This window comes from Myodes glareolus, chromosome 27 (genome assembly GCF_982192425.1).
Source record: "Myodes glareolus chromosome 27, mMyoGla1.1, whole genome shotgun sequence".
NCBI classification, from domain to species: domain Eukaryota; kingdom Metazoa; phylum Chordata; class Mammalia; order Rodentia; family Cricetidae; genus Myodes; species Myodes glareolus.
In genome coordinates, this window is record NC_142052.1 from 43,124,964 (window position 1) to 43,184,176 (window position 59,213).

Consider the following 59,213-nt stretch of genomic DNA (forward strand, 5'->3'; position numbering starts at 1 on the left):
AAATGCAATCCATCCTGCCCAAATCCATGATGACTTCCAGCCCTATTAGGAGCCTCCAAACACCTCTCCCGGTGGCTCCAGGGCCCTCAGAACCTGGCACAACTGTTCCTTGGCCCAGCTCCCACCCGACATCTATTACATCCCAGGAAAAGTTAAAGCTGCGGACTCCACGGCAACCCAACTCTTTGGGCAAGCCACTTAAAATCTCTGTGTCTCATTGTTCTCATTTATAAAGTAGGGATGGTGGTGATGGTGGTCGTGATGGTGGTGATGTTGGTGATGGTGGTGGTTGTGGTGGTGGTGGTGGTGATGATGGTGGTGGTGGTGATGATGATGGTGGTGGTTGTGGTGGTGGTGGTTGTGGTGGTGGTGGTGATGTTGGTGATGGTGGTGGTGGTGGTGGTTGTGGTGATGGTGGTGGTGATGATGATGGTGATGGTGGTGGTGATGGTGGTGATGATGGTGGTGATGGTGATGATGGTGGTGTTGGTGGTGATGGTGATGGTGGTGATGGTGATGATGGTGGTGGTAATGGTGATGATGATGGTGATGATGATGGTGATGATGGTGATGGTGGTGATGGTTGTGGTGATGGTGATGATGATGGTAGTGGTGATGGTGGTGGTTGTGGTGGTGGTGGTGATGGTGGTGACAATAATGCTCTCCTGAGATTATACAAAATTCCCAACCTGTGAGAACAGCCTCGAGCCCACAGCAACCCTGAGTACATGTTAGTGATTTCAAATACATTTGTATCTAGGGTTTTACTGAGCACAAGAACCTTGAAATAATGTGTTATCTTAAATTCTCAGATTTTTGGGAGTAGGAACAAGTAAGTACAGAAAAAAATCAAGAGCAGAGAAGGTACTTGCAGGTTGTTATAATAAAGCTTTGAAGACACAGTGGAGGGGCTCGAGAGTTGGCTCAGTGGTTAACAACACTGGCTGCTCTTCCAGAGGACTAGGGTTCAAATCCCAGCACCGACATATTACCTCACAATCATCTGTAACTCCAGTTCCAGGGAATCCAATGCCTCTTCAGGCTTCCATGATCACTAGACATACCTGTGGTCCACAGACACGCGGGTAGACAAAATACGCATATACATAAAATGAATTAATAAAAAATTAAAGATGTATTTGAGGTCTTTCATCACACCCATGAGACAATCCTCCTTTACGGTTAAACCCAAGAGGAACCAGAGAAGGCATCAGTCTCCCTCATGTGAGCAGCTTGGTATTAGTTAATAGGCTTGTTAATTTTTTAAACGCAATTGTAATCGTCTATTTAAAAGTCACTTCTCATAGATTAGCCCCTGATTCTAAACCCAACGTGGAAAAACCAGTCTCAGACTTCAAACAGCCATAGGAATGCTTGGCTTTCTCGTGCCAGAGAGAGAACCAGATGCTGCCAAGATTTGCCAAGCCTCTGTGGGCCAGGCAGGCAGGACTGGCAGCATGACTATAAAGCTCACCAGTGTTGGGTTGTGCCACCGGTCTTGACTTCCCCGGGACTGCTCTGGTGTACCAGGATAGATACATTTGCCAGTGGGGCATTGACTTCACCTTTGCGTTCTTGGTTTTTCCATCGACACGATGCCTTCCGTTTCTAACTCTGACGAGCTGATATTTTTTGTGAATGGAAGAAAGGTAAGTGTCTGGCATGCGTACATTTCCTTCACGGAGGGCGAAGTCGGGCTGCTTCTCCTCTGTGGTGCCTCTCCTCAGAGACTTGGTAGGGGCACAACTGTAAACACGGGTCGCTATCTCCACTTTCCCATCCGATGGTGAAACCGTGGAGGGTCCGCTTGCTCTTCATCCTCACTGGGAATAGAAAGGAATGTTTTACTTTGTATGACGGCAAGTGTGAATTCTGACAGGACTGCTTCAGGCTGCAGGGGTGAGCAGCCGATATCCCTTCTGTGTTGGTTAGATAGGAGCTCCACCTGAGTTCACTAATGACCTTTGCCCAGGAAAGAGGCAAGACCCTGGGGGCAACAACAGCAAACAACTCTCAAATGATATCAAATGATAGGAATTCCCTCAGCCAAGTCCATCACCCCGGAGCCAGAGGCTCCCTGGCAGGCAGTGCAGTAGCTAGGCAGTCTCTGCAAATGACAGAGCCAAGAGATGTCCTCGACCATGTTCTGGAGAGGAAAAACAAGCACATCGGAAGTGCAGAGTACTTTATAGTCAGAATTTATATTTACTTGTGTGTGGCAGTTAACAAGAAAAAAACAAGTAAAATTAAATGCTATTTTGGTAATTTGTTAAGTCTTGTTTCCTACACCTCAGGGTTGCTATGTTGCCGAGTTTTCTAATGGAAGAAACGAAGCTTCAATAAAGGCAAAAATTCTTAGCAATTTTTCCAGTCAAATAGTGGAGAAAAGGTCATTTCTGAGAGCCTTGTAAACTTGTAAACACAGAATGAGAGAGAGACAGAGAGAGAGGCAGACAGAGAGAGAGAGAGAGAGAGAGACAGACAGACAGACAGACAGACAGACAGACAGAGAGACAGATGGAAAGGAAAAAAGTAGAACAGAAAGAAACCCTGGTGTAACAATATGGGATGACCCGAAAGAGCCTAGGACATCTAGAGATTGCAAGGCTGAGGTCTGTGCTGGGGGGAAGGGGGAAGGAGTTTTGCTGATGTGCCCTTTAATGTTGTTTGATGTTTTGTTGCTAAAATACTCCTTGCACGCTTCCCAAAAGTGAGTTTCCAGTCTCTTCCATGTGTAACTGACGTGCAGGTGCTTTTAGCTCATTTTTATCTTACACATTTCTAGGACAAATTGTAGACGTCATAAAAATGGGGGCCAATCTACACAGTTCTGAAGCTAGTGTTCTGGCCACAACCGGTTCTTTTGTTTAGACGCAGGGCTCAAGTTGGACGAAGCACGGTGTCCATCAAAGCCCATCACCCCACAGTCTCCCCAAGGTGTCTCACTTGCGGGGGCTTTTTTCTTTCTCTGCGCCTCCCCCATACGCTTTTCTGGCCATGTCAAACTGTCTCTTTCCCAGCTGCCTTTCACGTGCCCACGCAGAAATGCAGAGAGAGGCTGTGTTTGTGGGGCACGAATGCCTGGCTTCTGAATTTGCGAAACTTCTTTTGGTTTCTTTTGTTTGGGGACTCAGCACCGATCTTGGATTTGAGTTTCTCTTTGAAAACGCGCCTCACCAGGGTGCGGCTCTCGAGGGCGGGCTTATCTTTCATGGGTTTGTCCTACTGTTGAAGACACAGGCTACCTTTCCATACAGTCCCGTCCCTCCCCCCCCCCCCCGTCCCCCGTCCCGTCCCCCCTGTCCTGTGCCCCCTCCCACAAACCCTCCCTCCAAAAACGCTGCATGAACCATCCTCACTCAGCAGAACTGCTGACGGAGTGTGAAATGGCAGCAAGGCTCGTCCTGGTGTCTTTCCAAATTCCAGTACAGACTGCCTTCCCCACAGCTGGTGGACTGCCCCGTGCTCTCAGTGAAAACATCTGTCTTGTTGATAGCTGGCATACAGGCGCTTGCTCCGGGCTGACTTCCAGCATTCTGCTACTCTCCTGTTGCCGTCTCTGGGTTGTTTGCAGCACACACTGGCGGTTATTAAGGCCCTCGCTCCCCCTTTCCCATGCTTGCATAGAAGAGGTTTGTTCCTTCACACAGTTCCCGAGATCTTTTTCCAGCGGCTGGGAATGTTGGCTGCTTGGCTTCTGGTTTGCAGCTGACAGGCTTTTAATCACTCCAAATCAAACCTTGCTCTTCTTCTGGAGCCCTGCCATACATACTCTATGCTCCTTGGACCTGAGACACGCATGCGTGGCTGAAGGGGACAGCAGTCCGCCTGTGTGGCAGTCACTGCTGACACATGGACTGAAAGGGCAGCTTTTACCAGACATGCTATAGCTGGAAATGCAAGCCTGAGGTGTCATCAGGTCTTGATCTGGGGACAGGGGAAACGGGAAGAAGGAACGGCAGTTCTTCCGGCTATCAGCCGCTGTTGCTGTCTTTTGCCTCACTTTGACAATCTTCTCGACGTTCGTCACAGTTAGAGTGCGAAAGAACATGCGATTCGGGACGCTGCACCTCTGTTCTTAGGCCCCTGCGCGCGCGCGCACACACACACACACACAGAGAGAGAGAGAGAGAGAGAGAAAGAGAGAGAGAGAGCCTGCAGTGTGGGTATTGAGCTGATCTCTGCGTTGGTAAATCTTCTGGGGACCTTAGAAGGTGACCTGCAAACGGGAGGTGTGGAGTAAAGAGACCAGTGGTTCATTTGCCATGCGCAAAGGCGATGCGACCACGTGGCTCTTCCTCACACCCTGGTAGAGCTGGGAGGCGAGGGCCCTGGTGCTAAGGAACATCTCTGCTAACGTATTTGCACAACTTTCTGCAAAACTTTGATAACTTTATGTGAGTTATCAGAGTCATTTTTGTGCGTCTGTTTCCCATTCAATTCTTTCTGAGTTAAGTCAGGAGTAAACGCTTGCCATAGATGATAGAGAATTCAGACAAGCATTTCTTCCTGACTCTCCCGAATGAAACACTGTCTCTCCAAAGTTTTGGTTCCAAGAATCACCAAGAGATTTCTGTAAAGCCACCCACATTGTAAACGCGCTCTCGCTACAGAGGTTTGGATTGCTGTAACCCATGACAACATCTGCCTCAGCCCCTCCCCTTGTTTCACATTGTAGGTCATAGAGAAGAGCCCTGACCCTGAAGTGAATCTGCTCTTCTACCTGAGGAAAGTTCATATCCTTTGACGGTAAATGGGTAGAAAACGGCTCAGCTTTTTCAGAAGGGCTGGCAGGGCAGTGGCTCAGTGGTGAGAGCCCCTACTGGTCCTCCCAGTCCCAACACCCACATCACACTGCTCACCACCCCCTGGCAACGCACACGCCCAGCACCAGAGGGAGCCTGCGTCCTCTCTTATTCTCAGCAGGTGTGCTCACGCGCACACGAAAACACGGCACACATTCACATAGACACCTACACGTAAATAAAAATAATAAGAATAAATCTTTAAAAACATAATGATAAGAAGAGTCATCTGCAGCCATTCTAGGTAAACGATTTGTGCTCCGTTTGTGGCGTCTAGTTGGAGCTCCAAGAATGGGCTGTATGGATTCATAATGGACTTATGGATTCATGCTTGTTTATTGCATTTTCACCCTCCTGGGGACCATGAGTGCCTACTCTGCAAACAACCTCGTGACTTCTGAGGCCCACATTCACCCCAGGGATTAAACATCTCTAGGCAAACTTGTGTCCTGCCAAACGTTCAGGGCGTGTGTCCCCATGACGGCGTCCCCACAAGACTTTATAGCTGCCTCCTCCTCCTCCGCCCTTGCGTAATTCTTGGCAGAGAAAACAAACTTTTTATAAATATGTTTCCAAATTCTGACATTCTTTCAGATCTTCACCTCTGTCCTTTCATTCCTTTTTCCGTCGGGGCTGGATTTCCCTCTCCTGTGAGGTTTCCGTCAGACATTGGTAAACAGTTCTCTGAGAAGAGTTTCTGCGTTTGAGCGCAACCGTGAGGGAGCGGCACCGGCTAGTGACTGGCGCTGTGGTTACACAATCTCTACACGAGCTGGCATAGAACTGCACACATAGGTGTGTGAATGCATGTGTAACAAAGCAGGTGGACACTCACGGGTACATAAACATATATGTAACAGGTGGGCATGCACACCGGCATGTAAACACATATGTAACAGGTGGACACACAGGTATGTAGACACATATGTAACAGGTGGACACACAGGCATGTAAACACATATGTAAAAGGTGGACACACAGGCATGTAGACACATATGTAACAGGTGGATACACAGGCATGTAAACACATATGTAAAGGTGGACGCACAGGCATGTAGACACATATGTAACATGTGGACACACAGGCATGTAAACACATATGTAAAAGGTGGACACACAGGCATGTAGACACATATGTAACAGGTGGACACACACAGACATGTAAACATATAAATAGCAAGCAAACTCTGCATAAGTTCTGTCCTCCCATTCTGCTGTCAGGTTCCTGAATTTTGTCTCTTTTTGCATTTGAATAGAGAGCCACAGAACACGCGTGTAGGACAGGGGACAACCCTAAGGATGCCAGTTCTCTCTTCTACCACACGAGTTCAGGCATCAATATCAGATTCAGGCTCAGCAGCAGGCTCCTTACCCAGTGAGCCATCTCTCCAGCCTACGCTCTGGCCTTAGTGTCATGGCACAGCCTGCTATTCCCATGTGGATTTCGTCAGCTGAGGAGAGCTGGGCCGTGAAAACACGTGGTTGTCTCCTATCCTTCCCTGGAGACCGCAATAATGTTTTAAGTTAAACACATGTACTCACTGGGGCGAGGGAGACAGCTCAGTCAGTAACGTATCTGTCTTACAAGGACAAGGAAATGAGTTCAACGTTTATAAAAGCATTTAAGCCAGGCGGTGGTGGCGCATGCCTTCAATCCCAGCATGCAGGAGGCAGAGGCAGGCGGATCTCTGTGAGTTCGAGGCCAGCCTGGTCTACAAGAGCTAGTTCTAGGACAGGCTCCAAAGCTACAGAGAAACCCTGTCTCCAAAAACCAACCAACCAAACAAAAAAGCGTTTCAAACACAGGCATGGGTACACAGGAGAGGGAGACAAGTAGATCGCCGGAACTCACTGGTTAGGCGGCTTAGTGTACTTGTCCAAATCCAGACCAGTGAGAGACTGTTCCTTTCACACACACACACACACACACACACACACACACACACAATTTCTGACTGGGCCTATGGAAAGACACTGAGGTTAGCTTCTGGCTCTCCTTAGATCCTGGTTCTATGTTTATGGTCATAATTGATTAATCTTTTCTTACATCGCACCTTTCATATTACAGAAATGTCAGGCCCCAGAAAACCCCAATTTACTGCTGTCTTAGGCCCAGTCTGTGACACACAATGGACATAGTTCTCTCCCTGCTACTGTTCCACCTCCTCTATGCACAACGTCAGGAGTTGCGATGGCCTTTGTCCCCCACTGAGTCAGCATACCCATCCCCCGCTGGCCTGCCCAGATCTGCTGGGTCAGAGGGTGATAACCCTCAGAGGGAGAGGGAGTTTATCTCTGTGAGTTCTTAGCTCTGGCGTAAAACCGTGGACATGAATGTCTCCGAAGAATTCTGTTCCTTCTCATCCCCGACATCCAGCTCTGCAAGTTTCAAAATAATTCCTCTTCATCCAAGAGGCTGGGGAAAATCTTTGTTGGTAGAGTACGTGCCTAGCGTTCATGAAGCTCTTGACACCACATGAACCAAGTGTGATGGTGGACACCGTATTCCCAACCCTGGAAAGATAGAGTCAGGAGGATCAGAATTCAGGGTCATCCCAAACAACAGTGAATTTGAGGCCAGCCTGGACCACAGGACCTATCTTAAAAACAAACAAATTTAAAAAAAAAAAGCAGTTAGTGTTATTCAAAGGACAAATTTTATGGAGCACTAAGTATTCAGAACCTAGGCAGGCACTGCCATTGGCCCATCATAGCAAAGGAGACGGCCGTACCAGGCACAAGGGGAAAGGGATCAGAGCCATGTTGTGAAGCACCGGAAAGGATGCCCAGCCAGGCATGGAGAGGATGAGATGAGATGAGATTAGGGTTGAGTACACAACTTTTCAGCCAAAGCTGAAGTGCTGGAGCCAAGGGTGTTCTGATCAGAGGCACGTGCCCAGAAGCAAAAGAACGTCTTGTTTTTAGAGAAATAAACACAGTTTTTGTTGGGAGAGAGATGAACGTGAGGACGGATACACATGACAGACAAGGAAGAGATGAGCAAGGAGAACTTTGAAGAAAAGGACAGGGTCTCACTCTGGTGGCGTGTTCCCCGTACGTGTTGTCTGTCCGTTTAGTCTCAGACAGCTTCTAAGGATGATATAGTGCTGTCCATCTTGGAGGCAGGGAGAAATCTCTTCCCCGCGAAGGACCAAAACACAAATTTGCAACGCCTGGCTCCTGCTCGCTCCGAGTCATGTTTCTGTATCTGGCACTTACGAAAACAAAGCACAGCTACTTCAAGCTGAGACTGCGTAGGACACACCCAACCTACACCGTTATCGGCTGCTTATTTGAAGCTCAGATTTAACGGAGAGTCCTGTATTTATCTGGCCACGTTGTCTAACGAGGAGCCCCAAGATGAGCCAATAGAATGTAGAAGGAACCAGGCAGGGCTTTCTGTGCGGGCAGAAAGAGAGTTTTGGAACCAGCTGGTGGATGTCCAGACAGCAGAGGAGTTAGAGGATGTCACATGTTGTCACGTGCTGTGAGTCACGTGATGTCACGGGCTGTTACGTGATGTCACATGCTGACCAAGTGAAGGCTCAATTCCCCCTTTGAGTCAGAGAGCACTTGGATTTCTTGACTTGAAATTTCCAGACTCCCAAAGCAATAACAAAGGACCCCCTGCCTTCTGTGCCCTAGTCACAGGAGTGCTATAAGGTCTGACCCACACTGCCTACAGCCCTCTCTCTCAGTCCTGAGCTGCCTTAACCCGCTCGGAATTAAAGAGCAGAGTCAGGTATGCAAAGAACTCCTCGGCTAGGGGGTAGGTATTCCAAACACCAGAAGTATCCTGACAGCAGCTCTTCACCAAGGGCAGCAATCAAGGAAAGAAAATGACTCAACCTTGTCATCTTGTGGCTCCACCCACAAGATCCTTTTAAACTGCACCCAGTAAAGGTCCCAAGCCAATTCCGGTAGGTTCCTGGATGCACCTTAAAAAGAAAAAAAAAGAAAGAAACAGCATTTGCATACATCGTTTGTTCTCTCTTTGAGAAAACATACAAGCATCTGACATAGTGATCAGGACTGGCTCAAGAGTCACGGTGATTACTGTTATTCACCAACAATAAATGCATTGAACCCAGGGTCGCACACACGCACACAAGCCAAACACGGTCTGCTGCTGTTCTATATCCTCCGCCCTTAAATTAATGTTTTCTAATTCCACTACAAAGCAAAAGTAAATTCTGCTGTACCAGAGAAAATTGAGCCTCCCAGGAGGATGTCTCTGAATTCATTCACACAAACCACCTTCTATGGCACCCAAAGACAGGGTGCTATTTGGATTCATCTCCCGTGGCCCACAGTTCCGAGTTCTGCAGAAGCCATGAGCTCTTCCACTTTGCATTTGGGTGCAAACACTAAGCTGCTGGCCTCAGGCTCATGTTGTTTGTGTGTCTTACACAACCAGAATGCACACGTGGTTCACTGCAGACATATATGCGCACTGACCGCAAGGCACTGCCCTACACCCACTGGAAATGGCATAGCATCTCCTTTCTTGGTTTTGCTCCTAAGAAACAGAGTCTCTCTGTGTATTCCAGGCTACCCTAGATTTCCCTGTTACCCAAGCTGTCATCAAACTCGCAGCAATCCCCCTGCCTCAGCCCTCCCAAGCCCTAGTAATAGTAAGTATAAATTGCAATATCCAGCATCTGTTAGTTCTTTTTTTGTTGTTGTTTTGGGTGCTGAGGATAGAACCTAAAGCTTCAGGAGGCAAGCAGTCTACCAACGAGCTAGACTCCAGCTATTTACTTATCACCTTTCCAACTGAGTTGGGAATTCTTATATTCAGAAATGCCATGGGACCCAGTTTTCAAAAAGCTGGTCTGGCTCTTGGTTAGCCCCTCCTCAGCTTTCATCAGTGAGCTGGGAGGTAGGCAGCAACTTGAGCCAACGCTTTCAGTGAGAAGCCGCAACCAGCGCTGTACACGATTCCTGAACACGCCGCTTGTTATCGGCATCCAAGGGAGAGAAACAGAACAACCGAAGTTACTCAGGTCCCTTTTCCTTGACTCTCCTCCTTCCAGTCCGTCTCACAGGCACTAAATACGGCTGCGGGGGAGGAGGCTGTGGCGCCTGCACGGTGATGGTGTCACGGTATGATCCCAAGAGCAAGAAGATTCAGTATCCTTTTCTCTGGCCTGGCTACGCTCTGGGCACATCTGGGAGGGACAAGGAGACTTCCCGTGAAGACTTCACTTTTCCTGTAACTCTGCACCCCTCCCTCCTGTCTCCAAGTCTCACCCTGCCTCCATCTCTCTTCCACAAATGTTCTGCCCAGCAGGACTCACTTGTCCTGTGTTCTGAGCTCCCGGGGTTCTGTTCTCCGTTGCTGTAAAATAGTTCCTTTGCCCTTGAACAGGAGTTCCGAGAAGTGTCTGCAAGAACGGCTAGGGTGGAGTTAGTGGGAGTTAGTGAGATTTGGGCCCCAGCACACACTGACAAGAGTCATTTTCCCAAGAGGAGAGGGTGATTACTCAAACCAAGCTGCAGTATCTTGACCTGAAAATACAAATCTGCTCTCTGGTGGTGGAGGTGACGGAGGAGTTGCCTGTGTAACTGGCAAGATTTCGCCTTGGGTGACGGGTGGGCGGTGTCATTCATGAACCATAGAACTTGGAAGAGGAGAAGCTGAGGAGGCAGGAAGTGGCACATTAGTTGGGGACACATCTAGGGTCCTTATGAGCTGTCTCTAGGGTATTGACCAACAGGTGTTTATATGTAGAGCTTTACTGTTCAGAGAAGCTATAACTCCGGAGTTATAACTTATGGGGTGTACTAACGGTAATAGCAAGATGATGGTAAAATAATTGAGTGCCTACTGAATGTCATACACTGTTCAAAATGCTTACACATTAGCCGGGCAGTGGTGGTGCGTGCATTTAATCCCAGCACTTGGGAGACAGAGGCAGGCAGATTTCTGTGAGTCCGAGGCCAGCCTGGTCTTCAAGAGCTAGTTCCAGGACAGGCTCCAAAGCAACAGAGAAACCCTGTCTCGAAAAACAAAACAACAGCAACAAAAAAACTTTAAAAAAAATGCTTACATATTAACTATGTCATCAAATTTAGTTATTCAAACAATGTCAAGGGAGTGTGACTGTCACCCATGTTTAAAACTGAGAAAGAGCAGCAAAAAAATTAAGCTTTATGAATGTCTTTGTGGTAGATGCAGGTTCTCAGCCAGACCATCTGAAAGGTAACACGGACTTCAGGAGAGCAGAGAGGGGTGGGACACTGTCAGAAAACAGAAAGGGAGATGGGCAAAGAAAGATGTGTGCGCACATGTGCACACACACACACACACACACAAACATGCCCTCATACACACTCACACAGGTGCACACACACATCCACTCACTCACACACATACCTCTGCACACACAAACTAATATGTACACATGCACACACATACACACACTATGCTTTCTCACACATGCACACCCACACACACACTCACAAACATGCCCTCATACACACTTGCACACATGCACACACACATCCACTCACTCACACACATATCTCTGCACACACAAACAACACACATCCTGACATACATATACACGCATACTGACACGCACATATATGCTTTCTCACACACACACACACACACACATACATTCATACATACACACACACTAAAGAAAAGGAAGAAAAGAGAGAAGGAAGGAAGATAATTGTGCTGAAACACCAGCATCATGTAAAGGACCTAACAGTGGCTGGTTGATCTCAGCCCAGGAATTCTAACCTAGTTGGACCCCAATACAAGAATGTTCCTGTTCTTGGAAGCATTCCATGGTTGAGAACCATCTACTGAACCACTCAGTGGTCAAATCCATCTTACCCTGGCCTCTCGTAGTGGCTACTTTTCCTCACTGTGACCAAGATATGGATCAGAGCAACTTACAGCTAGAGACATTTGCTGAGACCCAGAATTCCAGGAGACTTCAGTCCCTGAGTGAGGGAGGTAGAGCCCAGCTCCTCCATCTGTGGCAGAGGCTGTGAGAGGCAAAGTTCACTTCATGGTGGATCCGGATGCAGAGGCCACACATGAAACTAGGTGCCAGACTGTCACCTTCAGATTAAAACATAATTAATAATTACATGATTACAGCATTTCCCCTTCCCTTTCCTCCCCTTGAACCCTCTTATATGCCCCTCTGTGCTTTCTTTCAAATTTATGACCTCTTTTCTCATTAATTGCTGTTATGTGCATGTATGTACACACACACACACACACACACACACTCACATGCTAAAACAAAAAGAAAGAGATGCAAGAAGGAATTATATACACATATGAATACCCAAATATAACCTTCTCAGCCCTCAGTGTTTCTTGCATACACACATTTTCACGGCTGACCATCTGGCGTCAGATAGCCAGAGGAGTGCTCTTCCCTGGGGAAGACTATTTCTCCCCCTGTCGGCATCCCTAATTACCTGGAGCTCATTGCATAGGGCTGAGACCTTCAGCGACATTTATGATCCAAAGAAGAAAGTTTCCTTACTTGCCTTAAAAGGAGAAAAAATAAAATAAAATAAGAAAAGGTGAAGGAAGGTCACCTAGGAGTCCAACATAAAAGCACCCTCTCTTTTACTTCCTCCACTTGGGATATGTAAGTTCTTTCTCAGGCATGGCCACAAGTCTATGGTTGTCTAGGGCATCTTCTCTACAGATGGGAAAATACAGCCTTGCCGTTCTCCTGGACTGAAATTACTGTATTGTCACCCATGTCCCACGATTTCAGTGTATGCTCTTTACATCAGCCCATCCCAGCCACTACCCAGCCACAGCATGCTTGGTGCCCATCTGTTCTCTCCATGGGGCAGCCATTACCACAGTGGAAGGTGTGGGAAGCATCAGAAAGAGGATTCACCCCGTGCAGGTAAGATCACAGTGTGATGGGGCCAGACGCTGGTACAAGTATGGCCCATAGTCTGATGTATTCTCCCGAGCTCTCCAAAATGGTACAGGCATGACCCATAGTCTGGTATGCTCTCCTGAGCTCTCCAAGATGGTACAGGCATGGCCCATAGTCTGGTGTGCTCTCCTGAGCTCCTCAAGCGCAAAACCCTTTATGTTTTTACTATCTAAGAGACCTTCTCAACTTTGTACTTAGCAGTAACTAAAAGACCAGGCCAGTCCTACTCAAGAAGAAAATGAGGCAGAAAACCAAAGTTTGTAGAAAACAGACTTCTTCATTCCTCGCTGTTCCAATGTGTGAGATGCTGATGAGAAGTCAGCTGTGTGTGAGATTTCTCCAGGAACATCACCCAAGTACCTGCTACAGTTAAAATCAGCAGGGTGGTTTCTCAAGTTGGGAAGGCTGTCCAAAGACGGGGCAACATTGTTTCCTTGTGACTGAGCAGGAACTCCTGCTGGCTGAGTTTTAAAGGCAGAATGTAGAAAGAGAAGGCTCCTTCTTTGAAAGGTTGTAGCAGGAACCGCCCGCCACCCTTGGCAGAGAGACCTGTCCCTTCCAGCCCTGAGCTCAAGCGGCTGGGTTCTGTAGATCTTACCCCGCAATCGCTTCTCCTCACTTTTCTTCTAAAAGTGCTTCCTTTGGTGTTTAGTCGATTTAACTCTCCCAGGTCTTGATGGGATACGAGTCACATCTGGTCAGTGGTGCCCCGGAGCAGGCTTGCCCTGGCTTGCAAAAGTCGATTGTTAAATTTGCAGGGTTTCCGCTGGCTGTCTTTAGATATATCCTCGAGTCGAATTAAACTAGACACCCTTGGTTTGTATAATTGTGCTTGCCGTGGGAGTGGAGGTATTTGTACATTAAAAATTTGGAAAGAAGAGGCACGTGAAGGGCTCTGTCTTGCTGGGAGAGCCACGTGTTAAACACACCAGCAGATTCTACAGCCTAGATTATCTATCACAGCAGACACAACTGCCGTGTAGCGACAAATCCAACACAGCCATGTTGTCCCCTCACACTAAAATAATGTCTGTCCTTTCCGTCAAGTCACAGACAGAATATCCACTTTCATTATAGGGGCCATGATGTTTGGAAGGCAGAATGTTCATTTGAGAGCACTCGAATCATACTCAAGTCTGCTACATGAGCGTCTAGCGACAGACAGGCTGAACTGAGTGACAGACCTGGCTCCACTGGCAGCTTCCTGGCTTAGGGAGTTTGCACAGAGCAAATACATTGGCTTTTTCCCCAGTGTTTTCTCTGCATGAAATTGAATGTGCATGATTTAAATGTGTGACTAGCCCAACAATATAAAGGAGATATCCATTTTTTTTAATGTATAGATTATAACATTTAGTACACCAAAAAGTCTCTAAATAAGAAAAAGCGTGAAGACGCCTGTCCAGACCCTGCTGAATGTTTCACACACAGTCGTTTGTTCTGTAAATTGCAGGGCCAATGGTAAAGATGAAGGAAAATTGAATAAATCACCCAAAGGATAGAGTAAGTGAGCTACTGGGGGAAAAAAGAAGGAAAGCACACATGAGAATCACTCTGTTAGTAGACTTTTCTTTTGACAAAATACATGTATCTGACTTCAAGAAATACATGTATCTGACTTTAAGAAATACATGTATCTGACTTCAAGAAATTGATCTTCTTCCTCCTGAAGTTTAGACTCTGTGCTGCTGGCTAGCATGCAAGGCCAAGGGTCTAATGCGCTAATGGCGTACCTCTGTCTCTCAGGAACGGCTTGCCAAGTGTCACGGCACGCAGTGTGGATTCTGCAGCCCTGGCATGGTGATGTCCATCTACACGCTGCTCAGGAACCACCCAGAGCCGACGCCTGATCAGATCACCGAGGCACTTGGAGGTGAGGATTTGTTTGGCAAGCAATCCTTAGGGAACTAAAGAGAGACAACCCAGCTCCTTGGAAAGACGCTGAGGCAGACGGACACCGTCTTGGTTCTGCAGCCCTGAGGCTGGTAGCCGGGGCAATACTGGCTTCATTATAAGACCTTTTCTTTTATTGATGATTTAATGGTATTTTTTCAAGGGGGAGGGGAGGTTCAAGGCAAGGTTTCTCTGTAGCTTTGGAGCCTGTCCTGGAACTAACACTTGTAGACCAGGCTGACCTCGAACTCACAGAGATCCTCCTGCCTCTGCCTCCCGAGTGCTGGGATTAAAGGCGTGCGCCACCACTACCCAGCTTTGTTGCTTGCATTTTAACTAGTCAAAATAACTTGCTAACATTACTTACTAAAATTAGTGCTACAAAGAAAAGAGGAAAGAGATTTTCAGGTACTGTACATCTTTATGCACTGGCTGGTTGGGAGGCAGCTCAGAAATAATGGATTTTCTTTCAAAAGCAAACAGTGAACAATTCAATTCCTAAACTATAGTGATAAATCTAAATATAAAAATTCTGACTTTGTATCTAAAAAGACACATTAACAAATGTAGTTCCTATAGCAAACCTTCCTAGTTTCGGGATATGAGATCTCAGGTATTATTAACAGTATTGGTGCAACTCATTGATCTGAAAGGCCGCTTCTTGTCCCCTTCCACAAATGACACCGGCAGAAACTCGATCATGAGGAGAAGATGTGGAAGAAAACTAGATCAAAGTTCAATTTCAATGTCTTTGGAATTGGCACACAGGTGTTCCTTAGTATTTTCTCTCAACAGCTTCTTCATTCAAAATTTTCAGTTTCTGGTTAACTGCTGTGGCCTATGGCTTTGGTGGTGATTTTAACCAAGCCAGAATGGAGTGAGCCATCCGTCATCTTTTCATTACTCAGCGAATCCCTGAGCACCCAGTGGGGCTACTAAGAGCTTTGAGGATCAAAGAAATTGTGAGAATTTCCCTGTGTTATTAAGACCTCTTCATAGTTACTGTTCAAACTGCTTGTAAAATTTGCACAATACATTTTCAAACTTTTGAGACAGGATCTCATTATGTAGTCCCTGGCTGTCCTGAAACTCACTCTGTAGACCAGGCTGGGCTCTGCCTTCTGAGCCCTGGGATCAAAGGCGTGGGACACCACACCTGGATTCAGACACTGTTTTAAGGGCGGCAGCTTTCCTCCTGCTGCTAACCGTGTTTTGGGAATGCTGACTGAAAATAGCTACGTATTGAATATGCACTGTGCTTTCGCGGTGGGTTCAAGAACCTCCAAGGCGGTCTTGCTTCTCCAACTTATGATTCAACAAGTAAACCAAGGTGAACTCACAAGTGACCCAACACGCCATTGTCAGATCCAGACAATCAGTGGAATAGTCTTCCCCCAAGAACGAGCCAGAGACCTCCAAAAACAATCCCTGTGTTAGGCAGCTTTTCGTGAGTTAATTAACTTATGAAGAGAACGGATTTGCCTTGACTCACAGTTCAGAGGCTCCAGGTCATGATCTCCTAACTCCATTGTAGCATCTGGAGTGAGGCTGGTCATCTGATGGAGCTGGCTGGCAGAGGAAACTGCTCCTCCCACAGCTGTGAGGAAGTCATGACAACAATGGGTCTTCTGTTTAGGGGTCAGGCATGAAATAAGGCAGGAAGAGTTGGTGAGAAAATGTGAAGGTTTCTCTAGTGTCTCCAAAGAAAAAACTGTAATCACATGACCTGTTGTTCATGAACATCTCCAAAAGAAGTGTTTTTTCGAAGAGTCTTGCTGGGTTTCAGAGCAAAGATAAATTTGCCCATTTTGCTGAAAACGCTAAACATAAATGTGCTTAGCCTATTTCTGTATGAGACCTTAAGACCTGACTCATTCCTTGCTTACCAGGCAATCTGTGCCGATGTACCGGATACCGACCAATTGTAGAAAGTGTGAAAACGTTCTCACCGGTAAGTTAAAATGTTAATATTATTAAATTAAAAAGTTAATGTTCTGTTGACTTAATGTGTGAATAGACTTTTCCATAAAACAGTCTATTGTATCCACTCTCTCCAGAAGAACGCCACACTGCCCATTCTAACCACTGGGGGTTCCTAGATGCCCACTGATTGTATTTTTTATTTGTATTTATTCATCCACAATTTTATACCTGTATGTAATGTACCTTGGTCGTGATCCCCTCTACCCTCACTTACCCAACCCCAGTCTTGCCAAACACCTTCATCTTCCCAACATGTCCCCCTTCATGTCTTTTTGCTAGGTCACCCACCCCAGATCCGCAATTTAACTAGGGTTGCTTGACCGCGGATGGAGGGGTCTTTTACTTGAGCAAGGGCGCCCTCTGGTGGCTGTGCTACTGAGGAGCCAGGCTCCCTTCTCCCAGCAGACATAAAAGCTTGCAATTCCTCAGGAAAGGATGATGTATCATGAGTCCCCACCTCATCCACAGTGCTGTGCTGGTGGACTCCATTTTGTGCAGGTACCCACACTGAGTTCATGAGTGTAACGCACTGTTATATTTTTTATGAGTAAGCTCTTAGCATCTATCTTGTTTGTTTACTTCATCAAATTTGACACTTCCCTGAGAACTATAAAATGTATTCTATCACTCTAATAAACGAATACTCTATTGAAGAAAAGGAAACAGAGAAACAATAAAAACAGCTCATTTTGTGGCACAGAACCGAGGCTGGAGATGGAGAATCTCAAGTGTGAGACACGCTGGAGCGCAGGGGGAGATCAAGAGCAGACTGGGCCACCTAATGAGGTCCTCTTTCAAGTCAAAAAGCAGCCTGGGGTGTAGCCCAGAGATAGGGCACTAAGTAGCATACATGAGACTTCAGACTCAATCACCAGAGCAAGAAAGACTGGGCCAAGGCGAGAAAAGACAGACAGGTATTTGTTAAGTGCTTATATATCCAGCAGGCATGCATACGGAAGGAACACAGGCTGAAGTGAGCTGGGGAGTAGGAAAAGGCAGAGAACTTATCGGAGAAAGGGAGCTCTGGACTAAACGAGTTGCTTCAAAAAGAGCAGTAGAAAAATTACAAGGAAGAGAATTACTTGAAACAGAAAAAGACGCCCAATGTCCAAGGCTCAGACTAAACATGGAAGGAAGGAAGTGGCTGGTATGACGGGGGTGCTAAAAACTAAAAGAAAGGATGTTATTTGGGGCCAAAGAGTTTAGACTTCGAGCTGCTAGCCAACACAGAGACATAGCTCCCGAGCCAGGAGTAATAAATACCGCGCGCACAGAACTTCACAGGAAGTGAGGTCCCTGCCTGTGGAAAGGACAAGCCTGGGAGGCACAGTGTGGGGATTGAGAGCTTGAGCTACCACAGTATCCTGCACAGGAGGGAATGTTGGCCGTAGTCAGCGGGACACCACGGGGGGGGGGGCAGAAAGACAGCTTTCAGGAAGGAACTTGCCAGTCATAACCAGATCAAACCACCAGGCACCAAAAAGCAGCAGTGAGCCAAAACCCCGAGTCACCGTGAAAGCTAAGAACAGAAGACAGAGAAATCTGGAAAATACGATTAGTGCATACAGGGGCAGACAGTCTTGAAATATATGGTTTTCGGGGTCCACTTTTGCCTCCCCAAGACTTAACTGCTGCTGTGAAGATAAAAGCCCTCTGCGTGGGCTGACCACCACTCTAGACCTAGCCTGCATGTTCTCATGTCCCATGGGAAGCCTCAGTGACCGATCCCATGGGCTCCAATCCCATGTGTCCCCGCCCCCAGCCCAGAGTGACAGTTTGCAGGCGCCCCGCTGCGAGCACAGTTGCATGCTCCCTTTATTTTTCTCTAATTGTTCAGACGCCGAATAGCCTGCTGCCAAACCTCCCAAACTCATGGGGAGGTTTGAGCACATTTGCTGTTGCTTGTGGTGTGGAGCATCTAACCAAGCTCCGACACATCAGCTTTCCCCACTGGGTTACATACATCCTGGCCCCTCTCTCTCTTTTTTCAAATATTTATTTATTTATTTGTTATGTATACAGCATTCCTTCCATGTATGCCTGCAGGCCAGAAGAGGGCACCAGACCTCATTACAGATGTTTGTGAGCCACCATGTGGCTGCTGGGAATTGAACTCAGGACCTTTGGAAGAGCAGGCAGTGCTCTTAACCGCTGAGCCATCTCTCCAGCCCTTTTTTGTTTGCTTGTTTTTGCTTGTTTATTTGGATTTGTTTGGATTTTTTTGTTCTTGAGACAAGGGTTCCTGTAGCCCAGGCTTGCCTCTAACTTTCTATGTATCTAAGGATGGCCTGGAACTCCCAGTTCTCCAGCCTCTACCTCCCAAGCATTGGAACTGCAGGCGTGTGCCTGCTATTTCCAGCCTTGCTACCTATGTTTCCCGGAAGCTGGAGAATCAGTAACTAGATGAGACAGCAAAAATGCTGCGGGGACCTCCTTCCACTTGGCCAAAAGCAGAAGTGAGGAATCCACAGACCAGTCAGTCAGTCAGGTGGGGTTACAGATATGGGGGCCTCAGGCATCAATCACCAAAGGACTGACCGCAAAGTTGCCTTAAATTGCAATACTCCCTAGGGATCGACTGTTTGCCAAATGAAAGGATCTGGAAAATGCTGCATGGATCCAGACGAGGGGTCTTTCGTGAGTAGAGAGGAAAAAGTAAGTGTCTGTTTTCCCTATACTTTTAGGGATTGACTCAGAAAATGTCCACAAAAATCCAAATGTATCTAGATACCTTTCTTTTCGGTCATTATCATCACAAGGCAGAGAGTGCAGGAGGGAAAAGCTTGGCGGCAGGAACACAGGACATCCGGTCACACGGCACCCCAAGAGAGAGGTGCATGCCATGCCGGTGTTCGACTCACTTCCTCCTTTTCATTCTGTCTGAGCCCATGGGATGGCATCACACACATGAGCCCCAGTCCAGATCCTCCCTCATAGACGTGGCTGGAGGTTTGTCCGCTGCAGGATTCTAGCGCCTGTTGAGTTGATAATCAAATATTAGCTAGGTCAGGCAGCTTTGTGCTCATAGAAATGCAGTAATACAGGAGGAAGTCCAATGCTCACCTTTGGACAGCTGAGAAATCCAGAGTCTCATCCACGGGCTTAGACACCGCCCCTCAGTCCTGGGAGCGGCAGGAGAATTCTATGTGAGGGAGCCCTGTGACTCCAGCATCCTGCTTCATATGCAGTTACCAGGGGGAGCGCCACGCTCGAATACTGCGTGTCTCTCAGTAGCTCTGACGTTCCCCTTGTGTTGTGTTCCGCGGTGTCCAGATGTGTACCAAACTGTACGACGAAGACGAGTTCCAGCCCTTGGACCCGTCGCAGGAACCGATATTTCCTCCTGAGCTGATCGTGAGTTGCTATGCTTTCCTCGTCTCACAATACGGCCAGCGTGGCACGGGCCTCTTTGTATCACACTATAGAGCCTCTCTAGTTATTAGGAGACGGGCGTGTGCCCACCACGATGGAGTCATTTTCAGGGACTCGTTTAAAATGATGCTTGGGACCGTACTGTTCTCTCAGTTAGCCACTGGTTCAATCTAGTGGTAGGTCTGGACTCCTGCTACTGCGTCCTGGAGAAAGCATGACACGGGAGAGAGACTTCCCATGGCCTCTCAGAACCCAGTGCCGTGTGCCCCTTGAAGCATGAGAACTTAGACACCTTGGCTATGAGTCAGGTTTTTAGTTTATTTTTTATGGCTCGTGGAACGGTTGGCTTTAATCGTCGGCTTGAAATGACCTAGCATCACTTGGGAAGAGGTTGTCTGCACGGAGTTGGCCTGTGGGCGTGTCCAAGGGTTGGCCTGTGGGCGTGTCCAAGGGCAGATTTGCTGAAGACCCAGGAGGCAAGGGCAAGGAAATGCATTTACCTACAGTTTCCCCCAGAACCAAGGAGGAAATATTCTCAGCTTCTCTCCACCTCACCTCACGTAGATTTAGCAGTGAGGCAAGTTAGCAGAGTCGTGCGTGAAGTCTCCTGAGAAGCCAGGTCTTCCTCAGGGGCTGTTTCCGGTGGAGATCCTAACTCCTCAATGGCAGGGCAGAACTGGAATGGACCAAGGCACTTGTGCTGTCTGATGTGCCCCTTCAGACAGTCACTTCACGAGTGTAAACCCTGCCCTTAGATACCTGGCGGGATATGGTAGCTTCAGCCCACCCTTCCCTAATCCCCAAGGAAGCTAGAGTGACCGGTGGGCCGTTTGGATCCCTGGAAAGCGCCGTGGCTTTGCTTCTCTGCAGAGAATGGCCGAAGACCCAGATAAGCGGAGGCTGACGTTCCGAGGGCCGAGGACCACCTGGTTCGTGCCTGTGACCTTGGAGGACCTTCTGGAACTCAAAGCCAGCTACCCGAAAGCCCCACTTGTCATGGGAAATACCTCAGTGGGTATGTGTTATTCCTATGTTTTAGTTCAGATCAGGTAACCGAAGCCCCTTCTCAGACTCTCCAATAAGCGTGGCTCATTTTGACTCATGGGACTCAGGGTCTTTTACGATTTTTTTTCTTTTGCAAATAAATTCTATACAAGTGTATTTTTTACTCTGCTGTACCGATAACCCATTGCTCGCTTTCTAATTGCTTCCTGTTTCTCTCCTTAAGGACCCAGTATTAAATTTAAAGGTGAATTTCATCCAGTTTTTATATCCCCTCTTCGGTTCCCAGAGCTGCACTTGGTGAAGAACACAGAAAATGGTAAGTGGTTTGGTTTTCAAATGAGGCATCAGCCTTGGCCCAGTGGGATGCCAGTGATAACAGCAACACCTCACAGAAGCCCTGGCTTTGCTTCTTCGTCCAGAGCAGCTGGGCGTGTGCTATGTGTTCACCATATGTGTCCTCAGGACATCTCAGTCACTGGGTCATTGAGCGTCATGTTGTCATCGAAGTTGTGACAACAAAAAAGTGCCAAAGAGTTTAGCCAAGTCCAGAAAGATCGGTCCAATAAACCCTTAAGACATTTTCTCTTTTGAGGCTCATCGCACACACATGCGTACCCATGCATGTGCACACACACACGAACACACACACACGCACAATCTTGACCATGAGATTTAAAATGCTCATTCTCTTCACATGTCACCAGGTACATTCACATGTCACCAGGTACATTCACATGACCTCTCTTTGTTCATTAGGACAGCCCTAGGAGACAGACCTATCCCATACCTTGGAGTCTCCAGTACCCTATGGAAGATTCAGAATCAAATAACCTAAATAATTTCCCCAGCCTCCCAAATCAGGTTCAGATCCCGTCTTCTTTTTTCTGAGAATGCCCAAACAAGGCTCCCTGGTACAGCAGAACACAAGCAATGCAATTGAATAGATCATAACAGATGATAAGAGCTAAAGATACTAAGCTGAAATAATTTAAAAAAAATAGGAGCGTGGTGAAGAAACCAACTGGGTAATTTCTTGCTGTCCCTCTGACGTGTCTGTCTTAAGTCAGGTGGCTCGTCACTGTTTTTCTTAACTATTAGAATATCTCTATCAACGGATCCGGAGAGAGGAAAAGATGGATTCAGGGAGACTATCCAGGCACGTGGGTGGGGGAAGGTCATTGGCGAGGGTGTAGAGACAGAGAACAGAGCTCACAGAGCTACATCTGTTGCTCCAACTTGTGTTCATTGCCGTCCCTCCTAGGAACAGGAAACACTGCTTCCCTCGTGGACTCTCCGTGAAACTTTAATGCCATAGATAAAAAGAATTGTTTGTTTGTTTGTTTGTTTGTTTTTTATGCGCAGTAGGTTAATTGGTGCCAGGCACACACTGAGAATTTTTTATTCCCTCTCTTGTGGACTGTATTAGACCTAGTAAGACCACACTACTGAAATCACGCCCTGTTTGCAAATCCTGTGATGAGTAACTCATGAGAACAAGCGCAGGTGAGGGGGGTAGGCAAGTGGTTACAATGTTTCCCTAGTGAGGAAGCAGAGAGTATCAAACTCATGAGAACAAGCGCTGGGAGAGCATCTGGTTACAATGTTTCCACAGTGAGGAAACAGGGTGTCAAACTCAAGAGAACAAGGGCTCTGGAGTGGCTAGTTACAATGTTTCCACAGTGAAGTAGCAGAAAGTATCAAACTCATGAGAACAAGGGCTGGGAGGGGGGGGCAGATGGTTACAATGTTTCCCCAGTGAGGAAGCAGAGAGTGTCAAACGCTCAGTTCTCTTTCTTTATGGTTTAGTGTTCTTTCTCCATCCTGGACTCCTTATTATAAGACAATGCTGCCCAGTCTGAGGGAAGTCTCCCGTTAGTTAATCTTCTCTCAAAATGCCCTCAGATACGCGTAGTGTGAGCTTTAGTAGACTTGAATGCTAATCATCACAATAAAGAAAATCACTAGAAGTATCCCTAATTATCATTGGTTGTTGTCACCCCAACTAGATGAACAAAGAGCAGATCTATTTAGAAGCAGGGATGCAGGCTCACTATAATCTGATGTTCTATTCTCTTGCTTTCAGGGGCAACAATAGGGGCTGGACAGAGCCTGGCACAGTTGAAAGATGCATTGGATTTCCTGGTTTCAGAGCAACCAAAGGAGAAGACCAAGACCTTCCATGCCCTCCTGAAGCATCTGAGGACGCTTGCAGGGCCCCAGATTAGGAATATGGCTGTATGCTATCTATTGGTCTATAAACTAAGCCACAGTGTGTGTGTGTGTGTGTGTGTTTGTGCATGCGTGTGTGTGTTTATGTGTGTTTATGCATGTGTGTGTGCATGTGTGTGTTTATGCGTGTGTGTGTGCATGTGTGTGTTTATGCGTGTGTGTGTACATGTGTGTGCATGTGTGTGTTTGTGTGTGTATCCCAAATGACAGATATTACAAGTGTGTATGTTGGGGGAAGTGTGTGTGTATGTGTGTCTAAAGTGATCACTAGTCATGATAAAGCCATCAGAAGAGGCACAGATTCTTGTTCCAGTTATCCTAGGGAAGCCACTTGAACTCCTTAAACTGAAGTCACTTGGGTTTGGAAACTAAAGCCAGGCGGTGGTGGCACACGACTTTAATTCCAGCACTCCAGAGGCAGAGGCAGGTGGATCTCTAAGTTTGAGGCCAGCCTGGTCTACAGAGTAATTTCCAGGACAGCCAAAGTGACACAGAGAAACCCTGTCTTGAAAAACAAAAGCAAAACAAACAAACAAACCAAAGACCAATCACATGAGACTGCATCCGGGGTTCCATCCAGCTCTGACCATCTATGAAGCATGTCTTTCTTACTTGGTTTTATGAATGAGGCTGTGTAACATAAAGATCTCTATAAGTTATAAAGCTGATTGGCCCATTAGGTCAGGCTACTTATTAGCTCTTATAACTTATGTTACCCCATTGTCCTTATCTATGTTAGCCACACGGCTCAGTACCTTTCTCAGCTGGGCAGGTTACATCCTGCCTCTTCCGTGGTCTGCGCAGGAGTGGCAGAGGGAGCTTCCTGCCTCCCAGAATACTCCCAGTCTCTTTGCTCCACCTCTACTTCCTGTCTGGCTTTCCCACCTATACTGCCTGCCTGGCCAATCAGCATTTTATTAAAATATGATTGACGGAATACAGACAATTCTCCCGCATCAAGGCTGACGTTACCCCCAGGTCTCCATTCATGCTCTAACTTGGTTTTATGAATGAGGCTGACATCACTCCCTAGGTCTCCATTCCTTTCTCTTGCTTGGTTTTATGAATGAGGCTGACATCACTCCCTAGGTCTCCATTCACCTCTCTTACTCAGTTTTATGAATGAAGCTGACATCACTCCCTAGGTCTCCATTCCTTTCTCTTACTTGGCTCATGAATGAGCGTGCATATCAAGGAAGGCTTCAGAACAAACACAAATGTGTGTTAGACCATTTCTCCAAGAAACTGTTTCTCCTCACCTGTGCAGGTGCTTTTGTGGCTGTGGCATTTAGGTCAGAAGTGAGAGATAAACATGGCATGGTGTCTGGATGATTTAGCTGCTTCCAAATACCCCCCAGATCTTTCTGCAAAGCAAAAGGGAAAATTTAAAACATATGCTCTGTGTACATGATTCTTTACTTGTCAGATAATGGAGTGAAGCTTTTTCTGATGTTCTCTTTTTATTAGTCTTTAGGAGGGCACGTGGTGAGTCGGCCTAATTTCTCTGACCTCAACCCCATTCTAGCAGCAGGAAATGCTACTATCAATGTGATGTCTAAAGGTAAGAGGCCAAGCTTTGGGTGTTTGATTTTATATTTACAAATATTGCATAGATCCTGTGGTATATTATGAAATAGGAACTCAAGTCTGGCGGTGGTGGCGCACACCTTTAATCCCAGCACTTGGGAGGCAGAGGCAGGTGGATCTCTGTGAGTTCGAGGCCAGCCTGGGCTACAAGAGCTAGTTCCAAGACAGGCTCCAAAGCTACAGAGAAACCAGGTCTCAAAATACTGGGAAAAAAAGGAAAGGAAAAGAAAGGAAAGAAAAGGGAAGGAAGGAAGGAAGGAAGGAAGGAAGGAAGGAAAGAAAGAAAGAAAGAAAGAAAGAAAGAAAGAAAGAAAAAGGAACTTGAAAACATCTTACTTGGACCCTGAGCCACAAACATCTCAAACCTGAGACAGAAGCGGTGGTTTCCTCACTGTCTTCCAATTGCTCTCTATACACTGTATTAATGTCTCTGATACTTTTCTTAAATATTTGACCCATTCATATACAGTCAAAATTATAGCATCAAAGGAAACCAAAAAAAGAATCAGGGCTGATGTCATAAAAAGCTCAGTGGATTAAGCACTTGCTGCCAAACCTGGCTACATGAGTTTGATCCCCGGGACCCACATGGTTGAAGGAGAGAACCAGAGTCCCGCAGGTTGTCCTCTGACCTTCAAACAATCACTGTTGCACCTGTACGTACAATTAATAAATCAACAAATGCAAAAGACAGAGAGAAGATTAAGAGGCTTCCCGGCAGCATTAAAGTTTACGACACATTTCTTTCCCTGGTTTTGAAAAGAAGGCAGTTTTTATATGCAACTCATTATTCCTTTTTATTCACATATAAGCTTTGGGGAAGAAAAATAATCTAAATTTAGGGGAATAAAAGCAAGTTGGTGCTATTCACAGTGCTACTAATGTAAAATCTCTACCCTTAAATTAAAACTGTGATTCAAATGATTGTCACTATCTAAGAAAAAGGGCACATGCTTATCATTTTAATCAAAGAAAAGGAGATGGGGCTGGAAAGGAAGCTTCATAGCAAAGTGCTTGCTGTATAAGCAACATGAGTGCAATTCCCAGAACCCACTGGGGTGGGGAGGCCAAGCGTGGTGGCTTTCTTATAATCCCAGAAGCTGGAGAGGGGCAGCAAGCAGATCCTTGGGCAGTCAGCCTCCCTAACTGTCACGTTCAAGGCCAAGTGGCAGACCCTAACTCAAAAGAAGCCAAGGTAGAGAGAGCCCGGGGGACAGCATCCAAGGTTGATGTAACAAGGCTGTTACACACATGTGCAAGCATATGCACACAGACATGTGTATCCACACCCACGTGCGCGCGCGGGTACACACACACACACACACACACACACACACTCCATTATGCTACCTTGAAAAAGTTGCTTAACTTCCCTGGATCTCCCCTTTCTCATTTGTGAAATGTTATACATTGTAGCAGGTTGTTGAGCAATAGTGTGAAAGATCTTTTTAAGCCCAGTGGCCTGCAATGGGCCATGAGACTTTCAGCTCACCTGGTTTAACTGTGTCATTCTGAAGCCTGGACCACCCCCCGCCCCAAGTTCACATGACTTGCCTCAGGCAGCCCAGACTCGGGGCTAGAACTCAGTCCCCCGGACTCCGGCTCCCAGCCCACACCAGTTCATCACACCACACATTCCAGATGCTCATGGTGTAGTCTCCTGTTTGTAAATGTGTCTTCATCCAGATCCTTTTTCTGTAACAGAAGGAGAACAGCAGATTCCTTTCGATGGCGCTTTCCTTGAGGGGTCCCCCGAGACCAACCTGAAGCCAGAATGGGTGGTGGTGTCTGTCTCCATCCCGTACACTACTCAGGTGAGCTTCCTATACACGTGTCCCCTTGCCCTGTGCTTCCAAACGGATGGGTCTCTCTATTGCAGATGACTGCTTCTGAGAGTCTGGGGCCGCCCACAGCGAGGGATCGAGTCCCAGGTGACCATTGCAGTTGTTTCCACGGAAGGGCCACCTGTGGCTTCTCAGGGGGTTCCTAAAGGGGCACTGTCCTTCCAAACACAGAACCTTTCGTGTGGGTAGAAACTGTGGTTATAGATGAAAATGTGTCTTAGCCGGGAGTCTGTAAAATTATAGCCCCTGTCAGCTATGGGAGTCTCTAATGAGCTGAAGCTTTATCATAGCTATTTGTCAATCACCTATAGTTATCAGCTAGGTAGTTTAAATGAAATCATTTATGTACTAAGTTCCTACTACTTCTACAGTACAGTGCTGAGCCCGGAAGACGGGAAAGACGGGACAAGAGTCTAAAAGGTCTAGTGTCCCTTCCTTCAGGTTCCCTAAGTCCAGTGGGAAAAGTTTGAAATAGGAAACAAAACTCGATCACCAAGGACAGGAAATAAGTGGATAAAGAACTGAAGGAGCTCTGGGCTGGAAGTCAGCGTAATGGAGCCTGCGGGGGGGGGGGGGCAGGGCACTATATAACAATGACAGACGGATGGACGGACGGACAGACACATGACACAACACAACAGGTGGGATCCAACGCGGCCTGTAATAGGCTCCGGATCTGTGGGGAGGAGGGCACACTTCCAGGCAAGAGGACAAAGAAAGGGATGGACAGGCCAGCCACAGTATCAGGGGACCCGAGACTGAGAGTGTAGCTTGGAGCTGATGAGGAGCAGCAGGAGGTCTGAGGCCCTGTTAGCAGATGACCGCCTTTGAATGCTTAAAGCACAGTGACGTTTATACGACAGAGGCAATGTAACATGAAGACAGCAGAGTCTCCACCAAACGGGGAAAACTGAAGAAAACATTTGATGTCGACCTCTGGTCTCTGCCTCCACATATGTGTGCACGTTCCCACAAACACCTACACACACACATGCACACACACATGCACGCAGTACACATGCACACATACACGCATACATAAACACATACATACATGCACACACACAAATGCCTACACACACATATGCCCACACACATACACATACACGCACAACAGATGCCTACACACACACACACGCATCCATGCATGTACATACATGCATATACACACATACACACACACACACGTGCACATACATGCCTACACACATGCACACATTGGTGCACATACGCATACACGCACACACACACATGCCTACACACACACACACACACTATCAGAGTAGTTGTCAGGTGGTATGCACTAACCATTCTGAGTGTTTTTCTGTCTCTAGTGGCACTTTGTGTCAGGCCTCCGGCTGGCCCAACGTCAGGAAAATGCCGTCGCCATTGTCAACGCTGGCATGAGCGTGGAGTTTGAAGAAGGCACAAACATCATCAAGGATCTTCAGATGTTCTTTGGAAGTGTGGCCCCCACGGTGGTCTCTGCGAGCCAAACATGCAAGCAGCTCATTGGGAGGTAAGAAACAGCCCGCCTGGGCCACCATGCACAGACCTTTCTGTTTGGATAATTTTCATTAAGATTATACCGTGGAAATCTTTCTGAGACTTTATAAACATACATATTTTTATATAAATGCATCATTTATAAATTGTTTTGATATTTTATAACTATACATTACAAAACATTTTCTATTTTATATAAAACAATATTTTATGTAAATATTCTTCTATTATTGCAGGCTTCTGTACAATTATTGCAGAAATTGCTTAGCTTGAGTAGATATTATTTTTAAGTAATTAACCTGTAAAATAAACAAATATTCCCAATACTGAATCCTGAAGATAAAAAACTGTGTTTAAGCCACATCAAGAAGATGGACTCTTTGACAGGTCAAAGAGCCCTGTTCCTGTCACTCTCCTGCTGGCTAGCAACTAGGAAGATTTTTTTGGTTTAGCTTTTGCTTTTAATTTTTTCCAAATAGTGATTTTGCGAAAATTTTTATTTACCTATTTATGTTCATTCCCAGTAAGTGAGTTTTAGTGTGGTTTTCCTTGGATACCGAACGAAACCTTCACTTCCAAGACAACCATAGAAACTTCCCCCTTGTGGACCAGTTCAGTCTTTATCTGTTATTTGCTGGGCTTGTGTGCCAGGCTCCAGGGCAGGGCACACAACAGAACTCCAGGTTTCAGAAACCTTTGATTTTTTACAGGGTCAATTTTTTTTTAACCTACATAAATCCATCCTATTGGCTTGTGCTACTTTTAAAAAGAGCAGAGGAAGACACAGAAAGAAACACTTGACAACTGTGAGATCAGACGCTGAAGAAACTAAGGGACCTGGTGTGGTGGAGCATTGGGGGGGGGGGGCAGAGAATAGCACTCTGGGGGGCCAGTCTGGGCTGGGAAAGATCTGGCCTCAAAATAGAAAAGGAGGGAGGGAGGGAGGAAAGGAGGGAGGGAGAAGACAGGGAGGCAGACAGGGAGGGAGGGAGAAGACAGGGAGGCAGGGAGGGAGGGAGGGAGGGAGGGAGGGAGGGAGGGAGGGAGGGAAAAGAAGAAAAGAAAGAAAAGGAAAGAAAATGGGAAGGAAGGAAGGAAGGAAGGAAGAAAAGAAAGCTAATGGCTGTCTTAAGGGCATTTTGTTTGAACTTGGAAGATAACTAGAGTTGCACCCCATTTTTTTCTTGCCCCAGTAGTCTGGTGTCTGCCTGCTTGCCCGCTCGCTGTAACATACCTAACAAAACACTGGAGGCCAAGTAATCTATAAAGGGAGGAGTTTCATTTTTGGCCTGTGGTCTAGACCAGTGGTTCTCAACCTTCCTAAGGCTGCAGCCATTTTAATGCAGTTCCTCAAGTTGGGGTGACCCCCAACCATAACATTATTTTTGATGCTACTTCATAACTGTAATTTTGCTACTGGTATGAATTGTAATGTGAATACCAGTATTTTCCAATGGTCTCAGGTGTGTGCATAGGGGTCATGACCCATAGGCTGAGAACCACTGATTTGGCTGCTGACACTCAGAATCACAGCACTGGCAAGGTGCTCTTGGTGCGCCAGTTCGCGGTAGAACGTGGAAGGGCATTTGCAGAAGGCAGCGGACACGGGTCTTCAAGAGCTAGTTCCAGGACAGGCTCCAAAGCTACAGAGAAAGACAGAGAACAAACAGCTTTGCTCTGTGAGGGGCTCCGCTCACCTTAACTGGTCCAGCCCTGGTGGCGGCGTCTGTGAAACGTTCATCTCCTGTCCTGCCAGACAATGGGACGACCAGATGCTGAGCGATGCGTGCAGGTGGGTTCTGGAGGAGATCCGCATCCCAGCAGCAGCCCAGGGCGGCATGGTGGAATACCGACGAACCCTCATTGTCAGCTTGCTCTTCAAATTCTACCTCAAAGTGCGCCGGTGGCTGAACAAAATGGTAAATGGATTGCTTCTCTGGGCCCCGGGTCGGCTGGGTCTGTTCACAGGGAACAAGCCCTGCTCGGACTAGACCACAAAGGGGCCCAGACCATAATGGGGCTGCGGTGAGGTCCTGCGGCTCCTCCCTCCTGCTCCCTTCAGTCCAGGTCTCAGAGGGGAGCAGCCACACCGCTCCGTCTGAGGGATAAATGCTAACGGGCCATATGAGGTTGATCAACCATAAGGAAACATCATCAGTAGGCAAACTGCATCTTTCCCTCTTTAAAAAAGATTTTCTTACTGAAGTAAGAAAAAGAATATTTTAATACTTGGAACTAGAACCAAAATGGGAAAATTACGTGCAATCCTGCCACCCATATTCAACCTCTGCAAATATTTTAGTGTGTGTCTTTCTAAACTTTTCCTTATAGAGGTGTGTGTGTGTGTGTGTGTGTGTGTGTGTGTGAGAGAGAGAGAGAGAGAGAGAGAGAGAGAGAGAGAGAGAGAAACTGCCTAGTATACTTTGGTTAGTCCACTTTTTTCAGTCATTAAATGTTTTTAATGATGCCATGGTGTAACGGTCACTCAACATGTCCACGGGCTGATGTACCCTAGCCTAATCCATCCCTTATTTTTGGATATCGCTCCAATGGTGGTTCTCTGGTAGAAATTTTCACGGGCCTTATATTCAGACATACAAACTGTTTCCAGTTTTATCACCTGGCTTACTTTAAAGCGTAGACGTTCCCTCATGCCTGTGGGTGTCCCTTTGGTGAGTCTAAGCCAGAAACTGAACCAAGTACAGCAGAGAAATGACCACCTCCATGTTTCTCTTATGACGGAGAGCCGTGTTCTGTTGTTTCAGCCTTCGGGCAGCATTTTGCTTCAGCTTACTTTATCATGGTGGATGATCATTTTGATATGTTCTTGATTTGGTTTGCAAGTATTTTATTGAGAATTTTTGCATTTATGTTCATAAGGGAAATCGGCATATAATTCTCTCTTTCTTGGGTCTTTATGCAGTTTAAGTATCAAAGTAATTGTGACTTTATAAAGAAGTGTGGTCAATGTTCCTTCTATTTTGTGGACTAATTTGAGAACTGTTGGAATTAACTCTTCTTTGAAAGTCCAGTATAATTCTGGGCTAAAACTATCTGGACCAGGCTTTTTTGGGGAGAATAGGAGTTGAGAGACTTTTGGTTACTTTTTCTAGTTTACCAGAGGTTATGAGTTTGTTTGACTTGCTTATCTGATATTGATTTAACTTTGGTAAGTGGTTCATATCGAGAAAACTATCTATTTCTTCTAGATTTTCCAATTTGGTGAAGTATAAATTTTTAAAGTATGTCCCTATAATTCTCTAGATTTCCTCAGTGTCTGTTGTTATGTCCCCCTTTTCTTCTCTAATTTTGTTAATTTGAATCATCTGTCTCTACCTTTTAATTTGAATAAGGGTTTGTCAATCTTACTGATTTTTTTCAGAAAACCAATTCTTTTTCATTGATTCTTTGTATTTTTTTTTGTTTCTATTTTATTTATTTCATCCCTGAGTTTGATTATACCCTTTGGGTGTAATTTCTTTTATGGTTGTTATTCTAGAGTTTTCAACTATGCTCTTAAGTTCCTAGTGTTAAGTTACTTGTATGAAATCTTTCCAAATTTTTTATGTAGGTATTTAATGCTATGAACTTGCCTCTTAGAACCACCTTCCTTGTGCCCCATAAAATTGGGCATGATGTGCTTTCATTTTTATCCAAGTCTAGGAAGCTTGATTTTCTTTCTTTATTTCTGTCTTGACCCATTTTTCATTCAGTAGAGAGTCTTTCCGTTTACATGAGTTTGTAAACTTTCTGTTGTTATTGATATCCACTTTAATCCGTGGTGATAAGATTGGATTGGGTGTTATTTCAATTTTCTTATATGTCTTAGTTAGGGTTTCTATCGCTGTGAAAAGACACCATGACCACAGCAATTTTTTGTTTTGTTTTTCAAGACAGAACATCTCTCGGTAACAGCCCTGGATGTCCTGAAACCCCCTCAGCAGACCAGGCTGGCCTCAACCTTATAGAGAATCCGCCTACCTCTGTTCCCCACTCGGCTGAGTGCTGGGATTAAAGGCATGCACCAATACCTCCCAGCTTGACCACAGTACCTCTTATAAAGAAAAACATTTAATTGAGACTGGCTGTCAGTTTCAGAGGTTTAATCCACAATAAGTCATGGTAATAAACATGGACACATGCAGGTAGGCATGGTGCTGGAGAAGGAACTGAGAGTTCTACATCTTGATCTTCTAGAAGCAGGAGGCACTGTGTGCCATAGTTGACATAGGTTGAACATGCGTGAGACCTCAAAACCCACCTCCTCCAAATAGATAATACACTTCCTCCATGACCACACCTACTCTAACAAGGCAATACCTCCTAACAGTGCCTCTCTTCATGAACCAAGGCTTCAAATGCATGACTCTATAGGGGCATACCTATTCGAACCCCCACATTCCTGGCCCCCACAGGCTTGTAGCCATAATACAATGCAAAATGTGTTTAGTCCAACTTCAAAAATCTCCATTGTCTACAACAGTCTCAAATGTGTTTAAAAGTCCAACGTTCAAAGTCTCTTCTGAGACTCATGCAATCTCTTAACTGCAATCCCCTGTAAATCGAAATCAAAAACAGAGCACATGCTTCTAACATATAATGGCACAGGATATACGTTACTGTTGCAAACTGGAGGATGGTGAGGAAATACTGGACAAAACAAAACCAAAAACCACCTGGGGAAACTCCAAACTCTGCATCTCCATGTCTGATACCAAAACGCTCTTCAGATCTCCAACTCCTGCCAGCTTTGTTGACTTCAACACACTTTTTTCTCTTGGGCTGGTTCCACTCCCTGTGAGCAGCTCTCCTCAGCAACAACTCTGGAATCTCCAACATCTTAGGTCTCCCTTGTAGCTGGTGCGCAGATATTAAAAAGTGTAATCTCATCTTGCTGGATTTTTCCTTTAATCGGCATGTAGTGTTCTTCACGATCTCTTTTGATTAGTTTGATTTGAGGTCTATTTTGTCAGGTATTAAAATGACTACACTGGCTTGCTTCTTAGGTCTGTTTTCTTGGGATATCTTTCTGCATCCGTTTAGACTGAGTTGACGCCTATCTTTAACAATAAGGTATGTTTCTTGGAGCAGCAAAAGGATGGGTTCCGCTTTCATATTCAATTAGTGTGTGTCTTTTTATTGAGGGTATTGAGACTGTTGATGTTGAGGGTTTTTATAATGTTCCAGATTTCCTGGATGTTTTGTGCCAGGATTTTTTTTTTTTTTGAGATTTACATTTTCTTTGACTGAAGTATCTGTTTTTTCTATCTTGTCTTTAAAGCCTGAGATTCTCTCTTCCACCCCTTGTATTTCGTTGGTTTGGCTTGCCTCTGAGTTTCCTGTCCAGGTTCCTTGGTTGTTCATTTCCATGTTTCCCTCATTTGGGATTTTCTTTATTGATTCTATTTCCTCTTGCAAGTCCTGAGCTGGTTTTTCTGTTTTGTTTGTTGTGTTTTCATTTCGTCACATTCTTAATGTTTTCAGAGATTTCCTTAAGGGATTTAATCAATTCCTCTTTAAGGACCTCTAACATATTCATAAAAACTAATTTAGCTATGTTACATTTCTCAAGGTTCACTGAGGTAGGGTTGCTGGGCTGTAGTGGAGACACTGTCCTGGCTGTTACTAATAGTGCTTTTATGGTGGTATCTAGGCATCAGGACTTGGGTTGATTGTAATTCTAGGTACTAATTTCTGGATTATCTTTATTGGGTGGGTATTTCATTCCTTGGTTTCTGTGGCCCTCTCTGGTTCTTGGGGGACAGTGGTGACTGTGAGCTGCCTGGTAGGAAATTCTTCTAAGAATTTATTAATTAATAATTATTATTCATTATTAATAATTTCTGGGCATTCTAGTTAAATGTGTTTCTAGGTATCAGAAGCTGACGCTTAGGGTTGGAGATGGGCTAACGGGGTGGCTGAAGGGATCTGTAGTGGGGACCAAGGCAGGGTGTGCCACCAGGATCTGCTAAGTCCCCGGCGAATGGAGGCAGAGAGGGAGGAGAGGCCATAACAGAAGGTCTGCTACAGAGTTGGGGATGAGGCTGGGAGACTAGGTTTAGAGGAAAAGAGGAAGAGTGAAAATCCAATAATCGCCTACTTCCTTGGTGTATCTGTGGCCTGTGTGCGTGGGAGGTGGAGGGAGCTTCCATGGATAGCATCCCTGAACTGTTTTTCCCCAGCATCCATAAATATACTACTACAAAATCATTTCTCATAATTACAGAATTTTGTATCCAAATCTACCATGATGTCCCTGTTATTACATATCTAGTTTAATTCTGTTTTCTTCACTGTCATCGAGACATACTTCATTCAGTCACTCTAAAGGAGACCTTGCAAACGCTTAACGAAGCTAGCCTTCCCTTCTCTGAGTGCCTGAATGGGTATGATAGTCCCACTTGCTCGGGGAACTTGAGGTTCTGGGCTCTCTCAGCTGAGCCAAGATCTTAAACATAAGATTGGATCATTCTATTTATTTATTATTTGTTTTAGTGTGAGTGTGTATGTCTGTGTGTGTGTGTCTGTGTGTGTGTGTCTGTGTGTGTCTGTGTGTGTGTCTGTGTGTATGTGTGTGTCTGTGTGTGTCTGTGTGTCTATGTGTGTCTGTGTGTGTGTCTATGTGTGTCTGTGTGTGTCTGTGTGTGTGTCTGTGTGTATGTGTGTGTCTGTGTGTGTCTGTGTGTCTATGTGTGTCTGTGTGTGTGTCTATGTGTGTCTGTGTGTGTCTATGTGTGTCTGTGTGTGTCTATGTGTGTCTGTGTGTCTATGTGTGTGTCTGTGTGTATCTATGTGTGTCTGTGTGTCTGTGTGTGTGTCTGTGTGTGTCTGTGTGTGTGTCTGTGTGTGTCTGTGTGTGTGTCTGTGTGTGTGTCTGTGTGTGTCTGTGTGTGTCTGTGTGTGTGTCTGTGTGTGTCTATGTGTGTCTGTGTGTGTATGTGTGTGTCTGTTTGTGTCTGTGTGTGTGTCTGTGTGTGTCTGTGCGTGTGTGTATGCGTGTCTGTGTGTCTGTGTGTGTGTCTGTGTGTGTCTGTGTGTGTGTCTGTGTGTGTGTCTGTGTGTGTCTGTGTGTGTCTGTGTGTGTCTATGTGTGTCTGTGTGTGTCTGTGTGTGTCTGTGTGTGTCTGTGCGTGTGTGTATGCGTGTCTGTGTGTCTGTGTGTGTGTGTCTGTGTGTGTATGTGTGTGTGTCTGTGTGTGTCTATGTGTGTCTGTGTGTCTGTGTGTGTGTCTGTGTATGTCTGTGTGTGTCTGTGTGTGTATGTGTGTGTGTCTATGTGTGTCTGTGTGTATCTGTGTGTGTGTCTATGTGTGTCTGTGTGTGTCTGTGCGTGTGTCTGTGTGTGTGTCTGTGTGTGTATATGTGTGTGTGTGTGTGTGTGTGTGTGTGTGTGTGTGTGTAGGTCAGAGGACAGCTTTCAGAAGTCAGTCCTCTCCTTCAGCCTTGTAGGTTGCAGGGATCAAACTCAGATCATCAGCTTTAACGGCAAACGCCTCTACCTGCCGAACCATCTCATGAGCCGGGGTCACTCTGTCTCTACACTTATTTCTCAAGTCGGGAGCTCAGATTGTAAAACTGAATGCAGAGTAACTTTTTCAGGATCCCCAGAAGTTTTCTGACATCCCAGAAAAGTTCGTGAGTGCTCTGGACGACTTCCCCATAGAAACTCCCCAAGGAATTCAGATGTTCCAGGTGGGTAGGGCTTTTTTTTTTTTAATCGATACATTCAGACAAGACAGGTTATATTCATGTGCCTCTCTTTTCAATAACTTTACTATGAGTAAATATATAGTCTTATTTTCAAAAGCCAGCCGATGTCATGTATGGCCAGACGTATACAGATTGCATGGTTTGCTCGAGGAATTAGGGTCTGAATCTTGCTTCTCTACTTTTTTCAGGCTTGTCACCTAAAATTCTGCTTGACTTTGTGGATCTCTGACCTTCCTTTAAATTCTTACTCAGCATTAAACATGTTTCCAAGCCCTTCCCTGCTTTGCTACAGTCGCCCCGAATCTCCCAGGACCTTGGCTATTTTCATTACGCTTTTTTTGGCTGTGTAAATTATGCTTTATTGCAAGCTGAAGTAGAACATATTATTTTGATAGGATTTGTGTGTGTTCTAATTCCTTAGTCAGGGCTGAAGAATTCTTGAGGGCACAAACAGTGTCTTCTTTGCAGAAGGGTATTGCAGCCAGAATAGATCCCTTACCGTATACTCGAGAGATATTTACTGATCTCCCCTTACAGACTTGATTGTCTAGTTGCCTCTAGCTATTCTTGACTGTAAGCAAGCCCAACACAGCAGGCCCGATCTTCAGGTCTGAGGTCAAATATCTTGCCTTCTTTCCTAAAACAGTGTGTGGATCCCAACCAACCCCAGCAAGACCCGGTGGGGCACCCGGTCATGCACCAGTCGGCCATTAAACATGCCACAGGAGAAGCTATCTTTATCGATGACATGCCTCCCCTTGACCAAGAACTCTTCCTGGCTGTCGTCACCAGCACCAGGGCCCACGCAAAGATCACGTAAGGAAAGGCACAGTGACGCCATCTGCTACTGAAATGTGTTCACTATTTCACACTCAAATTGAGAGCTTATTACACATTGACAGCAATTTGGGATAACCATCTCTTCTGGGTGAGAAGCGGCCATTTTTAAAGCATTGTTATAAATGATTTGCGGACTAAAGTTAGAACACCTGCCGATGTTTTTCAGCTGAGACTGCTACACTGTGATTTAGTTGTGGTGCTCAACACAGAGTTCCCTGTCTGACTGTGACCTTTCTTCTGCAACCTTGTTGTCCTCCCGTGTTCTTCCTCCCAGATCCCTGGATGCGTCCGAAGCCCTGGCGTGTCCCGGTGTGGTTGACGTGATTACGGCTGAGGACGTTCCGGGAGATAATAACCACAGTGGAGAGATTTTCTACGCACAGGATGAGGTGCGTGATCTGTGTGTGGTCTGTGGCCTCATACTCTGCTCCAACGTCAGAATCGCTGGTTGTGGTTCCAACATCTAGAGCTTCATTCGCTAGAAACCCGGGGTGGCCTCGGCCACCCTCCTCCTCCCTCTGAGCACTTGACTCACCTGAAGACTCTGACAAAAAACCTGAAGTCCTCTCAAGGAAGGCTTCTAACCGTTGGGAAAGTCACCTAAGCAACAGAAAGGATAAGGCACTGAGAGGAAGAAGGATTATAGGGTGACTGGGTCACTCCGTGGGAACAAGGAGGAAGGTGGGCAGAGACAACAGAGGGTAGATCAATAAACTCCAGTAGCTACATTCTGGGCATGTGCAGCTTTGGTCAGTTCCACTCAAGGCACCGTTTGATTTTCATGAGAAGAAACGGTCTTCCTAAGCCAGGTGCAGTGGTGCACGCCTTTCATCCCAGCACTCGGGAGGCAGAGGCAAGCGGATCTGAGTTCAAGGCCAGCCTGGTCTACAGAGGGAGTTCCCAGACGGTCAGGGCTACACAGAGAAACCCTGTCAAATAAAAAGAAAATAAAAACAAAGAAAGAAAATAGTCTCCCTTTTCGTCACTAAGACATCAGTAGGCCATGTAAGAATGTGGAGCGCTAATTCCTTTTGGGAAAACTATGCTTTGTTTTTGGCTTTGTTTTGGGACAGGTTGTCACGTATCCCAGGCTGGCCTTGAACTCACTGTGGAGCCAGGTGCTCCACACACCTATGTGGCACTGAAGATCTAACCCAGGGTTTCACGTATGCTAGGCAAACACTGTGCCAGCTGAGCTGCGTCTCCAGCCCCTGAGTCTGCTTTAACTAACAATGCGTGGCTTTCCTGCAGGTCATTTGCGTGGGCCAGATTGTCTGTGCCGTGGCCGCTGATACCTATGCCCACGCAAAAGAAGCAGCTAAACGAGTGAGGATTGCTTATGACGACATAGAGCCAGCGATTATCACAATAGAGGTTGGTCATCGCCAGGGAGGCATATTTTGAACAGAATTCAATCAGCGAGTCGTGGAATAAATAATTTATGCTTCCACTATACTTTAGCCAGTGTCACCTGTAGGTTTAGAGTACAGTCCCCAGTAATCTTTCTGCACCTCAGGTCAGGCTGTCCTGTCTAAACCCCCTCTTCTCCCCAGCCCTTCTGCAGGGATCTGCGAAAAGGAAGCAGCCTCTACCCACTTCTCCCGTGGCCTCTGACCACGGCCTAGCTTGAGAATACAGAAAGTTAACACCAGAAAAATGACTTCCTACCCACGGGCAGTGAGTGGGACAGTACTGAGCACTGTGGAATTCATGAAAGTCACACTTGCCAGCTACTGGGCACTCTGCCTCTCTGCACATTCTCTGGTTACACACAGACGCACAAGCGCTGGGGACAGACCACTTGGGTTCAGACTGCGAGTCCTGCCTTGTACAGCCTCTGAGCAGCAATCGAGACGTGGGCAAGCTAATTAGACTTTCCACACCCCAGCTGGGAACTTTTCGGTACCTACACCAAACGGTTATTGAGACGTTTAGAGACGGGAATCCCAGCACCTCTGATGGAGAATGCATTCAGAGGATGTATGCTGCCATTTAGATTTGGTTACTAGGCATGAAAGCAAGGCCGTGCTATAGTTTTGGTTACGTTGTTCGTATCTATGAGCGCTAACCTCATAGCAGATGCTCGGGATTGTGTGTTGGATGCTGGATCCGTGGAAGGGTGGATGGACAGGCGGAGGCTTAAGGAGGCTGCAACCTTGAGCATCCTTGGGCTTGTCCCTGTTCTTTCTGACGGTCGTCAGGTTCATCTTTTGCTGTTAATGAGGCTTTAACTGTCCCTTGAACCTCTTCCTCTCCTTTCGTTCTCGCTTTCCAGGCCCATCCTCAATAACTTATTTTCAGAATGGTCTCTTCGAGAGGCTCCTGCCTTCCATTGCAGCCGTCCTCCTCGGGACATTAACTTTCTAACACTCGGGGTTCGTCATCCTCTTTCCTGATCTACAGAATCCTCTTAGGCAGTGTCACGGGTGTAGAATGAAGGCCACTCCCAGACCTGCCCGAACTGTCCTTCCAGACTCATTGTCTCTGCCCCCGTCCATTGTTTCTTCGCAAAAAACCCCCATCCCAGCCAGCATTGATTCATTCTCACTCTGGCCCCTCATTTTTGAAGAACCATTGACTTAAAATGACTCAGGATTCAATTCAAATCATCCATTCTAGGCCATCCTGGAACATTCCAAGTTTTACCTGCCCTCTTCTTGACCCCTCTTTGCTCAGCCATAAACTCTCCTTGCCCCAGAGTCGACCCCTTAGTTGTTAAACCACCTCAGAGAGTCAGTCAGCAATCTGAAAGTGGGACCATGTTTAACATACCCTTGTACTCCCCTCTGCTCTCCTCAGAAGCCATTAGCAACGAATCACTAGAGTCCGCAAACACGTCTAAATCCGTTTCTGAAGACTCAGCTCCATGGCAGCCTCCAGTCTTCGTGTGTAAAGCTCTGACCGAGTGTGAAATTCAGATAGGAACAAATGGTTCATTAGGATAAAAAAAATGACTTTATTTCGGTTTCATCTTCCACTGCAGCAAGCCCTAGAACACAATTCCTTTCTGTCTTCTGAGAAAAAAATTGAGCAAGGAAATGTGGAATATGCCTTCGAACACGTGGACCAAGTCATTGAAGGTACGTATGGCAATCAGCAGCCAGGAAGAGGAGGCAGCTGCTGAAGCAGGAAGCTCGTCTGGCTTGAGAAAACTGAAACCCTGTCATTGTTAAACAGAACCTAAAATGACAATCAGGTCCTAACTGTATGCATTTTACATAGATACAGAGCTGCGTAAATACTTAATGCATCAACATACACTATATTTCCAGTGCCCAGAAACCACACACACACATAATAAAAACTGAATAAAATGTTCAAAATATGCTACACTAGCACAGAGGTCATTTTTAACTGACGGCAACAGAGAAAAAACAGACACAGGAAGAAACTACATTTCTCTATCCATCTAAAAGAAGGGCCTAAGGTTCCCTCTGCCGGCGGGTCCTCTCTCCTACTAGTAAGGGCAGAACACAAGACTTCTCCAGACTCTAACCTCACAGACAGGAAGGCCCTGGGGCAGCCTGCACAGCAACCTCACCAAGACAAGCCTTCCCTGCCATTAGGGTCCCCATATGCCCTTCTCCCCATCTTTTACCGTGTCCAGACGCTCAAAACTGCTGTTGTGTATTTATATATGTCTCCAGACATCTGTTTTCATTTATCAATATGGCAAATAAGCCTCCAGGCCTGACCACCTCTGGGATTTTGTTTTTATTTCTGTCAGTGCCCGTCTCCCACCCCATTGCACGCCCAGGAAAAAAACTCCCGTAGGGGAAAAAGAGTCAGCAGAATGCATGTTTACAGTGAGGTTAGATTTAGCACGTGCATTCTGGAAGTAAAGTAGGGGAAGAGGGATTTTTTTTCTTTTAACAAGAAAGAGGATTTTTAATTGATTCTTTTAGTTAGTCTTTAAAATTATGGGTTTCGTTACGCTGTCCTTGCTTACGTTCTTAGTCCATCACCACGACTCTCCTGTCCATCCTTCTCTCCTCTCTGGCTTCCTCCCTTTCAGGGCGGGGAGAGTGTGCACAGGTGTGCCGGGTGTGTGTGTGTGTGTGTGTGTGTGTGTGTGTGTGTGTGTACATCCATCCTTCTCTCCTCTCTGGCTTCCTGGCTTCCTCCCTTTCAGGGTGGGGAGAGTGTGCACAGGTGTGCCGGGTGTGTGTGTGTGTGTGTGTGTGTGTACATCCATCCTTCTCTCCTCTCTGGCTTCCTGGCTTCCTCCCTTTCAGGGTGGGGAGAGTGTGCACAGGTGTGCCGGGTGTGTGTGTGTGTGTGTGTGTGTGTGTATACATCCATCCTTCCCTCCTCTCTGGCTTCCTCCCTTTCAGGGCGGGGAGAGTGTGTACAGGTGTGGTGTGTGTGTGTGTGTGTGTGTGTGTGTGTGTGTGTGTGTGTACATTGATCCTTTCCTCCTCTCTGGCTTCCTAGCTTTCAGGGTATGAAGGGTGTGCACACGTGTGTCGTGTGTGTGTGTGGGTGTGGGTGCGCATGTGTGTGTACACACGTGTGCATGCACGTGTAGTTAAATCTAAATTCTGCATGCGAGAGATCGCATGCTGTATTTTGTATTTACTCAGAGCAGCACCGCAGGACACACCCTCCACGGTCCTGACAAACGATTTTAAATAAACACCTCTCGACCTGTGACAAAGCTGCTGACTTACTTTAGCACAGAAGTCTCTTGGTTGGTTACAAAGTAAAAACGTTGTCTTTTAGTATTTACACTGAGGACAGATACATCTCCTAATGTGGTGCACAGCGTGATAAGATATGCTGAACCTAACTCAGTCATATGGCATTACTTCACCTGTGAATGTCACATGCCACAGGCATATGGCATTATCCCACCATGTCACCTAACTCAGGCATGTGGCATTATCTCACCATGTCACCTAACTCAGACATATGGCATTATCCCACCATGTCACCTAACTCAGGCATGTGACATTATCTCACCTGCGAATGTCACCTAACTCAGGTGGACAATCTTATTATTGTTGTTGTTTTGGCTGACTTATTTTTGCAGCCGAGAACATTGGGTTTAAAACTTTGGACAAATTCACCTACCAGGTTGACAACTGAGCCTAGATAGGTAGCCGGACTAGTCTCAAGTTCAGTATACAACAAGCCTTACCACCTCACTAAATAGATGGGAACCAAGACCAAGAGAGGCAAAGTGACTAACCCAGGCCCGCTCAACTGACTGGGCACAGACAGCAAAGGTCTTTTAACACAATGGTATTGATGCCCAGTTCCACAAGTTAGTGCAAATCACTTTTCCCCTTCTTCTTTGTTTTATTTTATGTGCATAGGTGTTTTACATACACGTATGTCTAAGCAACATGTGTGTGCCTGTGGCTGAAGGAGACAAAGCGGGAATAGGATCCTCTAAAGGAGGAGTTAGAGAGGGCCATGAGCCACCATGCTGAGTGCTGGGAACTGAACCAGGGTCCTTTGCGAGAACAGCCAGCACTCTTAAGCACTTAGCCATCTCTCCAGTCTCCTAATGCCAATCACTGCTCACAAACAAAACACTCGAAGAGCTCCCACGCCAGAAGAGCTCCCACGCCAGAACCTGTGTCTAAGGCGTTGTCCTGTGTGTTTGCTTTTCAGGTGAGATTCACGTGGAAGGCCAGGAACATTTCTACATGGAAACCCAAAGTATCCTGGCTATCCCGCAAGCTGAGGACAAAGAGATGGTGTTACACTTAGGAACACAGTTTCCAACCCACGTTCAGGTAACAGGGGCGCTGCAGAGACCCTGGGATAAGCGTCTCTGCACTCCTGTCTTTCAATTCCCCGCGTACTTGACACGGACTAAAATCCATAAACACGGGGCAGGTGCCTTTAAAAGTCATCAGAAAATCTTGCAACGTGCCAAGGTATACGACAAGGTCCGTCTTTCCCGGTCAAACACATAGCAGTGTAACAATCCCAGGGAAGTCAAGTCTGGGTGTCGTACCGGAACATGGGTCATGGTTCAGTTCATGGGTAAAGCAATTGCATCCTCAAAGCATTTGAGCTGGCTCAAAAGGCGGTACCTAAACTCTAGTCCTGCAATAGTGGTTGATACTGAAGCAACGGATCTACCCAGGGACTGAAGAAAACCTTCTGATGTCCTTTTCTAAAAATGGAGTCGTTGACCCTAGCGTAGTGCCAAGCCCAAGGGGATAGTTGAAGTTTCTATCAGAGAAAAGGACCATGAGACGCATTGCTGGGGCAAAGAGCTGAGGATTTTCTGGTAGCGTGCAGGGGAGCTGACTCCCAGTGTCCTGAAAAGGTGGCTGTGGTCCAGAAGGAAGCTATTGCAATGGAGAGGCGTGGCCTTGGCTCTGAGCACAGATGGGCCTGTGGCCTCCACGGTTTCCAGTTTTGAAGCAGGCAGAGGCAGCTTTACCCTCAAGCAGCTGGGTGAGCTCTTGACAGTGTCTGGGCATCAATATCCCTTCTTGTACATTGCAGAAAGTAATCAAGGTCACTTCTGATGTCCCCGGTGGTAGCTCTGGGACCACAAAGGTCACGATCACCATTGTCATCTACCACGGAGACCCTCCTGGCTACACTTAGTCAGTTCCACAGCAGCGGGCATGCTCATAGACACTAGCCACTGGCTGCCATAGTCCAGGCAGCAACAAAACCATCCCAAGAGAGGATCTGAGTGAGCATTTGGACAAAGAAACTATATAAATGATTAGTAAACCTAAGATGTCCACCGTCATCAGCGACCAAGGAAATCCAAATCACAGCCACCCACTAGGATGGTTATGATTTAAAAAAAAAAAAGATGGCAGTGTTTGGAAGAATGCAGAGAGCAGAGAAATTGGAATATCCGTAAATTGCCAACAGACATGAAAAAAATAGCACATTTATATAGGCAGAGTTTTTCTGTATCCCAGCAGAAGTAACCAAGGTCACTTCTGATGTCCCGGGTTACTCCCAAATAACCACACAGAGACTTTTATTAACTATGAATGCTCAGCTAATAGCTTAGGTTTATTACTTAAATTAACCCATTTCTATTAATCTATGTGCTGTCCCGAGGCTCACCTACCTCATGTACATCCTTCCCTTCCTGCTCGCTCTGCTTCTCACGGGATCTCCTCAGACTCCACCCTTCTTCCCAGCATTCTCTCTGCCCTGAAAAATCCCTCCTAGCTATCAACCAGTGAGCTTTTTATTAACCAGTGAGGGTAACACATATTTACAGTGCCCAAAGATTACCCCACAGCACATTTGCCTTGGAACACAGTTCAGCAGTCTCTCAGGATGCCGGAAAGAGAGTGGCCTTGTAACCCAGCAGTTCCATGACTAAGTATGCAGCCAAGAGGAGTAAAAGCATGCCCGTGAAGACAGACACATCTAACACCTTGCGTGCTAATTTAAACATTTTTAATTTTAAAGATTTAGACACACGTTCACAACAGCTTTACTTACGAGAGTCTAAACTGGAAACGACCCAATGTCCATTAACTAATGACAAGGAAAAAACTATTTATATCCCGTACAGTGGAATATTATTCATCCATAAAAAGCAAGATGCTAAGTGAAAGAAATCAGTCATGGGCTGGAGAGATGGCTCAGTGGTTAAGAGCATCGCCTGCTCTACCAAAGGTTCTGAGTTCAATTCCTGGCAACCACATGGTGGCTCACAACCATCTGTCATGAGGTCTGGTGTCCTCTTGTGGCCTGCAGACACACACACAGAACATTGTATACATAATAAATAGATAAATAAATTTAAAAAAAGAGAAATCAGTCCCAAAGACCACATACTGTCTAGCTCTGCTGAGTGACCTGTCTGTAGAGACAGGACACAGTCTCCAGGCTGCCGGGTACTGAGAGATTAACAGGAAATAAGGAGTGACTACCTGATGGGCCGAGGTTTCTTTGGGTATGCTGGAATTTCTGGACGAGACTATGGTGGCTCCAATTGTATCAGCGGAGGTGTTGTTTGGACTGGAGCATCCCAACAGCACACACGCAAGAAGGCAAACCATGGACTTACACTTAGGTGGCCGCGGGGCTCTCTCTTGCAGGAATACGTGTCTGCAGTGTTAAAGGTCCCGAGGAGTAGAATTGCCTGCTACATGAAAAGAGCCGGAGGAGCATTTGGAGGCAAAGTGACCAAGCCCGCTCTACTGGGAGGTGTAGCTGCTGTGGCCGCCAACAAGTAAGCTGTCCAGGAACCTCTGTAGCGTCAGCAATCTTAGTTGCGTGAGCCCTTCCAACCCCACACCCCACCTCTTGTCTCAGCCTGCAGCTCAGCTGAAGTTGTGGGATGAACAGTTAGACCCCCAGCCCTACAGCCCTTGTTCTGAAGCCAGCTGCAGGCTGAGGCCGGGGCTGTGTTCTCATAGCTTCTGCCCCTCTAATTAGAAAACAAACCCTGGCGCTGGTCTGTCTGGGAAACATTGTAACTACCAACGGCAACCAAGATAGCACCCACCCAGGCGAACTCACAGGCTGCTGATACAGAAGGAGAAATCTGTGAGAATCTTCGCTAGTTTGTACTCTCCGGCTATAGAGAGGGTCTCCTCCAATGAACACAGCAGCTTGGCTGGAGCTGGAAGCCAGAGTCCTGAATGGACACTTTACAAGACGGGTCACTGGCCGCTCCAGAACAATAGACCTCCACTTTTAGCCTCAGCAATCCCCTCACAGCCATGTGTGAATGCCCCCATTATTATCTGAAAGTGACATTCAGAACAAAACGTTTTTATGCACACACCTGCAAAATGATCGTGGGACTCATTCCTATAACATGCAAACTAGCCAGGCGCTTTAATTCCAGAATTTAAGGAGCAGAGACAGAAGCAAGAAACAGGTGGATCTCTGAGAGTTCCAGGCTAGCAGGGCTGTGTAATAAAACCCTGCCTCAAGAAAGAAAAAGGAAACCAGGCGGCGGTGGTGAAAAAAAAAAAAGGAGTGAAGGAAACAGGAATAACTTATAACCAAATATTGTATTATCATACTATGCAAATATTCAGTTGACTAAACCAGAATAATTGTTTTAATTTCAATCTGCCCACTATTTCCAAAATGTCATCTAGGACATGTTACTATCCGTGTAAAACCACTGAACTAATTACTTCAAGACTCTTTCTCCTCCCCATCTTGTGCGTCTACAACTTGATGGAGGACGAGGCTTTGTAACGGAGTCATTTCTCACAGGACTGGCCGCCCAATCCGCTTTATCCTAGAGCGGAGCGCTGACATGCTGATAACGGCTGGCCGACACCCGCTCCTGGGGAAATACAAAGTGAGTGAGACCCACAAACTCAGCAGTCTGCCCAAGAACCTGTCCTCTGCCAAGCGACCCACGTTAAAGACTGTGCCTGGATTGGAGTGCTACCTAAAACAGGCAGACCCTCCTGAGCTTCGTTAGGATAATGTTTCTCTGGCGATTGTCACAGCTGATTGTCAGCACGGGCCTAAGCACAGGCTGACAACTATGGCCAGGGGGGTGTCTGTGCCCGGCACAGTGTGGCTGCCGGGAAAGACTGCTGAGAAAGTTGTCTTCCTGGTACCCCTTTGCAGATCGGGTTCATGAATAACGGGGAGATCAAGGCTGCTGACGTGGAGTATTACATCAATGGAGGATGCACCCCTGATGAGTCTGAGATGGTAAATACGCCTTCCCGGCGGAGCCCGTGGTCCTTACCTTAGCTGCACAAACCCTTGTCTTACAGCTAACCCGTTCTGCAAAGGGTTTGAGCTGAAGATAAAGTTCAAGTCACTGGCTTGAGGTCTCGATGACAGAGGAAACGTTACATTTTTGTTTCAATCCAGGTGATAGAGTTCATTGTGCTGAAATCTGAAAATGCATATTCGATCCCAAATTTCCGGTGCCGGGGCAGGGCTTGCAAAACTAATTTACCGTCTAACACAGCCTTCCGAGGATTCGGTTTCCCTCAGGCGACGGTGGTAGTCGAAGCATACATAACCGAGGTGGCATCCAAATGTAACCTACTCCCCGAAGAGGTGAGCGATTGGAACCCTGCTAGTAAACCACTGGAGATACCACACAGGCTTTATCTTGAGTTCCTCCAATCTCTATGTATAGTTACAAGAAAATGCAACACATTGTTCATGATCAGTTAACACGTTCTACTGTAGTAGGGTCAAAACCTGTAGCTTCAAGCAATGACACTCTTTCTTTTGGTTCCATGAATTGCTTGAGCGCTCTTCTGGTCTGGACCAGCTCACTGGATGCTCAGTGGTTCGAAATGGCTTTATTGACATTTCTGATGAGTGTTTGACCGGCTTATCTGACTGTGACTTATTTGAGAAGTGTGTTCCCCAGTCTCTCATCCTTCACTCAGCTAGCCCAGACATTCTCATGGAGGGAGGGGTATTGCAGAGTTCCCAAGGGCTTCAGGTAAGTGACATGCCTTAAGCCACAAACACTTCACAAGCCTCTGTCTACATCACTATGTATGGTCCCATCCTGCCAAAGTCAGTCCAGAGTCCGTGTGAAACTCTACCAGAAATGGAGGAGGAGGACCGCTGTCTTTTGTGTAACATCCGGCCACAGTTGAAGGCTTTGAAGGGAGACAGAGACATAACTCAGTGGAGGAGGTCCAGTCTGGCATGCGCAAGACTCTAAAGAGGTCAAGTAGGAATAATTGGGAGTAATTAAGACTTAAATTAGAACCTGGAGCACATGAAATATTCATTGGTAGTCTCTGTTGGCTTTTTTATTGTTGTTATTGTTAACATATACATTTGCATATTTATATACTTGGGTTTTTTGGGGGTTTTTTTTAGCTTTTTGCTTTTTGTTTGTTTGGTTTGGTTTTTTTTGTGACAGTGCTTCTCCATGTAGCCCTGGCTGTCCTGGAACTCATTTGGTAGACCAGGCTGGCCTTGAACTCACAGAGATCCACCTGCCTCTGTCTCCCTAGTGCTGGGATTAAAGGTGTGCGCAGCCACTGCCTGACTCTTGAGGGGTTTTTAGACAGACTTTCTCCATATCAGACATGTAACAAAAACGCATGCATGTTCTCACCTTGTAGGTTAAAGAAATAAACATGTACAAGCGAACTAGCAAGACAGCCTATAAGCAGACATTTAACCCAGAGCCCTTGCGAAGATGCTGGAAGGAATGTCTGGAGAAGTCCTCGTTCTATGCTAGGAAGCAGGCTGCAGAAGAATTTAACAAAAAGAATTATTGGAAGAAGAGGGGGCTTGCTGTCATCCCCATGAAGTACAGCATTGGGATGCCTGTGGCCTTCTACAATCAGGTAAGATGCAACAGCTGTGTTCTCCACAAACTCCGTCTCCAAACGCCTGGCTCTCTGAAAAGCGCTCATGCACAAGGAAGGGAATAATAAGCAACTGTGCTGTCCCTCACCAGAGACAAAGAAATGAAGGGCAGTTAGTTCCCTTTAGCGGGAGAGAGCAGGGACAAGGGCTGGGCCCATGGATATTGGGACAGACTTTTGGGATGCAGTATACAGGGCCTCGGAAAGCATCCATGGTAAGGTCCTGTCGGAGAGATCCATTGAGGAGCCACACCCCAACATGAGTACTGGAACGTCAGGCCAAGTTTCAACAGTGAACTCAGATAAACAAAAAGATCCCTTTCTTGCCTTCTCTCTAGTTTCACCGTGACTGGCTTCTCATGGAGTTCAAGTTCTAACTTGATCTTTTGCTTTCAACCCCCATTAACACTTTATCATATGCTAGGCACCTGGGTTTGGCCAACAATCCCCCTCTCTAGGCCTCTAGTCCCCCATGTACAAAGTAAAGAATGCCAATCAATGGGTCCCCAACCTGACCATCATTAACATCACGTGGGAGCTCGTTAAATCTGGGTATGCAGGCTACACTGCCAATTGTGGCTGGGCAGGACTAACTATCTTGGGAGACATGCTCCTCCCCCACTATGAAGCCTTTGGGAAGCAGAAAACATCTCCAGGTCCTCCGGCACTCCAGAAGGAGTGTGTCTGGAAATTTACTCGTCTGGGTTCTAGTTGGGCATGTCAAGTTAAAGAGGGAACAGTGAAGCATGATCCAGGTTGAGGCCCTGAAGAGACAGGTGCTGAAGACGGAGGGAGGGGAACGCACACATTCACACACCTAGGGTTGATGGTTTCCGAACCAGGGTGTCTTGCAAGGGATTGTCTACAGCTCTCTTATCCGCAATGAGAGACAGAGGCTGGTTAAACCAAAGGAAGTGGTTCATCCAGCAACCTCGGGTAAACCCACAGCATTTGGCTCTTCTGGGTTTCCAAACTGGTGTGATGGTTGTTTCTCCCAGGCTGCCGCTCTGGTCCACATCTACTTGGACGGCTCGGTTCTGCTGACCCACGGGGGCTGTGAGCTGGGACAAGGCCTGTACACCAAAATGATTCAGGTGAGACAAGCCTTTGTTCTCTCTCTATCGTGAAGGGTATTGAATTGTGCCGGCACCAGGCCAGTTATTCCCATGTTGAGTCAGAGAGAGCCCACACACTACACACACAAGCCAATTGTAAGACTCATTCCATTCTGTCTTGCAGGAATGCAAAAATGCGAGGGTATGAGGGAAAGGAGCTAAAACAGGAAATTTGATATCATTCTTCCTGCATTAAAAGAATTGAGTCCGTGGGTCTTTTGAGGGGGGAATATCAGTCTCCAAAGATAAAACTTTTTAAATTGGTGGCGACTACTCGAGCAATAAGGTGTTTGTTCAGATCCTCCATTAACAAGGACTGCTTCGCCTGGTGAAAACCTCAGCTCTTGAGAGCTCACCCTCTGTGAGGCTGAAACCTGAGCTTGCTGAAGGCACTGCTGCCAATATGCTTGGAGGTTTGGGCAAGCCACACACCTTCTATTGTGAAGTGAGTGGTGGGGGAAGGGGGAGGAAGAGTCTGCACCCTACTTAGGCATTCACAGGGCTGGCCACTGTCTCACAGATAACTCAAAGCATCTCTCTATGAGATCATCGCAGTGGGAAGCTTTCCTTTCTTTGCCTTAACGTGAGACAGCAATTGTTGGGCATGACATTTGAATTAGACGTGTATATAGTAGGTGGAGGGGGCACAAACGGTCACACAGCGTAAAGGCGTGTGTGCGAAGACCCGCACACCCACAGTTTTGATGTTCACCTAAACCACTGACTTTCTGACATTGTGTGTGTGAGTGTATATGAGTGTGTGGGAGAGAGAGAGTGTATGTGTGAGTGCATATGAGTGTGTGTAAGCATATGAATGAGAGTGTATGTGTGAGTGTATATGTGTGAGCATGTATGTGAGTGTTTATGTATGTGAGTGTGTGTGCGAGTGTATATGAGTGTGTGTAAGCATATGTATGAGAGTACTGTGTGAGTGTATATGTGTGAGCATGTATGTGAGTGTTTATGTATGTGAGTGTGTGTGCAAGTGTATATGAGTATGTGTAAGCATATGTATGAGAGTGTATATGAGTGTGTGTGACTGTATATGTGTGTGTTTATGTGTGTGAGCGTGTGTGAGAGTGTATATTAGTGTGTGTAAGCGTATGTATGAGTGTGAGTGTATGTGTGAGTGTATATGTGTGTATGAAAGTGTATATGTCTGTGAGCGTGTATATATGTGTGAGTATATATGTGTGTGAGTGTATATGTGAAAGAGTGTATGTGAGTGTGTGCGAGTCATTTTGCCAGCCCTAAAACATGGTCGGTTGGTTGATAGGTCGGTCGGTTGGTTTCTAATGTGTATGAAAAAAATGCTCATCAATAAGAAACAACTTCTCCGTGAGAAATAGAGAGAAGACAAATTAATTCCTTTAAAATAAACATGATTTGATAAGGTTTTTAGAACTAGAAAAACACACTGCGTGCCAGGATCCTCTCTGGCCGCCGTACTTCCTTACGAGTCCTTTTTAAGTGAAGTGTCTGTGAAGTGTCTCTGAGGACAGCACCCTGCTAACTCATCTGTAGATAAGCAGGAGGAGGCCCAGAGCTTCACACCAGCCTCCTCGTGCCCCCTAAACCCCGCATGCTATGGCCATACCATTGCATGGCTTCCACAGAGCAAGCACCCAAGGAGGCACAGAAAAACTCTTTAGTTAACATTCGTCTCAGAAGAGGAGTTTGTCCTTGACAGTGCCATTTAAGACCGAGACTCGGTGTCTTGTAGCAGGGCAGCCAGGCTTCGAGCTCTGCTCTAGGAAGAATGTCAGCTTTTCGCTTGGAAGAGGGTTTCAGGTCAATAGAGTAAACGCTATTTTGTTCTTCCTCCGGCAGGTGGCTAGTCGCGAGCTCAACATCCCACAGTCATACGTGCACCTGTCCGAAACCAGCACCATCACGGTGCCCAACGCTGTCTTCACCGCGGGGTCCTTGGGGACAGACACCAACGGGAAGGCCGTCCAGGTGATTTTTCTTTCAGTTTCTCAACCACCAAGCACAGCGGTGAGGGGGCCTCGCTACACTTGTTCTTTGGGATTAAAGGCGTGTGCCGCCACCACCCGGCGCCGTTACATGGGGCGTTCTTCTATGGGGGAAGTGACGAGCGGCCGAGTTCTAGTCCACTCAGCAGATTCTGGCAGAACCGAGGCTCCGTGTCGAGGTTTCTGGAGCTGTTTGGTGCTCCCTCTGCGTGGGCTGTTGACCACGACCCGTGTTTTGTCTCAACAGCTTCCCTTTGTCTTGTGCCGGAATCCCTCTTGCCCCAGGACAACAGGGCAATGCAGGGAGGTCCCATTTCGGCTTCATGAAGAGTTTGGGCCAAAAACTTGATCTCTTTAGGAACCCATTTCCTTTTCTGGAAAACTGAGACTACAAATGTCACCTCCAGCAGAGAACTGTTAGTGACTACAGCTGTGACCTCCTCCCTTTCTACTCCCAAACTCTAGAAAAGCACCCTCAAAGACCATCTCTACAGAATAACCATACCTGAATGGAAAGGGGTGTTTCCAGACTGCCCGGTGCTGGGCAGTGGTGGCGTGCGCCTTTAATCCCAGCACTTGGGAGGCAAAGGCAGGTGGATCTCTGTGAGTTCAAGGCCAGCCTGGTCTACAAGAGCTAGTTCCAGGACAGGCTCCGAAGCCACAGAGAAACCCTGTCTCGAAAAACCAAAACCAAACCAAACCAAACCAGACTGCCCAGTGTCTCCGTGTATCGTGGGAACCGTGGCTTTCCGGAATATGCTCCTCAGGACAGGGACTCCGGAAAGTGTTGTGGGTGTAAAAGAAAAAGCGAAGGTTCTCTGGTCACTGCGTTGGGATAAAGTTTCACTCCCATCCCAGTCAAAGAGGCCTAGGATGCCTGCCTGCACATTAAAGGCTCTGATAGGTCCTACAGTCCACACGCCTATTAACAGTGTCTGGCTGCTCTCCCTAAGCTTGTTTAACCATAAAACCATTTTAATTAGTATTATCCTTCTTAATAGCTATGGAATCAATGCCCTGGGAAATTCCAGTTTTGCTAAGACGGTGTAGGTTACCTCTTTCATTTTGTACCTTTCATTCTGACATAAATGTAGGCGTTGTGTGGTTATGATCAGATCATCCTTGACACTAAATTAAGTTCTTCCTCTGGAGCCCAGAGCTACAAACTGCGCGGCAGAAGTCCTTCCACACCCCATCTGCCTCCGCTGGCTCGGACAGAAATGCAGCCAGCAGGTGTGGAGGGGCTCTGAGCAGGGAGGGCTAGCAGCTGCCACGGGACTTTTTCCTCCTGAAGACAGTCCACATGTTGCTCACGTATAAGAAATCCCACAGGAGACAGGAACAAGTCTGTGAAACAACCACTATTAAAACCTCCCCGAATCACCGAAATTTTCCTGTTCTGTGTGCTTTCAATTTCTAACGTCCTCTAAACGCTCCCTCTTCAGAACGCCTGCCAAATTCTCCTGGACCGCCTCCGTCCCATCATCAGGAAAAACCCTAAGGGGAAATGGAAGGAGTGGGTGAGTGTCCTCTTCACGACCCCCAACCAGGAAAGAGCAAGGCCACGCACGTGGGTCAAAGTCCCCAATGCATGCATGGGGGGGAGGGGGCGGGGAACAGCGCCTGTCAGGGGCTTAGCGTTTTCTTCCACTTTTTCAGAATGATAGGAGGGATAAGAGGTATGCCTGTTCACTGACATCTGACCTCATTCCAGAGCCAGCGCTTCACAAAGCAGCACAAGGTCAACCCCACTGGGCTGCTCGCCTATGCCACAGGACTGGCTACAGGGCAAGCCCTGGATAGTGGGGAGTATAGCATTCTTTTTTTTTTTAAGGATTTATTTATTTATTATGTGTGCAGTGTTCTGTCTGCATGTACACCTGCAGGCCAGAAGAGGACACCAGATCCCATTACAGATGGGTGTGAGCCACTGTGTGGTTGCTGGGAATTGAACTCAGAACCTTTGGAAGAGCAGCCAGTGCCCTTAACCTCTGAGCCACCTCTCCAGTCCCGAGTATAACATTCTTAAGACCAAAAGATTGGTCTTAGAGTTGGGCAGTGGTTAAGAGCATTGACTGCTCTTACAGAGGATCTGGGTTCAGTTCCCAGCACCCACATGGCTGCTCACAGCCATCTGTAACTCCAGTTCCAGAGGAACTGACTCCCTCTTCTGGCCTCCAGGGGTACTGCATGCATGCAGTGCACATACCTGCAGACAAAACACAGATAGATAGATGATAGATAGATAGATAGATAGATAGATAGACAGATACATACATGCATACATAGTTGATAGGTAGGTAGATAGACAGATACATGCATACATAGTTGATAGATAGACAGATAGATAGATAGATAGATAGATAGATAGATAGATAGATGATAGATACAGATATATAGATATAGATAGACAGATGAGACAGATGATTCTACTTTTAATAGTTACATTAGAAGCACCACCATCAATTATCCCCTACACAGCTCTTCAGCAGAGACCATTTAGTGGACAATTGATCACATCAACAACCGAGTAAGAAACAATGATACTGCACACACGCATGCCTGCATTCACCCACTCTGTGCATGCCCATGTACCTAAGCACAGCCTAGACCCCTATCCAGAATGTGGAAGGTATGAAGTAGCTTCACGGTACGAACCAACACAGTGAGAGGCCCAGAGCGCAGCCAGCAGCCGCATCAAGCCCCTCCTCTATGAAGCACACCCTGTGCCTTGCACACAGGCTCAAATCACCCAGGGAGTAAATATGAATTACAGACATTTGTACAAGCCAGAAGCAAGCCCAATGTGAAAGGTGCTTTTGTTACCGTCCACAAACTTCTATTTCTTTGAGACGGATCTTCTTTTCCAGGTCGCAAAAGCCTTTGAAGAATCCATCAGCCTCTCGGCCACTGGATATTTCAAGTAATGGTGCTTTTATCTGACTTGTATGGTATTTGGGCAGCCATCGTGCGTGACTGGTATTAAGTCTATGGCTCATAGGATACTTTGAGTAGGAAAGGAAGGGAGAGGAAAGAAGGGGGGGCAACACAGAAGATCCTGCCATGGTAGCCATTACCAACTGAGAAGCTCCACAATTGTGGAGCTCCATCCTACACACCCATGGCCCAGCTCAGCACCAGCACACTGGACAGCCCAGTCAGACACCAGATCATCCGTCTCTTCAAAGTCTATCTCAAGCCCCGACTATCCAGTTCCTCAGGAGAAAAGGGAAGCAGGTCTCTAATTCCACGGCAGAGCCCTGAATCCCATCTGCCCTGTCACCCACAGCCACACCGCGAGCAGACCCCTAAGAGGAAAACGCCTTTGTTTCTTCTGTCTTCTCCTCACAGAGGTTACCAGACAAACATGGACTGGGAGAAGGAGGAAGGTGACGCTTACCCGTACTACGTCTACGGCGCAGCCTGCTCTGAGGTCGAAGTTGACTGCCTGACAGGCGCTCACAAGGTAGAACGATGGTGGGGGAGGGCACACAAACACTGGTGTCCTGACCACTGGAAATAACCAACTCGGCCTGCCGGGGACAGATACACAATCTTGGGTTTTTGTTTTCTGTTTTCTTAATCCCTTCTCAGTAAATAACATTGTCCGCTGTCTGTTTCCTCCCTGGGTGAAGCTCTTGAGGACCGACATCTTCATGGATGCTGCCTTCAGCATAAACCCTGCCCTGGATATTGGACAGGTATGTGACTCCAGGACACAACCAAAGGGACTTTGTCAATTCCATCTGTAGGAAGATTGTGAGTTTGGGGTCAGCCTGGGCTACATAGAAAACTGTATCCGAGAGAGAGAGAGAGAGAGAGAGAGAGAGAGAGAGAGAGAGAGAGAGAGAGAGAGAGAAAGGGAGGGAAGGGAGGGAAGGAGGAGAGGAAGGGAGGGAAGAAGGGACGGAAAGAGGGAGGGAGGGAGGGAGGGAGGGAGGAAGGGAGAGAGGGAGGGAGGGAGGGAGGGAGGGGCTTCAGAGAGGTGGCCACTGTTTGTGTGGAACTTGAAGGAGTTTTCCAGGTGAACAGGTTGAGGTGGCCAAGGTGAGAACAGTCAGGAGTACATGCAAACACATGTACAGACTTGGAGATGAGAGGAAATGTGCTAACAGGATTTGGGAGACCGAAGAGGCAATGTGAGGTCCCAAAGAATGAAGCCAGGCAAGATGGCAGCACCAGCTTCTTAGGGACACTTGGTCAAAGCTGCCGCGGAGCTGACTTCGAGGGTGACTTCCTGTGACTCAGAGAGCTCTGCTTTCATTCCCGCCAGAGCCTGTGTTCAGCCGATATCATAGATCTCACACCCACAAAACTGTACCCACAGGTGGAGGGAGCGTTCATCCAAGGCATGGGGTTCTACACCATAGAGGAGCTGAAATATTCCCCGGAAGGTGTGCTCCACTCTCGGGGTCCAGACGACTACAAGATCCCCACTGTCACCGAGATACCGGAAGAGTTGTACGTCTCTCTGGTGCACTCGCGAAACCCCATAGCCATCTACTCTTCCAAGGTAAGGATGGCGAGCTCCTGTTCGCTGGGGATCGCAAACCCCAGCGATTTTTGTCCTTAACAAAAATCCTACGACCGGGAAGTTTGTATCAAGGTTTGTGGCCCTGACGTCCCTCCCCATGGGCAGGCTTGGTTTCTCCCGTCCAACTCTCTCCGACTTACTGATGGTCAATCACCTGTACCCAGCTGTGTTGGGCTCCCTTCCGTGCCCTTTTCACACTGGACAAGGGTCTAATGGAAGAGCCTCATTTTAACTTAATCGCCCCTTCAAAGACCTTATCTCTAAACGCAGTCGCATTCCTAAGGACTGAGAGGCTGACCCTCCAATGAGTGTTTAAAGAGAGACAGAATTCAGCCCCTAACAGCCTCCTGTGTGAAGAGATCATGGAACAGACCTCTGAAGTTGCCTTCTCCTTTAACTCGTAAGTCCCCGAGGCAGAGGGGTGATCTCACAGACTCTTCAACACGAGTGGAGTCTTCACCCCGAAACACGAAACAACCCAGAATCCAGTGAGGCCTGCGGAGAAGTCTCTGGGTGTCATGGTCCACTAGGCTGCGGTCATCAGCAAAGTCCAGCATCTCACAGCTCCCTCTTCTGCAGCCTCCACGCCTGTCCCGTAGAATCCCTCTCCCTGCAGCCTCTCTCACACCTTACAAACCGGGGAGGGCGCTCAGCTGACTCCACCCGGGCTCTTCGCTCTGCATGTCCACAGCCCCTGGTGCTCGAGGTGTTGCCCCATGCTTTAGCTCGCTCTCTCCAACACCAGGGCACCGGACACCCTCTTCCTGCCTCCGCAGACATCCTCAGACATGTGGCATGGCCACACACAGGCACACATACAGGTGCATAAAGAAAAATAATTTTTTAAGGCTCGCTGGTGAATCTTCGACACATAATGCCCTCACCCCGTTTGTTCAAACACACCCAGCGAGTGCCAAGGAGGCAGCATTAGAACAGGCAACTGCTTCACCATCTACTATGGTCATTCCATTTGGGTTTTGAGTTAAAGGCAAACAATCAGAGGGGGCCTAGGGGATAGCTCAGTGGTAGAGCACTTACCCAGCCAACGGGAGGCCCTCAGTTCTGCCGCCAACACCACAAGAGAAAAAAAATTAACCAAAAGACAGGTACCCTTGAAGGCACTGAGGGTGTGGTCTTCTGCACTCTACTAGGTAGGAAGGCATGTGTTTCTGGATGCCTGCTTCCCTGTTTGTGATGGCATTTTCACCAAGTGTCCTCACATGAACCCTCTTGTTTCAACAACTCAGATACACTCCTTCTGGGGAGTGATAAAGCCAGAGAAGAGGTGTGTGTGTGTGTGTCTGTGTGTGTGTGTGTGTCTGTGTGTGTGTGTCTGTATCTGTGTGTCTGTGTCTGTATCTGTGTGTCTGTGTGTGTGTCTGTGTATGTGTCTGTGTGTGTGTCTGTGTGTGTGTCTGTGTGTGTCTGTGTGTCTGTGTGTGTATGTGTGTGTATGTGTGTGTGTCTGTGTATGTGTCTGTGTGTGTGTCTGTGTATGTGTCTGTGTGTGTGTCTATGTGTCTGTGTGTGTGTCTATGTGTGTGTCTATGTGTGTGTCTGTGTGTCTACGTGTGTGTGTCTGTGTGTGTGTCTATGTGTGTGTGTGTGTCTCTGTGTGTGTCTGTGTGTGTCTGTGTGTGTGTCTGTGTGTGTGTCTGTGTGTCTGTGTGTCTCTGTGTGTGTGTGTGTGTGTGTGTGTGTGTAAACTAAACCTAACGCACCTTGCATTTCTAACTACTTCGTATGCTTTTCTCAGGGGTTGGGTGAGGCTGGAATGTTCCTGGGGTCCTCGGTCCTGTTTGCCATCTACGATGCGGTGGCGGCTGCCCGCAGGGAGAGAGGCTTGAGTGACACCTTCCCCATGAACAGCCCGGCGACACCTGAAGTGATTCGCATGAGCTGCACAGATCAGTTTACCGACATGGTAAGGGACGTCCGTAGGGTCCTCGCCCCATGGGTGGACTACAGTGTTCTGGATGTGGATATGGTTAACCGTGACGACATCACAGCCATGTCCCTCTTTCCCAATGGAAACTCCCCTCTGGCCTTCACTCACCACTTCCTGCATGCCTCCAAACGCCTTCAAGCGCTGGCTTGCTTCAGGCTCTAAAGAAAAAGGGCGCTCATAGCAAGGGGATGTGGCTGATTGCTTCTCTAAATATTTTATCAAAATGCAATTGATGTGTCCTTTCGATTACCTCACTTACAAGATCTCTGGTCCGCTCAATGACGCAGCAAGTATCTGTTAAGAAAACATATAGAACATATAGAAGTAATTGAAAGGAAATGACCAGGTTTCTAGGCACACCTTCCGTGCCTTGCTACCAGGTACCAGATAGGACACAGTTCCATTTGCCAGCTGCAAAAACTACACGCAGGACTGTCCCAGAAAACATATCTTCGTGGCCCTGTCGCCTGCAGCCCAAGTGAATCATGGGTATAAAATCCGATAGCACGGTGTGGTCTGGAGACTGCAATGCTGAACGTGGCTCCAGGTCGCCCCAAACATTAGAGATTTAGAGGGTAAGAGCTGGGGTGTGGCACAGCGGCAGAGCACACACTTAGCATTCAAGAGGCCCTGGATTCCATCCCCGACACCAAAAGCAAACAAAAAAGACAGGATCCAGGCACCTGTAATCCCCACGCTCTGGAAGCCGAGGCAGGAGGATCACAAATTCAAGACTAACCTAAATTATGCAGAAAACCTCAAAAATATAAGCACCTGTGTGAGATGTAAGAAGATAAACCTGTGACTGAATGGTTGAAGTAAATATGAAAAATTATATAACTTTGATAAAAAGAAAAATTGATATCAACTTAGTTCTGTTTTCAGATGCCTTCAGATCATAACATTTTTCGTGGGATAACACTTGCTAATAAGAACCTTCCGTGTTTTGGTCTTTTTAGATTCCCAGAGATGATCCTTCAACATTCACGCCTTGGTCCATCCATGTGTCTTAACCTCGCGCCTCTGAGGAAGTGAACAAACACGCAGCTGGTCCGCTAGCCTCGCATCGGAGCAGCACACATTGACCTGAGCTTGTCAAGCTTGATTTTCTACTTTTAATTATTCTCTGTGATTAGGTTATTGCATGGTTACATATTAGGGTGCAGGTTTTCACCAAACAGGGTTAACAAAGCTTAGAATCCAATTCTGAGCCAGGCGGTGGTGGCGCACGTGTTTAATCCCAGCATTTGGGAGGCAGCGACAGGCGGATCTCTGTGAGTTCAAGGCCAGCCGGGTCTACAAGAGGTAGTCCCAGGACAGGCGCCAAAGCTACAGAGAAACCCTGTCTCAAAAATAAATAAATAAATAAATAAATAAATAAATAAATAAAAATTTAAAAAAAATAATCAAATTCTGATTTAGTTTTTATTATCCTGGAAATCTACATCATAGAGGTTTTTAAACCTGCCAATGTTCCGTTAACCTGGGGTAGCTTAGGAGGGTCTCCTCACATTTTGTTCCAGACAAGCTTTGCTGAAAACCCAAGAAAACTACCCATCCCGAAACTCTGGGTTGGAGTCTCCCAAAACCAGCACACCCGAAAACCCTACTTTACAGTGTCCTCCATTTCCTGTGGGTGTGAACACTGTCACAAGGGCAAACCCT

General features: G+C 46.8%; 1 protein-coding gene across 1 annotated transcript; it reads left to right on the forward strand.

Annotated features, from left to right (window-relative positions):
- The first annotated feature begins 1,489 nt into the window (after positions 1-1,489).
- LOC146889409 (aldehyde oxidase 4) lies at positions 1,490-58,951 on the forward strand. Its single transcript, XM_087902481.1, has 35 exons — positions 1,490-1,649; positions 4,679-4,736; positions 9,842-9,938; positions 12,592-12,700; positions 14,483-14,609; positions 16,519-16,580; positions 19,184-19,267; positions 19,886-19,966; positions 20,855-20,999; positions 21,213-21,305; positions 23,073-23,224; positions 24,686-24,779; positions 26,510-26,619; positions 27,984-28,168; positions 29,912-30,074; positions 35,755-35,847; positions 36,512-36,681; positions 36,980-37,094; positions 37,957-38,079; positions 39,689-39,785; positions 42,325-42,449; positions 44,748-44,881; positions 45,883-45,970; positions 46,249-46,335; positions 46,501-46,692; positions 47,727-47,954; positions 48,974-49,069; positions 50,921-51,049; positions 52,512-52,586; positions 53,937-53,989; positions 54,418-54,532; positions 54,702-54,767; positions 55,394-55,579; positions 57,357-57,524; positions 58,508-58,951. The coding sequence occupies exons 1-35, from the start codon at positions 1,596-1,598 to the stop codon at positions 58,559-58,561; spliced, it is 4,008 nt and encodes a 1,335-aa protein (XP_087758607.1). The 5' UTR covers positions 1,490-1,595; the 3' UTR covers positions 58,562-58,951.
- The last annotated feature ends 262 nt before the right edge of the window (positions 58,952-59,213 follow it).

Bases quoted from the DNA above. Each gene is read 5' to 3' on its own strand.
- LOC146889409 (XM_087902481.1), top strand. From the start codon at position 1,596: ATGCCTTCCGTTTCTAACTCTGACGAGCTGATATTTTTTGTGAATGGA. The intron at 16,581-19,183 runs GTAAGTTAAAAT...AATACTCCCTAG, and splicing joins GTGTGAAAACGTTCTCACCG to GGATCGACTGTTTGCCAAAT. The intron at 54,768-55,393 runs GTATGTGACTCC...CTGTACCCACAG, and splicing joins CTGCCCTGGATATTGGACAG to GTGGAGGGAGCGTTCATCCA.